At 38.9% G+C, this 72,089-nt stretch overlaps 1 protein-coding gene across 1 annotated transcript; it reads left to right on the top strand.

The window, feature by feature from the left end:
• The first annotated feature begins 41,166 nt into the window (after positions 1-41,166).
• Positions 41,167-68,079, top strand: LOC122814367 (E3 ubiquitin-protein ligase TRIM39-like). The gene is made up of 2 exons (XM_044086952.1): positions 41,167-41,611; positions 67,969-68,079. The coding sequence occupies exons 1-2, from the start codon at positions 41,369-41,371 to the stop codon at positions 68,077-68,079; spliced, it is 354 nt and encodes a 117-aa protein (XP_043942887.1). The 5' UTR covers positions 41,167-41,368.
• Positions 68,080-72,089: the final 4,010 nt, after the last annotated feature.

Here is a 72,089-nt window from a genome sequence, read left to right as displayed (position 1 = left end):
CATTAGTGAACATAAAAAATATGTCACAGTCATACACAAAAATCTTTTGGAGTTATGTGACGCAAACCCCATAATTATATACATATGCAAAATTTCAGTCTAACAATGAAAAGTTATGCTACAGTAATGTGTGCAGTATCATAAATAAATTCATAACAGTAAAACAATCAGTTTATTAACAGATTCATCTTCCCCCAATCCCATGGCCCATTGTATTCCTAGTTGTCACTTTTCATTCTTCAATGACACTCAGAAATCTCAAAGTAATGACACATTGTTGCGCCAATAACACATCCTTACCACTTCAGTATTTCACAATTAAAACACTGCATTTGTACCATGTATGCGCAATCAGTACATAACACCAAAGAAAAGATTTTCTCAGTGATTTACTAATCATTTCCACTGATGCTGCCTTGCTTTTCCATTTAAAAATGACAACTTTACGATCTTTACCAAAGCCATCATACTGTTCCCATCATATGATTAAAACAAGACATATCTTCAAGTGAACTCATTAATTTTGCATCATTTTGGAGTGTTTTATATGGCAATATTTCTGTTATTGTTTCTTACTTTAAAATGTTCACGGTTTCCTAAGTCATTTGTTCCCTAACTCAAGTAATTGCAAGTTAATATGGCAGTGTTAAGCTATTTCATATACATTCAGGTTCATTTACACATTTCCTATGCAAATTACTCCCTTTTACATTTATCTCTATGAATCGCAGTAATACATGAATGTGTACAGCCACTCATGCATGTAAATATCTCTTGGCTACTCATGAATGTGACCTCAGGTTCACATGAACACACTTCGGACAGCAATGGAGTCTGCAGCAGTCCTCAGCAGTCCCCATCATGCTGTGGGAATGCATGGATAGCCACAGCTATGCTTGAAGCAGAATATGTTTAGAAATAGCATACACATACAGGAATAATTATTTCTGCAAAAAGACCCCCCCCCCAAAAAAAAAAATGAATACTGCTGCTGTACTGCATAAGGCATGTGTAAATGACATTCAGGTGTAATAGTCCAAAAAAGGTACCTAAGGCAATGCACAGCAGCAGCAATATATATATATATATATATATATATATATATATATATATATATATATATATATATATATATATATATATATTTATAGGTCACTGTCAAATGATCAAAGTTTTAAAACTTTAAACGTTCTGAATGGAAATCTCCGTACAGCGCAGAATGGGAAATTTTCCCTTTTCCTCACTGTAGTGTGATCTTGGAGTTGATATATTTAAATAGCAGGGGATAGGGGTGCAGTGGGGCTTGCCCTCCTGCAAAAAACATCCAGGAATTTTTTTTTGTTTTGGTTTTATTTTTATTTCAGGTGTTCAAAGTTTTAAAACTTCGATCATATGGTCTCAGCCATATGGAATTTGAAGTTTGAAAAGTTCGATCATCTGAAGTAGACCCATAGATAGATGCATATATAATTATGACTGCATAATGACTTCTACCCACCATAGAAATGAAATGTGAGCATATTCCTTTAAAAAAAACAGTTGCATCTGATAAAAATTTTTGGTCAAACCAAACTTGCCAATAATAACACTTCCTAGTTTTATGCCCTGCTGGTTAACTGAGTTTGGTTACGGTAATGTTACACTCCACAAGGAGTGGTTCTAAACCTGTGAACCACAGCCCTTCTGATACTTTCTTCTTTCTGGTTTTGGCACTTCAAAAGATGGCAGCACCTGTAAAGGCATGAAGCTACACTTCAAGCTGGTCAGTGATCAAGATTTTAGTCTACCTTCTTAGTGAGTCATACCTAATAAGATCCAGGCATGTGTAAGGAGGAATAAGTGAAAGAAGACATATATCTGGCATGAGTTGGGTGAGCATCTGCCATTCCTGACAGGAGTCACCCAGTTTGGCCAACAGTGCCATTATAGGTATGATGAACTACAGAAACGTAGGCCTGACCAGCTGGACAAATGGTTTGACCAGGTAGCGATGAGAAGGACAAAGTTTTATAGTAAGTATTATTTTTTCCATTTTTCCATTATTTTTATCATATTAAACATAGGTTTAAAAAATAAACTGTAATACGGCTGCATAATTGAATGTATTTGCCCAAAGGAATATGTGTAACTGCAGATATGTATCTATAATGTTATTGTAATAATGCAAAGAAAGGGTAAACATATCTGTATACAAATGGGTCCCCTTCAGTAAATCGAACTTTTATAAGTTCGAACCTCATATGGCCGAGACCATATGTTCGAGCTTGTAAAAGTTTGATCGGACTGAATGGAGATCTCTGTACAATGCAGAACAGGAAGATTTCCCTTTTCTGCAATGTAGTACGATCTCGGAGTTGGTATATTTAATTAGGGGGTGTGGGAGTGCAGGGGGGCATACACCCCCCCCCCTGCTACACATGTTTAGTTTTGTATTTTGTTGTTTTTTTTTTCTTTTTTATTCAGTGTTCGAACTTTTACAAGTTCGAACATATGCTCTCGGCCATATGTGGTTTGAACTTGTAAAAGTACGATCTACTGAAGTAGATCCATATACAAATATATGCAATGTTTCTGTGATAACATAATTGTCTGTATATATCCAAATCGAAAATATATGTATGAGTAAAAAATATGTAACTGCATATATTTATGTCTGCAAATTACAGATATTCATCTGCATGAATACACTTATAACTGTTTTTAAGTATATATAACTGTACATACTTAAACATAAACAACAAAAGAAAATTTGCATGGCCACATAATTTCATTTACAATATTGGATTACCTTAGTAGTCAAATTAAATCCAGACAGTTTCTGTAAAAAAAGGATTTTGTTTGTGAAGGTCAGAAAAATATTTATTAGTATAGTAATTGTGCAACAGTCATTTCTTTCACAATTTTAACTGCATGTGCAAGATGGCTGAACTCAGTCAGGCACCACACCCTAGTCAGAGTGGAGGATGGGGAAGGAGGCTGGAGGTTGCACTATCATCTGAATGACCAGCACATAGCATAGTAAGAAATGACCAGTTGTATTACATCTGGAAACATTCTTAAACCATTCCCTTAAATGCTTAAGATTATTAGGAAGAAATCAATCAAAGCACACATTATTGTACCAAAGTATATGTACAACTAAGGAACAAAAAACTTCCTTGAATTGTTATAGTTTTCTGTGTTTGTGCTGCTTCTTCTTGAACACCATTCAGAGACTGTTACATGCAAACCATAACATTTTAAAATAGAACCTAGAGTGTAGAAAAAATCCAGATAACACCCTTCTCCCAAACAGACAAGTCATTCACATCTGTAAAAGTGTAACAATTTATTTATAACTTGCATTAAAGGGAACATTGACATGGTTTAATTTCTGCATGTCTTTTGAATTTCTGATACCAATGGAACCCATTCCTAAGTCAAAAAGAAATAGACTGGCACAGTATGAGAATTCAGATATTATTTAAATAAATGCATAGTAAGTACACCAGTGAATGAAACACTTTGCACTGTAGTAGTAATTGTATCAGTAATGTTAAGGAAAAAAGATGTAAAGTAAAGATAAAGTGCCATTGTCCTGTGTCTTCTATTTATAGGAAATGATGACATTCAGTATGTATGTATGCATTTATTTATTTTGTCTGGTAACCAGGGCAGCGCACTGATTCAAATGGACCTATTTCTGTCTCAGCACAGGCAAATTTAAATTACAGTAGACAAGCAAGTTAACAAGAAGTATTATGAATACAAACAAAATATTTTGTGAATATAGCAATGAATCAATAACATAATAATAATAATAATAACAATAATAATAAAAAACTAAGCATTATAAGGGACAGTAGGAATGGATGGTTAGAGCAAGGAGGGATGAAGATAGTGAAATGGTGAAGGGATAGAGTACAAAGTGTAAAACTTAGCAACAATAAGATAAGGGCACATAGAAATTAACTGTATATAATATATACACTGGGGAAGAGCTGCCACATGTTAGTGTAATTGCCTTAGTGGTAAATTGCTGTGGCTATGGCTACTGGGTTCAAGACGTGCAAGGGCTGACTATTTCAGAGCTGAGTGGCCTAGTGGGCTAATGCACTAAGCTGAAATAATGTGAGGAAGATAAAGGTACCTGACTGATGAAGGGGAGCGTGGGGGATTAGATAATGTGTCTAGTGGAAAAGCATTTGCAAATTGACTCCCACACGAGGTAATCTTTAAGCTGGGCATGAAATGTTAAGTACGAGGTAAGGTCTTTAAGATTAGCAGGGAAGGAGTTCCTGAGCTGGTACAATAGAAGCAGGCAGAATAGGAGAACATCATTGCAAATAAAGTAGTAAATGTAGCATTGTGTCTTTCAAAGATTTCATTAATTAGTAGAAGCAATATTTATAAAGGATGGCAACTGATGCCTACAGTGCATTTAGTACATTTCTGCAACCAAATGTAACAGATATGCCAATATATAAGCACAGTATTCTGTCGTTAATTGTTTTTATTAAATGTAAATGTTTATAAAGGATGGTTTCAGTACAATATTGCAAACGAATGCATATTGGGCATAAATATGATTATTTATGTTAGTATAGTAGACTGCAAAATACGCTCTTTTTTTCAGCTATGTATAATTACTTCCCATATCATGTGATCCCAAGTTTCAATAAGCACTTCTCTTATCATTCTTCCCAAGTATACATAAGTACTTCCCAAATCAGTGGTCCCTTCCCATACATCCTGTTTTATTTCAATAAAGATTTATAAAAATAAAATTACTTTAAAGTAAGAAATGGATGCTGTATAATATTATTTGCAAATGTAATGGGTGTATTTTCTCCTTTGCACCCCACCCCCATTTTTCTGTGTTTTCCTTGTTTTAATTATGCATTCTTTGTCCTTTTTTATTTTATCTTCCATTCATTTTCATTTTTTACACATCCAAAATCCTCAGGAGCAGCCCACCCATGTACCTCCCAGGATTGGGATTGTTCGCCCTCTACCCATCCAGTGTCATCCTTACAGTTTTGGGGCAGACCAATGACAGTGGCCCTGTAGGCACCCTGGCATGTGACAGCCTGACAAGCCTCACTGAACAAGGTCTTTGAGACTTAGTTGAGAAGGTGGTGGAGCAGGTCATGGACACATAGCTTCGGCCAGTTGAGGCACCCCTCAGCAGGCTGAATACTCATTGCTCCAGCTGGTGCTGAGCACTGCACCAGCACAGGCACCCTGTACCATCAGTGTCAAAGTCTTCCACTGAAAAAACATCTGGCAGTGGAAACATTTGAGGCTGTGTGGACTGAGGACTCGTACTCAGCACAGTAATCACCCCTTCTTCCCTTATCCTCTCCTACACCCTCTTACCTTCTTCCCACCCACACTATACTCTTATAAAAAAGGGGTCTATCCCTTGCCAAAAACATTGTGCCCCTCCTCTCCCTCATCCAGCAACCCCCCTGATGCATTTGTTCTGTGTCTCTCTCTCTTTGTTGTGGCTCCATGTTTTCAATCTTTCCTATCTCTCCCTTTCCATTACTTAAAACAAACAACAGGGTGTCCACATAAGGATACCGCAGTATAAAACATTTTAACCCCCCCTTTTTTAAATATTAATAATAAAAGCTGCACAGTTCAGCTCTTGACTTACCTCTTTTAAGTGTGACTGCACATAGCCACATCCGTCTGCAATATGTGAATATGTATGAAGCCTATGTCTTTTACATAGTACTGTGTATGCGCTTAACTCTTAACTGTCGGTATATTATACTTTTGCCATAAGTAGGAGTGTTTTTCAAAATGCCTTTACTTTTCCTTTTTCATGGCAAATAACCTGCACTTAGCTTATTTGTAAATACGTATAGCAGTGCTCTTCACAGATAATTGCTACATAGCTATGAAATCCCAGGCTATGAATACCACCCTTTGTTTCTTCATGAATAAATTAAAATGTAATCAATACATTTGAAAACTTAGTGCACCAGCTCGGAGAAGGTTTTCTTTGTGCTATTATGGTTTATTTTACTGTGACACTGTGATACAGAATGAGGGCTTCAGACCCTCATAAATAACTAAACAATTTGGCATCACAAGGTGACTTAGTGCAGCCAACCCTCACTCAGAGAGCCAGCAACCCTTGAGACGTGATATTGTCATGTAGTCAGGGAGAAGCAAGGCTCACCAAACTCCTCAGCTGATGGATAACTAGTGAATATTATCTTACTGCATATTAATGCAGGTACCAGAACCAGTTATCTTTCCTTTAGCTGCACACAGAAGCTACATCAATAAAAAACACACTTCAACATGCATGAAACATAGCAGCTGCCATATTTTTTGCTGTACCACGCTGAGTGGTCATCAGCTTGACTTATGGCTCTGTGGCTCAGCAATGTACAGCTAGCCATTTGCTTGTCTTGCAAATTGTGTGACAGACCCTTGTTGCTGTCATGCTAGTTGCTGTCATGCTTTGTGCACTTACGTGCTGTCGTATGCATTTGCACCCAGCTGTGCACTACTACTCTGCAGTATGGGAGCCTGCACATAGTGTGACAGACCCTAGTTACTGTCATGCACAGTTGTGTGCACTTACATGCTGTTTTATGCATTTACATCCAGCTGTGCACTACTGCTCTGCAGTCTGGGAGCCTGCACATAGTGTGACAGACTCTGGTTACTGTCATGCATAGCTGTGTGCATGTGCATGCTGTTGTATGCATTTGCACCCAGCTGTGCACTAATACTCTGCAGTATGGGAGCCTGCATATAGTGTGACAGACCCTAGTTACTGTCATGCACAGTTGTGTGCAAATGCATGCTGTTGTATGCATTTGCACCCAGCTGTGCACTACTACTCTGTACTCTAGAAGCTCCATTGACTAATCAATATTGTTCCTCTACTGGGGCCAGCTCTGTTTTTGGGTTACTGCTGCTTTGCACTTTGACTTGGAGTGTCTAAGTCAGATTACTGATGTCCTTCCTGCTGTTATAAGAGTTGCTGTTGTGTCATCAGAACTCACTGCATCCATGATTACGCTTACAAGCTCGTAAATGATTAACCCTGTCCTCTGTTTGCCAAATTCCTTCCCTTCAGAAAGTGCTTTTATTCTGTGAGGAACATGAAAAAACATCTACTGGTAATACCCCTGTACACTCTTGCAGTGGCAGAAATTCATTTTCAACACTAGCCCCAAAATACTGCAACAAAATTCCTCAATAAATCTGAGACATATCCATGTACATAGACTTTTGTATTAACATCTCATGAACCATGTGATAGCTTTGATAATAAAGTAAAAAAGTTACACAGAAAAACATCATAGCTGGTAATATCAAAAAGTCTCTGGCACACCAAAGGATTCTGTGTCAGTGTGTGCAGTAGCTAACTGGATTGAGGTGTTCCATGGAAAAACTGCAGCTAGAATTTGGAAATTCGGGAAAGAGAAATTGCTTGAGTGTAAAAAATCTGAAAAAATGTTTAACATCATGATCTAGGCATACAATGCTAGGGATATATATTTCCATAAGAAAAGATACTTTAAGGTGAGAGACAAAAAATATAAGAAATAGAAGAGAGGTTGAACTACAACTTTGAAAAGTGAAATAAACAAACTTGACAAACAAAGTAAGCATAATGTGAGCAAGATGAAGAGAAAATTGAAGAAAATGTATATAAAGACATTGAGCATAATAGGAAACCTTTTTATAGATACATAATGTGGAAGGAGTAAAGAATACAAATCGATAAACTGTGTGTCAATTCTAAAATTTATTCTCAGACTCAACAGATTTTAAATATATTTACAAAATGTTATGCAAAACAGTTTGGCTCCACATGATAAGTTGTTCTAGTGACATCCAGCTAACCTTAGATACTGGAATCAAATTAGATTATACTGAAAAAGAACTATGCAAACTGGACCAAAACAAAGCACTGGGAGGAGACGGAATTAGTAATAATGACCTGAGAACAGTTCAGCGAGAATTTATAATACCACCATATCTATTATTTACTAGGTTTTATGAATATGGGAGATTCCTCAAGATGTAAGGAGACGTGCTTATTAACCTGTCTTTAAGGGAAAGGGGATTATGACAAACCCTGAGTCATATAGACCATTAAGTCTATTTTCATGTTATGGAAAAATGGAGAAGGTAATATTGGATAAGTTATTGTCAGAACTGGATAGCCTGAGATTTGAAACCATATATCAGCATCCATATGTTGATAATAGATTTATTACCACCTGTAACATGATGTTCTATAACACCTATGAATGAAAATTGTGCTGTGATGTAACATGTCATTTATATACATTTAACTTCAGAATTTGACAGTCATGCACAAAACACTGATTAATAAATTTGAACTAGGTATCAATGTACCCTTGATAAGATGGATAGCTGCATGGCTTACAAATAGGACATGGCAAGTATCATACAGCAACTGGACAGGTGAAATTCTTGGTTACAGTCGGAGTGTCAAACAGGACACTCACCTAGACCCTTACTTGTTTAGATTGTATCTTTCAGACCTAATTTTTATCGGACGTGTTCTACAGTCTGTATGCAGATGACTTTAAACTGGGTAAAGTGATCATATGTGTTACAGATAAGGCATGTCTGCAAAAGAACTTGACTAAATTGACCATTTGGGCACAGGAGAACAATATGCTGATGCATACATAAAAAAAACTAAGCATATGAGACTTGGGAGACATAAATTGAATGGCTGAATATTTAAAACAACACACAGTGATTGAGACTGCAATTTAAGGATCTGGGCATATGGGCAAATCCTGCTTTGAGTTTTTCTAATCATATCAACTAATTGGTTAATGATAGTTACAGAACTATAGGTTGTATAAAAAGATTTATAAAGTCTAATAAATCAGAAATGATGAAGTCATTTTTGTTAGTTACATTAGACCTAAACTTGAGTATGGAATAACAATATGGAAACCTTATAAGAAAACAATCTTGAAAAAATTGGAAAGAGTACAGCAGAAATATACCAAGGGCATCCATGGATGTGAAAATTTAAGTTATTATGAAAGACTAAAATATCTGAACTTGTACAGTGTATCTTACAGATATGTAGGAGGAGATCTTATTCAGGTATATAGAGCATTTAGAGACAACTACCTATGGGAATGTTTGGGGTTATCAAAACGTTATCAGATAACCTATGCAGAAAATTCTATAGGAATGAGATGTGTACTAATTGGTTCTCTGAGAGAGCAGCTGATGCATGGAGCATTCTACCAAATTAAATTATAGCAAGTACTAGTTTAGATATTTTTAAGAACAGCCTTAACACTTTTTATGGGGAGCAAGTGTTTTGGCATATTGGCATGTTAGAATGCAATTAATGCCCATGCTTGAAATATTTGTATGTATGCATGTATTTTAAAACTCCTTCGAGCAAGGCCCATAAGACATATCTAAATATGACTAAATAATTTATATACATACATATAAATAATACATTTAATAAGTATATTTCTGACAAAATGTATACTGAGCATGGAAATGAACAGAAATAATAGCATCAACAGTGTGCAGCAATAACATTAAATGCTTGTTACTGAAGCACAGTACAGCCAAACTGGTATACTTTATAGTAAACATTAAATGTAAGTCAAGAAGTAGTCTGTTACCTGTGAAATACTCCATTGATATAACTGCCTTTCCAAAGGTTTCCAACAGTTACACCAATGCAACAGCCTGTCGATCACATTTAATATATGTGTGTGTATATATATATATATATATGTTTGTCTTTCGACTTTTCCCGGTTAGGGGTCGCCACAGTGGAACTCTGGTCCACTAATGATTGGCAGTTGGTTTTTATGGTGTCGAGTTGCCAGCCCGATGCCCAACCTTCAACGAAGGCATGCCCATTCAATGCATGTCTTTTGAATGCCCACTCGCCTGTGGGGAGGAAATGCAGACTACACACAGAAGGCACTCCCAACCCAAGCTGAGAATCGAATGGGAGAACCTCTTGCTGTGAGGCAACAATGCCACCGCTGCGCCACCATGGAAGTATATAGATATATATATATATATATATATATATACATATATATATATATATATATATATACATAGAGAGAGAGAGAGAGTCTCTCTCTCTCTCTTTCTGCATATGTATATACATGTATATATATATATATATATATATATATATATATATATATATATATATATATATATATATATTTCAGTTTAATACAGAAGAAAAGGAGTACTATAAAACTCTGACCTCCTTGCTTGCACCTCAGCAACCACCTGGCCAGCTGGTCCCCCTCTGCCACTACAGGTCATTGTACCTGTACCTGCATTACTGTCTGTAGCAGGGGATACCTGATCCCCTACACTGACCTGATGACAATCCTCTCCCAAGTGCCATCACACAGCAAATTCCATCTTTTTACAGGTATGATGTCTGCAGCAGGTGAAAGAAAATTTTTGTCTTCTTTTCTGACCAGCTAGGGGCATGAACCTGGACTTTAACAAACTGCATCTTATCTCTGCCAGGTTCAAATACAAATGAAGAGATAAGTATGAAACTAAGACTACTAGGGTATGAACCACGCCTTCTAGGATGTGACATCACTCTGTTTGGACCTTTGTACCCTGTGCAAGCTCCTGGTGGACACAGAAAAACAGGTGCATTCCCCAGACTATTTTTTTTTTCAAAATGTTTTTTTATTTTTTTAACAAGAGTAATAACATGTTTACAATCAAAACTAAAACAAACTATTTACAAAGTCCATAACAAGAATATACTTCCATATACATTCAGGAAATCATCTAAAACTTTTTAGTAATGATTGTAACTTTCCCCAAGCAATTAATTTGTGTGTTAAATTCTTTGTTTTAATTTTTAAACTAGATATTTATTTTTCACATAGATTTGTGGCTAAATAAATAAATGAGTTTCTAAAAGATATTGGAGAGTTAGTTTTCCAATTTTTTGTCACAACCTTTCTTGCAACTGCAAGTATTGACCAAAGAAGGTGTGTTTGAGATATGGGTTTGACTTCTGGTATTGTTAAATTAAATCAAATGAGAGAATTAAAAATTTCACAATTATCATTCCATAAGGCCTTACAAAAACATTTGAATTCCTTCCAAAATTGAGAAAACATAGTATATGCAGCAATCATATGGAACCAATCAGCTTCCGTTGCTTTACACCTCCAACATTTCATATAATTTGTTTTGTACATATTTGCAATTTTTTGAGGTGTATAATAACTCCTGTAAAGGAATTTCCACATGTATATTTTCCAGTAAGAAGAAATTGTTGATTTTGTACTGATTTCAGAAGGAATTTCTTGTTAGTAGTAAATTCTCCATTATTTATTTTGGTGGAGGATTCCCAAAAAGAAGCATTTGTAAAACTACAATCAGATCTAATAACTATATATATATTAAGGATATGAATGATGTGCCTTTCAAAGAACCATTAATTATATTAATTAATAATTCTAATGTTTTTGCTATGTTGTTTCCATGGGTTTGTAAAGAAAATTTAATTTTGTTACATATAAATTCTCTGCAAGTTTGTATATCTATCCAGTTGTTATTATGTAGACTGTATTTAGCAATTAGATGGTTAGCTGGGTGAATTCTATTAGTGGATAAGAATTGGTTCCAGTATACTAAGTCGTTATTCTAAATTCAAGCATTTTGTTTTTATCAAAGGAGATTAAACACTCATTTGTATAAGCAATAGGAAAAATGGATATTAATAAGTTTTTAATTAACTGGTTAGAGTGGGTGATTTTCATGAAATTTGCCATTATTAGATTAATAAAGGAGCAAGATTTTAACTTCTGCTTATCTTGTGTATATATTTTTTAAGACCAAATAAAGACATTTTTATGTATTGTAATGAGAGGATCAATTTGTATTCTATTATTGGTTAACAACATTTTTTCATGTATTAGTTTCCAATATGAATTGCACGAGGAATTTAGCCATAAAAGAATTATATTAAAGATGGTAGCATTTATATAAAATTCAATATTAGGAAAGCTAATACTGCCTTCTTCCGAGCTTGCTACATGTCTTTGTAAGGATATGCTGGGTTTTTCGGGACTTCCCAGACTATTTTGATATGTACCTGCATTGCACCATTAGGCTGAGGCTCAAATGCTACATATGCACATACATGAGCACTTTTCAGCTCTTCCAAAGTAGGAGGAAGTGAGCTATACCACATAAACATGTGCACTTTCATGCAATTTATAGCAGTAAGTATGACAGTGCCTAATTTGCATAAGAGCTTCTTAAATTGAACCAAACTTCCATCAAACATTTTACAGTTCAGCATTTTTGACAGCCACTGGGCTTCAGATTTCTATGAAGATCAACAGAAAGTATAAAATGAACATTTTCAAAAAGGCATATTTAGGTTAAAATTATTGGAACTAGGCAATTATCAATAGATTTTAATGTGACATCTTTAAGATTAACCTCTGAATTAATGTCATTGATAAAGCAGGAAATCTTGCAATTTACCTGGGATGTGTAAATTGTCATCTTTAGTGCCGTGTTCATTACCTTAACATGTATAAAGTTAGTTACTGCAGGCAGTGTTTTCTGGCAATGATAATGCTCAGAAGTAAAGTTCAGGCCGTCTTACTTCAATTGAAGGAATGACTGAGAAATTACTTTTCATTCACTTCCTCCACCCTTACAGCATCCTTTCATATGCCTACATTTCACTGTACAAAGTCTTACAAATAATACATGTGATAAATGTATTCCACAGGGAACAGTACAACGAAAGGGACAAAATAACATTAGATGAATACTTGGCTTTGCTTTTGTTCAATTTCTTTGTGAAATGCATGCAACAGTGCCGATAGAATAGGGATCTGTAATTATTTACAAACCTGTATTTTAAGGAAAACAATGTTGTAGCATCAGGGAGCAAGCCACAGGAGAGTCAGTTTCCATCTTGTGGATAACATCCTCAGGGATATATTGAGAAAGAATGGAAAATATATTTTTGTAAAATGGGGAAAAGCAGGCAGAGTAAGCAAGACACGGATTGAAGCTGTGATTGACATAAATGTTATTGGGGACAATGTAGGAAAAGAGCTGATGACATGGTGGATCATGCAGGAGTAAAGCCTAGGCAGAATGCAATTCTCCATTATAGCACAGATGGTGGACCTTCAGACATTTCTCATTTTCATCTCATTATATTCCCTTATTCGCATAAGACTTTATCAGTCATATTTTAAACTGTTCCACTTTGGCAGCCCTTGCGTCTCTGAATCACACCTTACCTGTGCTTGTGTGTGACCCATGCACATAGCCATTGCACTTAAGTGTATCAGCTATGAATACCACATTTCAAGTATCTCAGCTTACACTTAGTCCAACACCATCTTTCAAAAAACACATAGATGCCAGCATAGCTAACGTTACTGCACAGTTAAAAATTCATTACTTTATCACCTACTGAAAAATATTTTTCACCCCCAGAACTGAATGTGCCTACCTATTATCTCATTTAAATAATCCTGTAGCATAAATAGACTTAAAACAACCTGCAATGCAATATGCAGGTTTGTTAATTTCTGATCTCAACTTCAATAGCATTGCAGATTCCACTAAAAAACTAACTGTCTGGTAATCATGGAACAGTCCACCCTTCTACTATCCATTCTCAGACTTAAAATACTAAACAGTGGTCTCAGCTCATCCCTGAAAAATAAACTTCAGCTTAAATCCACCCTCCTTCTCATTACAACAGCAGCTTTCTGGGGTTGGCATCAAACAAACAGCCATAAGGGTGCTTTGTGTCCTCTCCCAGCTGAGCCCCTGGATGAGAAGACTGTTTATTTGCAGCACTGTGGATGCTCTCAATGCCTTCCAGACATCTGTGTTTACTCCCATACATTTACTGTGAAGGTCACTTGAAGGTCACTACTTACTGATGGCTTGGGGACCCTAACACTTGATTCCAAGCTGCTCACTAGCATCCCAGTCTCTCTTCTGAGAAGAACCAGTTGCTACAGGACAGCTTTTCTGCTCTTGCCTCCCCAGGAAATGCCTGAGCTGCTAGTTGTATTTGAGTCACCTGGGCTATGGTTATTTATCTCACTGTCCTCTGACACAAAGGGAAGTGTATGGATGCATGTCACAATGATATTATATGGACAACAAAATACATAACCTACTTACACCATTTCATTCAAGGACAATCAAAGTCACAGCCACCTCGGATATGTTCTTGTACAAAACAAAATGATTTATGGTTGTATTTTTATTTACCATTTATTAAAAGGGTAAGTGATTTGGTCCAAGAACACTTTTCAGTCCTGCCCAGACCCTTAGCCATAGTTAAAAATAATACAGTATATCAGTAGCAACATAACAGCCAATATTTCACATGCACAAACAAAATAGCATGATGCAGCACACGTTATACATCAGTAGTAACGTAACTAAAGGCAACAGATTTTTTAGGGATTTACATTTGATTATGAGGAAATAGCAGAACATGCATACTTAAATTATGTTAAAGTTAATACAAATGTAGTTTTAGTATGTTATAATAAGTTGCGTCAGAATTTCAATTTGCATACATATATGTATATGCTTTGTCCCAAAAGAAATGCAGGATTATAGATATTTACAGAATTGACCACTCATCTCCCTGAACCTATTTCACACTCAGCCCAGGAGCATTGCCTGGTTAAATGACTTGCTCAGAGCCATACAGTTAGGTAATGGGAATTAAACCCTGGACCACTGGAGTACAGGAAACAATGCGATTTCCACCTTGCATTTTTTACTTTAATAGCACGTTCTTTCACTTGTATGTATATTATATTATTCTTCAAAAGCAGAAACTGTCATGCCTACATACCCTGCATGTTTACTTACAGTATGTATAACACTTACACTTAAACTGCCTCTGCTGTCACACATATGGGACTGACTGGTAGAACTCTCCTGGGGAAAGGAGGTGCAGTCTGGGGGGGTGGGTGCTGGCAAGTTGTAAATGGTCATAAGCCTCAATAACCTTGGAACATCTAGGAAATTTGTGACTATGCACCCTTCCTCCTCTAACCATACATATTCCGTTAGCGTGACTTTAATTTGGCTGCCATCGGTCACTGCTGTCATTGTAAACAGGGAAGTATACATTCATGTGGCACTTAGATGCTGAACCTGGTATCTCATATAAGGACATATCCAGCCACAGTCATATGTCTAACTATTTCAGTGTGTTCCACTGCCTTTTCACCAGTATCTCTAGCAACATGCTCAGTTGTCAGTTCTGCAGGTTATGATACTTGCTAAGTCAGTCCCTTAATAGTCCGCAACATACAACACAAGTACTGCTGTGGGTTTACCTAGTATTCATTGAACTACAAGTTTCGGTTCATAGTTTTCTGACAGATTAATGTTAAAAAAAGTGAAACGACTCCTCCCCCAAAAAAACACAGGGGGGACTCAGTTCCCATACCTCCAAAATTATATATACCAAGTTAATGTTCGTACAAGACTGGAGTAAAGAGCCAAAAAATGAAAAGTGCTCTGCCTGCTCGCACAAAACAACACAATGTGGTAAATCTGTCTGTAGCATTAAACTTTCAAAATGAAACTCTTCATCCAAATCCATCCATGTGTGTGTGTGTGTGTGTGTGTGTGTGTGTGTGTGTGTGTGTGTGTGTGTGTGTGTGTGTGTGTCAGTGCGCCTGCATTAACTGTTTTCATAATGCTAGTATGTGATGGAAGAGACCACAGACAAGCTACTTCTGTGGCTGTGGTGGAAGTCCAGTTCTGAGTGGATCATGAATGTGTACTGAGAGACTAGTATACCAAGCACCACTGTCACTGTGCATAATGATGGGAGAGAGACGCAGCTAAGGTCCACTACAATAAGAAGATGCATTCCTCTGATTCATAACCCTGTCTGCAGCACTACTTTCTCTATTGCTGCTTATAGGCTCTGTGGCCTTCCACTGTCTGTGTATAGGTTTTGTGGCCTCTCACTGTCTATGTATAGACTCTGTGGCCTCCCACTATCTCTGTATAGACTCTGTGGCCTCCCAGTGTCTGTGTATAGACTCTGTGGCCTTCCCCTGTCTGTGTATAGATTATGTGGTCTTGCAGTGTCTGTGTATAGACTCTGTGGCCTCCCACTGACTGTATATAGGTATTATAGACTCCTACTGTCTATGTATAGGCTCTGTAGCCTCCCAGTGTATGTGAATAGGCTCTGTGGCTTCCCCACTGTTTGCATATAGGCTCTCCTCCCATGATATGTGTATAGGTTCTGTGGTCTCCCACTGTCTGTGTACAGACTCTGTGGCTTCCCCACTGTCTGTGTATATGCTCTCCTCCCACTGTATGTTTATAGGCTCTCTGGGCTGCCACTGCCCTTCCTTATGGATGGGAAGTGGTGGCTGGTGTTCAGCTGCCTAATGTATAAGTGTATGAGGATCTCATCAGTGTTATACAGTGAGCCTAATCTTAGTCTGCATGACTAGATGCCATTAGCAACCCAACATCCGCAACATGATCAGTTTAATAACTGCAGGTGGTATGTGCTGTAAATAGGCCAAGGGGAGTGACTTATGCCACATATGTCCTTGGCACCATAGATGTGACTTTATGTTGATGTTGGTCTGTTGTACACAGATACAGCAGTGGCTCACCTACATGTGGCTGACAAGTTCGTGGATAAGGAGTTTCATCTCAAAAGTGAAACGTCTCGTTAAGTTTCACATCAAAGCTTTGTACTGTGAGAACCAGCAGAACACTTTTCAGGTTTTTTTGTGGTGTAGTTGTGGAGTTGGTATATATAATTTAGCAGGGTGTGGGGATGTAGCCTCTTACATGGGGCTGCAGGGGAACTTGCCCCCTGCAAGAATTTATTATTTTTTTAATATGGTTTTCAGCTCACTATTTTTTATGTTCATCTTTTGGAATATAGTGAGCAGAAACTTTATGATTCAATGACTCAAAAGTAAATCTTCAACCATCACCCGCTGTCATATTTTTAGTACAACTGCAACTGCAATCTACATTACATATTAAGCAAGTGAATTCTCAGGAAACAGCAGAACACCACACCGTTACAGTCGGATATCACAGTGATTACTCAGTGAAAGCTGATGAGAGTAACTGAAATTAACCATTGTGCAGTTGTTTTCCTTTGGTGTCATTTAGCAATTTATTTTAAAGAGTTACCATGTGTTCAAATATGTCATGAAATCAGTATACTATTCTCTGGCCGCTTTGCCTTAGGGTAAAAAAATGGGATACCTATTTTTCCATTTGCAGCTATTTCTTTTGTACAAAATCTTATCACATGTTCTTAATTTAAAATTTTGTTTAAGTCAAGGCTGGGAAATATGATCCAAAATGGCAGAGCTTGTACAGATGTTAAGGCATATTTTTCACAAAACACATATAGAAAGGAGAGTCAGGTCACTGCGAATGAAAAGATGTTTGAGTAATACCTATGTGGAAAAATGTCCCATTTTAAAAAATGGAAATGAGTAGAGCAACTGAGACTAATTTTGGGCACACATATATTTAAACATGATGGTATGCATTTGTCAAGATCAGATAAGTGAATTTTTGTAGCAGATATTTTGCAATATTTGAAAAACACAAGGCAGGATTTTTGCCAGGTTGAAAATTTAACAGTTCACAGATAACATGTAATGCATCTCTGACGGCTGTTAATCCTAGAAGCACTAATAATAAAGTTTTTTTTATTGTAAAATTTGTTACATTCCCATAAGACTGATGTTGTTACTGTTTGTGAAACATGGTTAAAGAACAGTGACTAGAAACCAGTTCCGTCAGGGTATAAATATTTTTTTTCTGTAACAGACATTCTAAAAAAAATCAGGTAGAGGTGTTATGATAGGGATTAAAGAATGTTATGAGACCTGTTATTAATACATATTCAATAATAACACCAATACTGTAGATTGTGTAACTGTAATAATAAAAACAACCCTGGAATATGTAACAACTGCCGAAGTAAATAGACCACCAAAGCCAAGTGCTGATGACTAAGAGGAATTCATACATCTCTTGTATGAAACACAGGACAGAAGAATAGTGGCTGGGGATTTAATTTACAGGAAGCAGACTGGAATAATATCGATTCAACAGCATTAGCAAGGAAAGCATTTATAACCCATGTTTAGGAACGTCAGTTGCTTCAGATTGTAAAAAATGCCTACCAGGGAATGGAACGTACCAGACACCATTTGTGTTCCTAATGAAATTACTGTCACTTCATGTCAAGTTTTACCACCATTGATGTGCAGTGATCATGGGGCTATAAAGGTTAATTTCTTTCTCATTTTTAAATAAGAAACATCTTTATTGAATTATCACTTATCAGGCAATCATGCATTTATATAAATGAAAATAAACCATGTTGACATATTTTCAGTTGCAAACATTGTGCATCACATATAATCTTCTATGCGGTCATTCCTTTAAACCTCATCCCTCCTCCAAAACATTATTCTAGATAATTCTCTCAAACTGAAATCTAAACCAGTGCACAGAAGATTAATAACAGATTATATGGAAGCAAAACAGTCACTATGTAAAACAAATCATAGTCATTTGTTCAGTTCAAAAATTGCAGAAGAAATGTGAAAAGTTTTAAAAGAGAAATTGTTTGAATGCAAAAAAAAAAATGTTTAACATCAGGATGATATATTTCCATAACAACAAGATACTTGATTAAGGTGAGAGATAAAAATATAAGAAATGGAAAAGAGGCTGATCTACAACTTTAAAAAATGAAATAAACAAGCTGGTCAGACAAAACTAAACACATTGTGAAACAAAAGCATGAACAATTTGAAAAAAATGTATATAAAGATATTTAGCATAATAGGAAACCATTTTATAGATACATAAGAGTGGCAGGAGTAAAGACGTACAAATTGATAAACTGTGTACAGATTCTAAAATTTATCATAAAACACAACAGATTATAAATATAGTTACTAAACCTTATACTAAGCAGTTTGGATGCATAGAATGGGTGATAAATTGTCCTAGTAACATCCAGGTAACCTCAGATACTGAAATAAAATTAGATTATATTGAAAAAGAACTATGGAAACTGGATCCAAACAATGCACAGGGAGGAGATGGAATTAATAATAATGACATGAGAATTCTTTGGCATGAACTTACAATACCATTGTATCTGTTATTTACTAGGTCATATAAATATGGAGAGATTCCTCATGATTGGAGGCATGCACTTGTTAAACCTGTCTTTTAGGGAAAGGGAAGTAGTACATACCCAAAGTCATAAAGACCCTTACGTTGAATTTCATGTTGTGGAAACATAATGGAGAAAGTTATATTGCACAAATTATTGCCAGAATTGGAAAGACTGGGGTTTGAAATCATGCATATGTGGGAAACAGATGTATTATCACCCATAACATGATGCTCTATAACAATATAATAACACTATAAATGAAAACCTGTACTGTGATGTAATTCATATACATTTAACTTCAACATTTGATAGGTTCACACCAGACCTCTCAACTGTACCAAATTCCTCTGTATTTCCCATTTTGAGGGGGTCGAATAATAGGGTGCCATGAATTCCTGAGAGGTCCCTTCAAATCCCGATTTTTTTTTTTTATTTATATATTTTAAATAGAGATAATGTCATCATCATGCACTGATGGCATTTCCTAGATTGTGAACCAGTTTGGCAGTGCCTGGCTTCCTGCTGGAGTGACTCAGCTGAAGTTGGACTCTGAGGAGAGTTTATAAATTAGAACAGTCAATTATGAACACAGACTTGCAGCAGGTGGCTTTATATTGGAATCACAGCATGGTCGAAGTCTGAAATTTAAAAGTAAGTATGTCACTATTTAGTGACTTCAATCTTTTATGATTTCTTAGAAAACTACAATTTTTTTTTGAAGGACACTAAAAATATGTGGCAAAAATTTGGAAAGTTGAGACGAGAGGTATGACTGTATAGATCGGGTCGTGCAAGCATGTGTGCATATGCTTACATGCTGGGTATACCTTTGACCACTGCTTGCGAGCATGTTTAAGTCTTCCTTTTACTAGGAAATTTCTCTGTTTGGTATATGTAGTGGTGGATGCACATCCGTACTACTTGAATTATAATCGGGTGCACATCTCTTCCAGAATAGTTCTGCTTACACTACATATGACATACATGAAATGCAACAAGTATATTTGGGCGTGGGTGTTCCTAGGACTTTGCCAAGGACAATGAAATGCTTGTCCTTAGCAACACATTTAGCCCTAGCAGGATTGATTGATGCTGCATAATTTTTTATCTCACACTGTTCATTCGGAGTCGACAGGTTGTGGGTCCTTAACCGCATTACTAGGGAACAGAACACTCAGTTGCATAGCTAGTGGGGGGAGAGAGGGGTGGTCCACCCCGGGCAGCACTTTTTTGCATCACGTCTCATCTGAGACTAGTCATCCTGCATCCTGTTCCTTTTTCTGAGCACAAGGAACTGGTATTCACTCTGTGTGTTGGAATGGAAATTGCTGAATATAGTAAGTCTTATTCAGTGTGTGTGCAATTCAAACAACAACTTTTTGCTCCAGAACTGGTGTTTCTGTTGCTGAATATAGTAGTAGAGTAGTGTACAACTTAATTTTGCATTCACAGACTCTTTGCTTTCTGTTGCTGGGACTGTGGGTGTTATTCTATTGCTGAACATAGTGTTATGGGACTGTGGGTGTTAGTCTATAGATGAATATAGTGTTATGGGACTGTGGGTGTTAGTCTATTGCTGAATATAGTGTTATGGGACTGTGGGTGCTATTCTATTGCTGAATATAGTGTTATGGGACTGTGGGTGTTAGTCTATTGCTGAATATAGTGTTATGGGACTGTGGGTGTTAGTCTATTGCTGAATATAGTGTTATGGGACTGTGGGTGTTAGTCTATTGCTGAATATAGTGTTATGGGACTGTGGGTGTTAGTCTATTGCTGAATATAGTGTTATGGGACTGTGGGTGTTATTCTATTGCTGAATATAGTGTTATGGGACTGTGGGTGTTAGTCTATTGCTGAATATAGTGTTATGGGACTGTGGGTGTTAGTCTATTGCTGAATATAGTGTTATGGGACTGTGGGTGTTATTCTATTGCTGAATATAGTGTTATGGGACTGTGGGTGTTAGTCTATTGCTGAATATAGTGTTATGGGACTGTGGGTGTTAGTCTATTGCTGAATATAGTGTTATGGGACTGTGGGTGTTATTCTATTGCTGAATATAGTGTTATGGGACTGTGGGTGTTAGTCTATTGCTGAATATAGTGTTATGGGACTGTGGGTGTTAGTCTATTGCTGAATATAGTGTTATGGGACTATGGGTGTTATTCTATTGCTGAATATAGTGTTATGGGACTGTGGGTGTTAGTCTGTTGCTGAATATAGTGTTATGGGACTGTGGGTGTTATTCTATTGCTGAATATAGTGTTATGGGACTGTGGGTGTTAGTCTGTTGCTGAATATAGTGTTATGGGACTGTGAGTGTTATTCTATTGCTGAATATAGTGTTATGGGACTGTGGGTGTTAGTCTATTGCTGAATATAGTGTTATGGGACTGTGGGTGTTATTCTATTGCTGAATATAGTGTTATGGGACTGTGGGTGTTAGTCTATTGCTGAATATAGTGTTATGGGACTGTGGGTGTTAGTCTATTGCTGAATATAGTGTTATGGGACTGTGGGTGTTATTCTATTGCTGAATATAGTGTTATGGGACTGTGGGTGTTAGTCTATTGCTGAATATAGTGTTATGGGACTGTGGGTGTTAGTCTATTGCTGAATATAGTGTTATGGGACTGTGGGTGTTAGTCTATTGCTGAATATAGTGTTATGGGACTGTGGGTGTTAGTCTATTGCTGAATATAGTGTTATGGGACTGTGGGTGTTAGTCTATTGCTGAATATAGTGTTATGGGACTGTGGGTGTTAGTCTATTGCTGAATATAGTGTTATGGGACTGTGGGTGTTAGTCTATTGCTGAATATAGTGTTATGGGACTGTGGGTGTTAGTCTATTGCTGAATATAGTGTTATGGGACTGTGGGTGTTATTCTATTGCTGAATATAGTGTTATGGGACTGTGGGTGTTATTCTATTGCTGAATATAGTGTTATGGGACTGTGGGTGTTAGTCTATTGCTGAATATAGTGTTATGGGACTGTGGGTGTTATTCTATTGCTGAATATAGTGTTATGGGACTGTGGGTGTTAGTCTATTGCTGAATATAGTGTTATGGGACTGTGGGTGTTATTCTATTGCTGAATATAGTGTTATGGGACTGTGGGTGTTAGTCTATTGCTGAATATAGTGTTATGGGACTGTGGGTGTTAGTCTATTGCTGAATATAGTGTTATGGGACTGTGGGTGTTATTCTATTGCTGAATATAGTGTTATGGGACTGTGGGTGTTATTCTATTGCTGAATATAGTGTTATGGGACTGTGGGTGTTAGTCTATTGCTGAATATAGTGTTATGGGACTGTGGGTGTTAGTCTATTGCTGAATATAGTGTTATGGGACTGTGGGTGTTAGTCTATTGCTGAATATAGTGTTATGGGACTGTGGGTGTTATTCTATTGCTGAATATAGTGTTATGGGACTGTGGGTGTTAGTCTATTGCTGAATATAGTGTTATGGGACTGTGGGTGTTATTCTATTGCTGAATATAGTGTTATGGGACTGTGGGTGTTAGTCTATTGCTGAATATAGTGTTATGGGACTGTGGGTGTTATTCTATTGCTGAATATAGTGTTATGGGACTGTGGGTGTTATTCTATTGCTGAATATAGTGTTATGGGACTGTGGGTGTTATTCTATTGCTGAATATAGTGTTATGGGACTGTGGGTGTTATTCTATTGCTGAATATAGTGTTATGGGACTGTGGGTGTTAGTCTATTGCTGAATATAGTGTTATGGGACTGTGGGTGTTAGTCTATTGCTGAATATAGTGTTATGGGACTGTGGGTGTTAGTCTATTGCTGAATATAGTGTTATGGGACTGTGGGTGTTAGTCTATTGCTGAATATAGTGTTATAGGACTGTGGGTGGTAGTTTATTGCTGAATATAGTGTTATGGGACTGTGGGTGTTAGTCTATTGCTGAATATAGTGTTATGGGACTGTGGGTGTTAGTCTATTGCTGAATATAGTGTTATGGGACTGTGGGTGTTAGTCTATTGCTGAATATAGTGTTATGGGACTGTGGGTGTTAGTCTATTGCTGAATATAGTGTTATGGGACTGTGGGTGTTATTCTATTGCTGAATATAGTGTTATGGGACTGTGGGTGTTAGTCTATTGCTGAATATAGTGTTATGGGACTGTGGGTGTTAGTTTATTGCTGAATATAGTGTTATGGGACTGTGGGTGTTAGTCTATTGCTGAATATAGTGTTATGGGACTGTGGGTGTTAGTCTATTGCTGAATATAGTGTTATGGGACTGTGGGTGTTATTCTATTGCTGAATATAGTGTTATGGGACTGTGGGTGTTAGTCTATTGCTGAATATAGTGTTATGGGACTGTGGGTGTTAGTCTATTGCTGAATATAGTGTTATGGGACTGTGGGTGTTATTCTGTTGCTGAATATAGTGTTATGGGACTGTGGGTGTTAGTCTATTGCTGAAAATAGTGTTATGGGACTGTGGGTGTTAGTCTATTGGGGAATATAGTGTTATGGGACTGTGGGTGTTATTCTATTGCTGAATATAGTGTTATGGGACTGTGGGTGTTAGTCTATTGCTGAATATAGTGTTATGGGACTGTGGGTGTTAGTCTATTGCTGAATATAGTGTTATGGGACTGTGGGTGTTAGTCTATTGCTGAATATAGTGTTATGGGACTGTGGGTGTTATTCTATTGCTGAATATAGTGTTATGGGACTGTGGGTGTTAGTCTATTGCTGAATATAGTGTTATGGGACTGTGGGTGTTAGTCTATTGCTGAATATAGTGTTATGGGACTGTGGGTGTTATTCTATTGCTGAATATAGTGTTATGGGACTGTGGGTGTTATTCTATTGCTGAATATAGTGTTATGGGACTGTGGGTGTTAGTCTATTGCTGAATATAGTGTTATGGGACTGTGGGTGTTAGTCTATTGCTGAATATAGTGTTATGGGACTGTGGGTGTTATTCTATTGCTGAATATAGTGTTATGGGACTGTGGGTGTTAGTCTATTGCTGAATATAGTGTTATGGGACTGTGGGTGTTAGTCTATTGCTGAATATAGTGTTATGGGACTGTGGGTGTTAGTCTATTGCTGAATATAGTGTTATGGGACTGTGGGTGTTAGTCTATTGCTGAATATAGTGTTATGGGACTGTGGGTGTTAGTCTATTGCTGAATATAGTGTTATGGGACTGTGGGTGTTAGTCTATTGCTGAATATAGTGTTATGGGACTGTGGGTGTTAGTCTATTGCTGAATATAGTGTTATGGGACTGTGGGTGTTAGTCTATTGCTGAATATAGTGTTATGGGACTGTGGGTGTTAGTCTATTGCTGAATATAGTGTTATGGGACTGTGGGTGTTAGTCTATTGCTGAATATAGTGTTATGGGACTGTGGGTGTTAGTCTATTGCTGAATATAGTGTTATGGGACTGTGGGTGTTAGTCTATTGCTGAATATAGTGTTATGGGACTGTGGGTGTTAGTCTATTGCTGAATATAGTGTTATGGGACTGTGGGTGTTAGTCTATTGCTGAATATAGTGTTATGGGACTGTGGGTGTTATTCTATTGCTGAATATAGTGTTATGGGACTATGGGTGTTATTCTATTGCTGAATATAGTGTTATGGGACTGTGGGTGTCAGTCTATTGCTGAATATAGTGTTATGGGACTGTGGGTGTCAGTCTATTGCTGAATATAGTGTTATGGGACTGTGGGTGTTAGTCTATTGCTGAATATAGTGTTATGGGACTGTGGGTGTTAGTCTATTGCTGAATATAGTGTTATGGGACTATGGGTGTTAGTCTATTGCTGAATATAGTGTTATGGGACTGTGGGTGTTAGTCTATTGCTGAATATAGTGTTATGGGACTGTGGGTGTTAGTCTATTGCTGAATATCGTTATTGCATCACATCTCATCTGAGACGAGACATCCTGCATCCTTCCTTTTCCCAAAAATATAAGGAACTGGTATTCACTCCGTGTGTTAGAATGGAACTTGCTTAAATAGTAAGTCTTATTCAGTGCGTGTGCAATTCAAATAACTCTTTGGTCTGGAGCTGGTGTTTCTGAATACAGTCATAGAGTGAAATTCAATTTTATATTCACAGATTCTTTGCTTTCTATTGCTGAGACTCTGTGTGTTATTCTGTTGCTGATTATTGTGTGTGTTATTCTATTGCAGAATAGTGTGTGTGTTATTCTATTGCTGAATTTTGTATGTGTGTGTGTGTGTGTGTGTGTGTGTGTGTGTGTGTGTGTGTGTGTGTGTCTGTGTGTGTGTGTGCGTGTTATTCTATTGCTGAATTATATGTGTATGTGTGTTATTCTATTGCTGAATTGTGTATGTGTGTAATTCTACTGCTGAATTGTGCGTGTGTGTTATTCTATTGCTGAATTCTGTGTGTTATTCTATTGCTGAAGTGTGTGTGTGCTATTCTATTGTTGAGTTTTGTGTGTGTGTGTGTGTGTGTGTGTGTGTGTGTGTGTGTGTGTGTGTGTGTGTGTGTTATTCTATTTCTGAGTTGTGTGTGTTATTCTATTGCTGAATTATATGTGTGTATGTGTGTGTTATTCTATTGCTGAATTGTGTGTGTGTGTGTGTGTGTGTGTGTGTGTGTGTGTGTGTGTGTGTGTGTGTGTGTGTGTTATTCTGTTCCTGAATTTTGTGTGTGTGTGTGTGTGTGTGTGTGTGTGTGTGTGTGTGTGTGTGTATGTGTGTGTTATTCTGTTCCTGAATTGTGTGTGTGTGTGTGTTATTCTATTGCTGAATTTTGTGTGTGTGTGTGTGCGTGTGTGTGTGTGTGTGTATTCTATTGTTGAATTGTGTGTGTATTGTTCTATTGCTGAATTTTGTGTGTGTGTGTGTGTGTGTGTGTGTGTGTGTGTGTGTGTGTGTGTGTGTGTGTGTGTGTGTGTGTGTGACATGCCCCAGTTAGGGCTGCCTGGTGGTTAGTGTTATTCAGGCTCAAACTCTGTACCTTAGATACCAAAGCCTGAATTCTCTATCCATGCCACCAGTTGTGATTCAAGTCTGCTCCTCTTAAAATCTGTAATTTTATGGCAAATCATTGAGGACCAAATTCACTAAATATTGACAGCCATTTAAGTTTTAGTCTTCCTGTCTTTCAGGTAATGCAGGGTAACACAAAACAGTTTATTCTAGCAACTTTCTAAGGTTATACAAGCAATGTTTAAAATCTGTCCCTGGTTTTGGGTCTTTGACCCCCCCCCCCTTAAATTTTGGCTTTTTCCAGATTTCTTGTTCTGCAAAGTTGAGAGATATAGTTGAGTGTTAAATGCATTTTACCAGGAGCTGAGAGTTTCAGGGGAAGAGAAGTTTAGTGCTGCGTATGCCAAGTCTGTTTACAATAAGTAATTGTTTAGCAAATGATATCAGTATTCTGCTAAAGTATTTAAAAGCATTGTTAGTAGCACAACAGGTAGTTTACTTACTTTTGATGTAGAAGGCTGTGGGTTCTACTCCAACAGTATATAGATGGATGGCTGAGACTGTCCTGTGTTGCACTTTAAAGAGGGTGGATGCTTCAGTCCTGAGAATGTCCTCCTTTGGAGTAGTTACCTAGTAACTGTGAAATTGTTAATCGTTTGCCATCCATTCCCCATTGCAGTATTACCAGCTTATCATTTTTTAATGTAACATAGGTAATTTATTCTTCAAGGGCAACAGGCACTTTATTTGTAGATGAAACAATGAAATATAAAGTTGTTTGTCAGCAGCAACTTCTTCATTAGTTACAGATCTCTTTAATGTGGAATTATGTAGATGACTTTTACTTTTGCAGAGATTATGCTACTGATACTAGTAGATTGTAATGACAGACGTTTGAGTAGACTTTTCTGATGGAAATGTTCAGAATTGGGCAGTTTTGTCATTATTGGTTCATACATTTTGTTTCATTGCTTACTGGAAAAATGTTCAAAACAATAAACTTAAAACACACTCCAACAAGTGTGCTGTATTATAGAAGGAATATAATTTAATAAACTCAGGAAGGTATATCAAAGAACATATTTATGTTTCATGTCCAAGGGGCGTAAGGCAACCATTACCACTCTGTCAACCTGCTGAAAATACTTTGAAGATCTCACTTTACATGTGTGATTCACTTACTGAATTGTCAACGCATGCACATTTTGTGCAAACTTTTTAGGCATGTTATTAGGTTTGCTTTTGATTGCCCCTGTTCTGAACTCCAGTCTAGCAGTGTCTCTGATGTTTCATATTGTTGCTTGCACAACACAGTAATCGTTGTCTGTCCTATATATTATAACTACGTTTGCTGTTTTTTGTGCTCTGATTTACTTATGATATACAGGCTGTAGTCAAAAAAATAGATCTTATATGGTGCAGAGCGCCTACCTTCTCAGAATAAAGTAAATGATAAGTTTTCTGGGAACAGCAAAAGAAAATAATGTCAGTTTTTTTTTTTCTTGCTAGTAAAAACAAAATTCATTAGCAGCCAGACAGTATATTCAAATGCTGCAACCTGTAAGAAAAAAATAAATGCTAAGACACAGTGTAACATAAATAATTAGTAAGCTATACAGTGTTTTTATAGTTCTTCTGGTTATGTGTTTCAGCTGCACAGGTGTCCTTCTGTGAGTATGTGCAATTGTTTTTATGGAAATGTTTATGCTGCAATATGATGGTCACTGTCTGAATGTCAGCTTGGTCAAAGTCATTTACGTCTTTCAAAAAAAAAAAAGGAGCAATGTCTACTCAGGGCATCTGTACACTTGGAAACAGTAAACACTGCCTTATAGTTGAGTCACTGCCCTTAAATAATTCTCCCTACGTCGTAAATAATTATTTGTTCTTCTGTGCTGTATTTACAGCTTTGATTTGGGAATGTCTCACACCCTTCTGAATACTCTTTTCTTTTATTATTGTTTGGTCCACAAGGAAAAAAAAATCTATTTTGTTTTGTTATCTTTCATGATTACTAAGTTATCATGTAAACAACTGTTTTGTCTGACAAATGAACTGTAACTGTACTTGCAATATTTTGTTTTGTTTTCTATGTATGTGGAGCTTTTCTCCTCGGGCCTCTACTGAAAATGGACATATATCCAGCCCGGTCAACAAATGTAAAATAAAAATAAAATAAAATAAATAACATACAACCATTAATGTCATAGAGACTGTACAAACAAGTTTATTTGTTCATTTGGAGCTCTTTGACTGAAACAGTGTTTTCTTTCTGGAAGTCATGTGCATTTTCTTGGCCTCCTTTTGGTGTCTGCAAATGACTTCATGCAGTACTTTCTCTGTCTGATATATCTGGCTTATTTCTGTGATATGTCAACATTTTCTGAAGATCATAGCTATTATTGTTGAGCTAACGGGAGAATGTGAGGCTAGCTGAACTATGTCTGGGCGAGGATCAGTAGAACTCCCCTACTATTCCACTGTTCTGAAGACCTGATGCCACAATGTAGTGCAATTCATTCTGATGATCGTAATGGCTTTGCGACTATTAGCCATGGATCTTACAATCCTCCTTGGCACATAAAGCCACAATGGAGTCATTCCTTTGAATTATGTGTCAGGGCTTTGATAAAAGTTCTTTAATTACATATTACTAAATGGTATTCCACAATCCCACTGGAGTGGATGGGGTTACATAATTATGTATGTAAATTTTATGTTAATCAGCATACAGATTTGTACCTATTTTTCATGGGCCTTTGTCCAGATGTTTGATGTTTCCAGGTAGAGAGCTAGCCTCCCCTCCGCAAATCCCATTGATCCATATCTATCAATGTTTGGGTGTCAAAAGCCAGGGTACCATTTGGCTAGGCTTATATAGGCCCTAGGGCCAATAGCCTAGTGCCTACTTATGAACCTATGAACCTATGACATCACCGTTGCCATTCTTTTAGTGATTACAGACATAAACATTTTATAATCATTGTATAGAATTGAAATGGGCCCATATGACACTGGATTTGATGGATCATTATCATCTTTAGATGCTACAGTCACCACAGCTTTCTTCCAAGATGTTGGTGCTTCTCCTTCTTTTAAAATACTGTTAAACAAAACCTTCCAGATCTTTATTACTTTCTTTCCTCTTAGCATCCAAACTTCCACAGAAGTACCATCTATTCCTGGCGACTTTCCTGTAGATTGGCCATACATCACTATTTTTATTTCATCTCCTCCTATCCTAACTGAAATTAATTTGATTAATTTAATTTAATTTGAAATTCAGAACATAAAATAGATTCTGACTGCAAGTGATTGTCACACAATTGTAGCAATTTCAAAAAGAGGCAATCGTTTTCTGCCCTCCTGCAGATTCAGAAGTTCTATGAACGTAGTGCAACATGAAAAAATAGCTTCTGGTGCTAAGTGCAGCTTTGCATCTTACTCTGAGTTAAGAACTCATATTGTCAGTAATAGCTGAATGAAGAGGTGAGACATATGACTTACACTCGTGAGAAGCTTTCCTCCAACCAAATGGAGTCTGGGAATCAAAAAGCAGACCATTTACTTATAATTCCCTCTTAAAGCTATAATACTGTATTATCACTATATATATATGATCACATGGCAATATCCAATTGTAAGGAGCAGCGGCTTGTTGTACAAGGCATTGATGAACCGCATCACACAACGGCTTAGTTTAGCAAACAAAACTCATAATTATTCATGAGGGAGACATTTGGAGTCTTGTTTCTGAATTATAGTATCATTCTGAAGCAGTGCATAACAGTTTGGTGAATGCTCGTTCTGAAATGTTACACACAGTTTATTTATTTATTACATGTGTTTACTGATATTGTGTGATTGGGCACAAGGCCCCTTTTCAGCAGAGGAATGGGGAGAAACGTTCCACACATAATATATACATGAAGTTTACAAAAAGATTACAGTAAGGAATAGGAGTACAAATCTAACAAAAACATTACAAACAACTATTAGTCAATGGCTAGAATGCAAAAAGAGCATATTATAGCCATTTCTGAATGTAGCCCATAGTAATTAGCATTACATTATATTTTGGTAGATGCAAAGTAGCAATTCCTAAAACTAACAAGGGTGCCAGAATTATAAAGTAAGGGCGAGCATATACCCCCACTTTAATGAAATGCTCTGATGTCTTCCCCTCCCAGTGTACAAAGATAAACAGAAATAATAAAAAAGGCATAATTCCATTCTTTTCATATTTGCTTTTGCTGTCAACCCCTCCCCCCTCCCCAGTAGATCACCATCTACTGTGCCCCTTTGGTTTTCCTCAATGTCCCAAACAAGGCAATGAGAAGAAACAGATGTCCCATTATTTTATGATCCTGACAGCAAGCTAAGTTCTGCTGCAGTATTGAATGTGTAGCCTTGGGTTATTACATTCCAGATTCAGTTAGCGTCAAAAGTACAATTTACCACAGATAGATGCCTCAGGTCAGCCTGCCGGTACAAAGAAATGTCCTCTTGCAATGGGCTTGGATCATTGCAGAGAAAGCTGGGAAGGAAGGAATGAATGACAAATTTATTACTCTCCTTCTCAGGTGGTAGGGGTGAAACTGAGCTGGGTTTCAAACTGAGCAGTATAGTGACATCGTGTGGAGTCCAAGAACCTCATTGCTGATAGTGAAAGAAAGTGGCAGATATCTTAGGCTAACATGACGAGATGTATGCGTTGCATGCTTGTCATTGCATTACCATCAGACTAATGATGACAGCTAATAATCATCCTGTCAAACGTAAATGCTCAGAGGGACACCCCACTCATCCCAGTGCCTTTCCATTCCTCTGACATTGCGTCATTAGCTTTGCAACAACCAGTGGATAACGTCCACACCCAAACTACAAAGCAGTGCCTAAAAGTAGTATAGGACAACCTGCACAGAGTATTAATTGTAGAAACCAATAACAATGTCTGCCTCTTGGTTACTAACTTGCAGTCGTAATGTTATTCCATCAGTCTAATTGATGTTCTGATCACAGAACTACAGATTCCTGTTTTGGAACAGGCAAACTGAAGGGAGTCAGATTTGTTTTTGAAACACTAATAATCAACATTTGTTTGTGCAATCACTAATGTATGACTGTCAGCTTTTCTCCAGAAGGATGAAATTCCCCTGTCCACATGAAGATGTAACCTCAGCGTCTGTATATATAAGTACAAGGGGTGTGTGGTGCACAGGTACAAGTAAGCCAGCCCCCTGCAAGATCACTATTTTTATTTATTGTATTTTTTTTTACTCCCAAGTGCAAATTGCTTTCATAATTTTTTCACTTGTGATTGCAGTTGTGCAAGGTGATCAGAAATCTATGCCCCCCAGACAGAATCAGTAAAATGAGTTATTCCATAAAAGGAATATGTTGGAGATGTGAGCAAGTACACAATGCAGATTGGAACCACGTTTTCTTTGATTGTATTAAAATTATGCCATTTTGGAATGGTATTAATAACTTTCTACAAGCTTTATTTAATGAATCATTTTATTTAACTAAAGCTCTTGTATTATTAAATGTGAGTGATGGAAACGTATCTAATATGGACAATACTTGCAATTTCAAGGAAGTGTATAACAAAAAAGATGGAATACAAACACAATACCAACTTTTGAAGACTTCTACAGCCTACTGAAGACTACAGCATTATTGGAAATTAAAATTAAAGAACTAAGAATTTATCCAAAGCCATTTATCAACAACCCTTGGGGAAAAATTGATCAGACACTCTGATAATGGATTGGACCTACTTATAAAGTAACTGTATACATTAAGATCTGTTATAGTGTCAGGCTAATGTAAATAGTGTACATAGTTATTTAAGATGTTATGTATAAATACTATGGAATTCATTCAAATGTATTTGAAAAATAAAAATTGAGAAAAAAAAATCTATTCCAATAGTGTTTTTTTTAGGCCATGTCAAGTTGTTAAACATTCCAACATAACACAAATCACTCACAACTACCTAATGGTACTGATGCTTAATGCTAGGAATTTAAATAAAAAATTGCAGTCCCAGGATGCAACTCCTTATCCTGGAGAATGCAGATATATGTGCAGTCATGGAAACATGGTTCAGAGCAATGGAAAATACCCTGCTTATCAAAGCCTACAATGCCTTTCATACATTTCGATCCCCTTCATCTCAGGATAAAACAAAGGGAGGAGGTGTTTCAATGTTCATAAAGGACAAGTATACTGCTAGATTGGTCCAACAACATGACTCCCTTGAACTGCCCCATACCTAACTTACCACAGGTGCGACCCCCTATCATATCCTTGCTAGCTACAGATCCCCTAACATGAGTCTGGAAGACCATACCTCCTACGTAAAACCTACTGGAATCTCTTAATATTTAGCCTAACACCATAATTATGGGTGACTTCAACTACCCCTCCATAAACCGGGAGAGTTATACAACCCATAATTCACTTGCTCAGAGGTTTTTGGACTTTGTCCATGCAAACACCCTGGAGTAACTAGTTAACTCCCCAAACAGAGATACAAATATCCTAGACCAAGCACTCATGAACTTGGGGAGATGCTGTTCCCTCCTGTGCATCAACACCAACCTGGTAAGGTCTGACCACAAAATGATCTCTTTTAGTGTCAAAACTAACCTAGAAACACCATCAAACTCCAAACCTGTTAAGAACTTTGCCCATTGAACTTGTACCGATCAGTTAACTAAAACTAAGTTATTAAACTTCCAAGCCCTTCTGAACTCAGATGACACTGAGGCCTACTCTGAGCTGTACACAAAAGCACTGGACAACCACATTCATAGCTGCATAGAGGAGGCAGTACATGTCCAAGCCAAACCTATGATTACTGGCAAAAACAAACCACCCTGGTGGATGCCCTAGGATAAATAAGCTACTCAAAAAAAGGAAAAAAAATCCTCTCCAAAGCCAAGAAGGAGAGGCAAAACAGTGCAAAAAGACAATTGCCATTACAATTAGAGCTGATCGAATCTGCTAAAGCAAACTATGTGATAAAGATAGACTCCCAGGTGAAAGATAACCATAAGGATTTTTTTTTTAATTATGTTTGTAACCTCAGGGGAAACTCTCAGCAATGTGCTGAGTTAATCATGAATGGCAACACTTAGTCCCAGCCTGAAACTATAGCAAACCTGCTTTTTGCAAGTTCAGTTCAAACTTCTCCCACCCACTAACTTCTACCACACCCAAAGAAATACCCGCAACCAGTCCCTACTGGTCATTACAAGGGAACAGGTCCTTACTGTGCTCACTAAAGCCAAAAACACAGCCTCCATGGATCTTGACAGCATTCCTGGATGCTTCTTAAACAGCTTAAAACAGAAGCTATCAGGGCCACTAGAAACCCTCTTTAACCACAGCCTCCAGGCAAGCTTTGTCCCAGAGGAATGGGGGACTGCACCAGTTGTCTCTCTGCACAAGGGGGGGGGCATCAACTGACCCAGGTAACTACAGACCTATAAACTTGACCAGTCTTATCTGCAAGGCCATGGAGAGAATTATCATGGACCTAATCAAGAATGACATGGTAACTCTCCAAACTCTGAAACAGACCCAATTTGGCTTTGCCAAAGGAAGGTCTTGCCTGCTCAATATAGTGAACTTCTTAAAGAAAGTCACCAGGGCCATAGATGAGGGTAAAACAATACACACTGCTTATCTAGACCTGGCCAAAGTTTTCAACACAATCTCCCCACTTGGGGATCGTAGATAAACTTACTGACTTAGGCATAAATCCATATGTTGTCAGATGGATAGCCAACTGTCTCACTAACAGGACACATGTTGTCCAGATAGGTGAATCTACTTCTGACAAGAAACTTGTTACTAGCGGTGTCCCACAGAGCTCAGTGATGGGGCCCTTCCTGTTTGGTATATACTTCTTTAAAGTGAAGGCCAGTATTGGGGACCTCTGGCTTACCAAGTTCGATAATGACTGTAAGCTGGGAGCAATCATTGGATCCCCAAAAGATGTTGATATCCCGCAAACAGACCTAAAAATGGCAAATGACTGATGCTAAAACCATGGTCTGAGATTAAATGCTAAAAATTGTGTAGCCATACCCTTCAGTAAATCATATATCCCTGCAAATTATAATATTGATAACACACTCTTAAAAGCAAACCCAGTGGTGAGGGACCTAGGAACACAGACAGATAATAACCTAAACTTTGGCTACCAGGTAGCTACAGTTTATTGAGGAAATCCTTCTGTGTGGTTCAACTTATAAGTAAAGGCATGACATCAAGATCATCAGGGAAGTCACAGTGCCATTGTACTTGGCCTCATGAAGCCCATAATTAAGTACAGTGCTCCTTTCTGCATGTACATAACTGGGCATTTACACCAACTGGAGTGGCCCCAGAGGTTTCTCACTAAGAAAATACAAAGTGTAAGACACGCCTTATGCAGACTGACCAAAGGCCCTATATTTTATTTTGTCTCATATCGTTTATTAAGAGTTGACTTATGCTTGATCTACAAGGCATTCTCTGATCCAGCCCTGATGAAAATGTTACATATTCATAAGAAAAATTATATGTGGGTTTCACTTTCCATGGACCTGAATTGTATTTGTGACTCTTAACAGAACATGCAGGAGAGACAGATCTGTATGCCAAAGTCTACCTCATGTAGGGAATAAACTTCCCATCTTCATAAAACAAAGCCTGTCATTCACTCTCTTCAAAAGGAATTTGGATAAATGGATGTAAAACCATAAATTCACTCCTGTGGTACTGCCCATGTCCCTTATGGACAGAGGCAGCCTGTAAATTGCCTCAGAGCTCCAACACCCAAAGACCCACTACCCTGATACTACCGCATCCCATATCTGGGGAATTAAGATATAATAGTCACATTCTGGGTATTATTGGCTAGGCTCGTAAAGGCTCTCAGGGAGCTAATATGAATGTTATATTAAACAGGTTCTGCAGCTGACTATATTTACTTCATGCAAAATATGAAACAGATCATGCCATATTATTATGCTGAATGATTCATACTAGGGCCACAAGTAGTAAACCTTGAAAGAGTGAATGTGTGGTATTAGTTTAATTTTTAAAACCAAACACATTCAGCAATATTTTGTTGCTTACTTGTATGGGACAGTGAATGCAGCAGTGCATCAAATTTCTCTTTTCTGATAGTTTATGCATCTCTCTCTCTCTTTGAATTGTCATCCTTTAAGTCAGTTTCTCTACTTTTCAAGTAAAAAATGAATTAAGTTAGTGCCATTTTTATGTGCTATATAAAGTCAAAGCATGCAATCTTTAAACAAAGCAAGTCCAGGATAACAAAATTACTGTGCATTCCGGAGGTTATGTCTTGTATTGCTTCTGAAAGTATGTTCAACAGGTTTGTAATACAATCCTTTGATCATGTTCTGTAGTGGTATATCAAATGTGATGAAGTAATGAATTACTTTGAATTGCCGAGCAGTTATTTGCAATAGTTTTGCAGCTGTGTTCAATGGATTTAATTCATAATCTCTGGTGTATTTAATAATCAAACAAAATAAAAGGAAAAACTGTGGTAAACTACGCCAGAAAAGACAGCAAAAACCAAATGTACAAACGCTCCAACAGCTCTGCTGTAAATGGACCTCGTTCCAGTCGGACTTTCCCGGTAAACAAATGTAAAATAAATATGTAAAACTATTAGTGCAAAGCTTCTGGGTTCTACCCTTCCTTAGTGCTAGCAAACAATTAGAAATCATACAATTTGTAATAAAATTAATCACAAGACACAGCAATCCAACAGAATGCTAAGTTCAAGTATATACAATAAACAAAGCCCGATATACGAAGGGGTGTTCAGACAAATGCATTGGCGAAACATATTTTGGATAATGACTTACACATGAATTTAAATTCAGAGTTATTGATGTGGTTTACAGTAGCATTAGAGGGAGCGATATGAATAATATTCTGGAAAACAGTGAATATAATTGGATTTTAAGGCTTAAAGCTCATGTGTTTCCAGGTTTGAATAGTGCAATTAGTTTAAAACCTGTTTTAGTTAAGAAGCAAATCTATTATTATTAAAAAAGCTTTGTTTATTGTCATTGGTATTTAATAATCACTCATTTTTTTCTATTTGATATGTTCTGACAAGGGAATGCAGAAAGCTAATTAATATGAATAGTTTATGTTTTGTAGTCATGAATATAAGTTTGATTAGGGATTGAGGTAATGTTATTTAACTGAATTTGTGCTGACATGTGACAGGCTGCCAATTAAAAAACAGTATCTATTATAACCATTTCTGGTTTTAAGTTTTACTGCAAAAGAACGTCTGATGCAGTTATTGGTCAGTTTATCAGGACCTTGGAAGAGTTGCAGACCCTTTGCCAAATATACAAGTATGGGCACTTCTAAAGAAGGCAGTCAGTTATAATGACTGCATACATAGTCTGTAACTCAGTTCAATACATGAACAACGTACACATTTTTTCATGTTTTCTAATTGCATTACTCGTGAATATATTTATATATTACAGTACTGCACTGTTGTTGCATGTACATACCCATGGAAATATTTCTTTACGGGAAAAAAATGCTTCATTACAACAGTGTTGTCACATGCGGTGTATGCCAGTACTGGTATGGCTTTTAACAGTGAAACTTGTGTGTAAGACACTTAATTTTCAGTCCTCGGTAAGGATACAAGGAAAACCAGGAACGGTTATCTCATGAACTTTTCTTGTGTGACCGCGGTATATAAACCGTGTGACGTTTACATCCCTCAGTTTTATACTGAAATGCATAAGTCTCACCCAATCAGGGACAGACCTAGAAAAGAAGAGAGGGACAATTGGGGATATTTCTAAAACAGTACTACTATTAACTCCAAACATTGACAGAGTAAAGAGAATGTCACATTATATATTTTCTGAAGTAAAATAAATATAAATCAGGGGCTGTTGAGACACATTTTGAAACAAATCGTGCCGGGTTTTGCCTGACTACACACATTTTATAGGTTCATAGGTAGGTACTAGGCTATCTGCCCTAGGGCATTTACAAGCCTAGCCAGAATGTTGGCTTTCACCTCCCTTTTAGACTAGATTCCTGAGCCTCTGTCTAGCAGGGCCATAGAAGTGATCCCAGGAGTAAATTTACGATTTCCCATCCACTCATCAAGATTTCTCTTGAAGAGGGTCAGCGAGGGGCTCTGCCTAACATGGACTGGGATTCTATTCCAGAGCGAGGGAAGCCTTTGGGATATAAATCTATCCATCCAGCATGTCCTGTTTATTGTTGTGCTAAGGTTTAAATCCCTGGAGCGTGTAGCTCTAATGGAATTGGTTTTCCTGAGGTGGAGCATGTCCAACAGTTCCGGGTTAGACATTGCCTTGAACGTCAGGCAGAGATCGCCTCTGAGAAGGTGATAAGCAACTGAGTAGAGCCGGAGCTTCTTTAGTCAAGCTGCATAGGGCATCTGTTTGAGGCCCACGATCCTCTTGGTGAGGTATTTTTGGGGTCTCTCCAGTTGCTGCAGGTGTCGGGTAAGGTACATCCCAAATGGGGCATTGTACTCAATTATGGGCCTGATGAGCCATGAGTAGAGGGGCACAATGACCTCTCTTGATCTATATGTGAACCCTTTTGTGATTAGATGAGCTATATAGAAGGTTTTTCTAACCACTTTGGCAATGTGATTGTCAAAGGACAGGTTACTATCTACTTGGGTCCCCAGATCCCTAATTACTTCTTCGGTACTTAGTGGATTACCTCCTGTGTGGTAGTTTGTGGGCACTTTGTTTTTCCCCAAAGGGGATGACTATGCACTTTTTGGCATTTAGCTTGAGGCCATGGTTCTGACACCAGGTATCCATCTTTGTAAGGCCCTTCTGAAAGATGCCTGTGTCAGCCGGAAAGTCTATTATGGCTCCCAGTTTGCAATCATCTGTGAACTTGGTAAGCCACAGTCCCCCAGTGTTTGCCTATACCTCAGAGAAGTATATACCAAACAAGAGGGGTCCCAGGACCGAGCCCTGTGGGACGCCACTTGTAACCGGTTTGGAGTCGGACATGGCACCCGCGACTCTGACCATGTGAGTTCTATCCTGAGCCAGTTTGCAACCCATCTTGTGACATATGGGTTAATATTTAAGCTGGTAAGCTTATTTATGATGCCTGAGTGGGGTATTGTGTCGAAGGCCTTTGCGAGGTTCAGGTAGGCCATATGGACTACCTTTCTCTCATCTATGGCCTTGGTGACTGTTTCGAAGAAGTCAACCAGGTTTAAGAGGCAAGATCTGCCCTTGACAAAACCAAATTGGGTAGGGTCCAGTGTTTGGAGGTTCCCAATACCTTTGTTTATGAGATTCATGACAATGCGCTCCATAGCTTTGCAGATCAGGCTAGTCAGGCTTATGGGGCGATAGTTCCCTGGATCCATCGTGGCGCCACCTTTGTGGAGCGGGATACATCATTCTTCGGGTACATAACCTGTGTTAAGGCTGAGTTGGAACAGTGAATTTATGTGAGGGTTTAGTTCGTTTTGGAGCTCGTGTAAGACGTAGCATGGGATACCATCCGGTCCCATTGATGCTGTGTTTTTTACTTTGGAGATGGCTGCTTTCACCTGTGTGTCTGTGATGTCTGGGGGATTGCATTCTTCTGGGATAGATACTGGCTCTTTTGGGGGGGAAGGGCGGTAAAGTTTGCACTGAACCTGTCCGCTAGGATGTTTGCAATGTCGGTGGGTTCAGTGTATTTTGTGCCATTTCTCACCAGCTCAGAGCATATCTGAGAGTTGCCACCCAGATTCTTGATGTAGCTAAAGAACGCCTTGTGATTATCTTTAGAGTCTTTGGCGATTTTTCTTTCAAAGCTAGCCTTTGATGATTTTATGAGGGATCAAAGTTTCTTGCTAGTACTGATCAGGAAGGCCTTCCCTTTTTGGGATTTTGCCTTTTCATGTAATAGTTTCCTCCTTCTGTTATACAACTTATTTATGGCCGGGGTCCACCAGACTGGTCTCCTGTTTTTTGAGGAGTGAGTCTTGGTTTTACTTGGGATGGCACGATCCATGCATTCCTGTAGGTGCTCCTAGAATGCAATTGTAAAGGATTATGCGGTTTGGGTAGCATTTACCATTTGCCCGGGGGCTTTGAAACTTTCCACCTCGGTCTTGAGAAATGTGAAGTTTGCTTTTGAGAAATTTTTCACAGTTGTTTCCTTGGCTGGTGGTGGGGACGGGATGTGGATGTCCATTGTGATTAGTTTATGGTCTGATCTTACCAACGAGGTAGGGTTACCACCTGTCCCACTTTGCGAGGGACAGTCCCTCTTTGGGCAGTTGTGTCCTGACAAAAAATTGCAAAAATGGCAGATGTCCTGAGATTTTAGGACAAAATTATTTTATGTAATAGTTGCATAAAACAGTTATTCTGTATCTAAAATACTTAAATGTTATAAGAAACAGAATAAGCAACTAAAATGCTACAAGAATAAGCTTTTATTTAAGCAAAAAAGTTAAGTTCTATCCTTTGTACTGACCGTGGGTATGTGTCGGCCTGTAAAATCTGATGTTTATACCAAAAATGTCCCACTTTGGCGATTTGAAAAGGTGGCAACCCTACAACGAGGGGTTTACCTCTGGTGTGGAACATTTAGCCCCCATGTTGGTAATGACCAAGTCCAATATGTTGTCCCCTCTTGTGGGAGTGGTGACCAGTTGTTCCATGTTAGTACACTTTGGCATAGACAAGGTAAGAATACCCGCCAAAAATGCAATAATAAAGCCAAACAATTGCAAAGAACAGTTCTCCAGAGCGCAGTAGATGAGCACTGCATATCTGACATTCTGTTATCCAGTTTAAAAAAGACACATTGCGTCTGTCCGCTGTCATCTCCAGCTGGATAAATACATTAAATAATCCACTGCTTTTTACCTGGTATTCCATTCACAATCCCATTTCCTGACTAGTATGTAACCAAATATTGCTTCTGGTAGTGAGTGCAGTGACAGATTTCCATTGCATGCTCAGTCATAGTGCACTGTGCACAACCCACTACACATTTAAAACGTGCATAGATTGACTTCAATGGAGATATCTTTAAAAGGCAGACTACTTTCAATTGGTAAGTCCCAGCAACGATACTACTATTTTTTTAAAGACGATTAATCAAACCTCGTGCAACCCGACAAGTGAAAATAAAAAGCAGGTGCGGGGAATAACTGTAAATCTGTCAGGAAAATAAATGTGTGTGGTACCCACATCGGCAGCACGTGTACTAAGATTACAAGTGCTTATTGAAAGTGTCGTCCCGATAACGGAAAAGTACCGAAATGTGTAAAAAAATGGATAGTTAATACTGGCGTAATAGATTAGAAAATTCTTTTTTTTACTTCTAGATCACATACACCAAAACTAGCTTTGTTTGCAAGTTTGTATGACATTTCTGCAACCATATTTAATGCCACAACCGATGGCACTATATAAGGTTGTATCCCATATATGTGACTGCTATGGTACTGAATAAAAATACTAATAAAATTGCCCTTTTTAGCTCGACTGCCCTCTTATCTTTGTCCCTGCACCCTTCTGACACCCATGGGTAGGAGTAATATTCGTCTTACAGGTGATGGGGGATGACAAGCCATAATCATGAAGGAAATATAATAAAGTTGATTTGACTGCAGGTATGTAGTCAACTGTGAAATGTTTTCATACTTTTGATTTTACCTTAAAATGTATATTTATTAGTTGATGTCTAAGTAAAAAATTACTAGAAATTTGTAAACCAGCATGCCAGAATTAAAAAAATTAAATGAGGCAGGTATCCATTATGATGAAATAAGCAAGACTTTGGGACGCTGTCCCTTTAAATAGAAACTGTCTTTTTTAAATTCTGCTGCCTGTGCGCCGCAGCCGCCGGTGAAACTGAGAGAGCTGGTTGGCTGTGTTTTGGTTTACTAAATGCTTATTCAGTTTGTTTTAGTCCTTGTGATTCTGGATTGTGAACACTAGTTATGCGTGCCCTGAGGAAAAAGGATTTGCTACTAAGCAACAAAAGTCTTCTGTGCTAAATATAGATAATTATTTGTAAAAAAAAATTATTAAAAAAAATAAATAAAAGAAAAAAAACTCTGAAACAGTGACGAGATTGTCAATATGATTCGCAGATCTCGAAGACATAAGTTGGAGCAGACAAGGCAGGAAACAAACTGCAGGGAGAAAACGAAGAGACAGAATATGAATTCTACAAATAGCAGACCAGAACAGTGCTGTGGAGTGCATGGACGGAGACTGGAGCTGTTCTGCCAGGAAGATGAGACATTTATTTGTGTCCTTTGTGTTCCCAGACATTCCAGCCACAATTTTATGCTCCTGCATGAGGCCTTCAGTATATACAAGGTAAGAGGTACTGCCTGTTAACCAGCATTAAAGAAAAGGTTCCACTGTTTGAAATGTGCAGTTTTTTTTTAATTGGAAGTTGATACTGCATGTATAGTGACTGCTCAAAAAAGCAAAACAAAACATTTGTTGTACACACAAACTAGTGTGTGCCTTTACTGATGTGTTGTTTCTGTATCGAGTATAATCTGTATGAGCTCTTTAGTGCTGTATTCTTTCAAAAGACAGAAAGAGAGTAGCTAAAGAAGTTTTTTTTTTGGGGGGGGGGGGTGGAGAGTGAGCTTATACCTAGTACAAATATTTGCTGCTGTGTGGCTTTTCAGCTCGGGCAGTGGGAGAAAATAAGGGGCCATGTTAGGGAAAGAAACAGCGTTGGGGTATGGATATCTCAAGGCAACCTGGAGTCATGTCAAAAGAAATTAACCAGACCAATTAACTTCCATTATTTCACCACAGCCCCTTTCTTCATTAGCATATCTTCACGGTTTCAGTAGCAGAAATTCTACAAGAAGTCTTCAGTTCATAGATTAGTACTAAGCTAACTGCCCTTGCGAGCCATTTTAAGCTTAGCCAATTATCCCTTGTGAGACTCAAACCCTGCACCTTGTGTTTGTAAGGCAAACACCTTAACCATTAGGCCACCTTTCTGAGCAAAGTTTCTAGTCCTACAGCTGACCTAAGCCTTCTGGGAAGTCAAACACCCAGGATCCTAAAGGTTATTCTGATTATCTGAATGGTACAGTGTGATTTACACAGAAAAAGAAACACTGTCTGGATATTGGCCATTAATCTTCTTATATTTTAATATTAAAAAAGGCATTCCAGCAGTGTCACCTGGCTCAAAACGAATGTATAATATTTCCTGCTATAGTTAATTTCTTGTATCCTCCCTTCCACCTAGCTAATGTCACTGCCTAAATCATTTGACAATGTAGCCATACCAGAACCCTGCTTTTAACCCTAAAGTCCCTCATCGCTTCCTAAACTTGTACCTGAAATCTGCCTTCCCTCCCTAAACCTACACTCCCAGTGGTTCCCGAAGCTAGTCGTGGGCAGAGCTTTGTTAGTGCACATGGCAGAAAGAATGTCTAACAGATAACTATGATCATATAACAGATTTAAAACAAATAATAATAAGTTGGCATGTGATAACTATTCATGAATCGTTTGCAACCTCAGAAGTGCTGGAAGCTGTTAAAGGCAGGGTGGGATGGGAAGAGTGGCCATGGCTTATCAAAAAGGGTAAATTTTTTAAATGCTATTTATTTTCACAGAAGCATCAATGTGATCTATGCTAAGTTGCATTGAAATGTCTGCACAGGAATTTTGTACAGAATTACAAATGAAGACCGCCAGTACTGAACCTGGCTGACGTGATGCAATAGCAACAGCAGTACTGCTAATCTAGCATGCCATTCTGAACTGTCCACTGTATCAGGCATTTTCAAAATCTATAGGAGATGTACAGTTTTAATGAAATTACATGTTTTTGTACAGTTTGACAGTCCATCTGTCCAGAGGTCCTGTTTGCCAGGAAATTGGATGACTGGAAAAAAGGGTGAAATACGAATTAACTCCAGAGTGAAATAATTTCATTGCTGTTTGGTATTTAGTTACTGCAATACTAAACCTGCATAGAGAGAACTGTAACAGGTGTGCAAGTATGAACTCCATGCATCTAGAACAGTCCTGAAGCATGCCATACAGAGAGCTGATTTGGTTATAGTAGTGTGGTGCTTTGACTGTAGTCGGGAAGGTCTTGGGTTCAGTGCTTGGCAGCTTTGTCTTTCAGTGGCATCGGGTGCTGATAACATGGGCTAAACTCTTGGCTAGGCTTATAAGGGCCTCAAGGCGAATAGCCTAATAACCTTCTATGATCCTATACACTTCATTCACCTTGTGCTGCAGTAGTACTTATAAAAAATCCCACTTTATGGTTTGTTTGACTTTAAGGAATAAAAGCTAGGAAGTCATACACTGTTGCTACCCAGTTCTCCATTGTGAGTTTTCCTTCCGGTTGCTGTCTCCCCAGTGTAAGAAGCAGTACTAAAATAAAATGCAAACATATTGAATGAAACAAATCAACTACCATACATGGAAAGAATTACTATTTTTAGCAAAACCACATGCTTACTGGCAGGATAGGACGAGACCACACAAACTACCGGTTCAGAGCACATCTGTATATCACTTTCCATTATGTTGAACTGTATAGATGGTGTTATGGCCTTTAGGGCAGCATATTCCATTGTCTCAGGGAGTAAACCAACAACATCATTGCTTGCTTTAACACAGTTTTCACAGCACCAAACATAGGAAATAATTGGCACAATAGATATTTGGAGTCAGTCTATGATGTAAATACAGCAGCAGTTTTCATTGCAGAGTGATACTTTATTGAAGTAATGTTTAGGGAATGTTATTGATTCCGAATCTTTTTTTATTTCGTGCACCCTGACAAAATCATGTAGTACACTTAACTGTGGTACTGTCGCTTGCGCGCGCACAAACACACCACAGAAAACATTTTGATGTAAATTTTACTGTAGGTTGACCAGGTACATGAACTGGTCAAGCAATCTTTTTTTCTACCATGACCTGACCTCACAAGGAGTAACAAAGTATGGTATACAATGAAATGATCAAACTAAATCCAAGTACAAAGGTTCGTAGGAGATTACTAGACTAACGACTTAAAGGCCCTTACAAACCTAACCAATATAACCCAATTTCTAGCCAATATATGGCCCTTAGGTAAAAGAGGATGGTGTGGATTTGTGCCTGTGCATTGAATATCTTACAGACTGCCCGTGTCCATAAGGGATATAGGCACTACCCCAGTTATGAATTTGCATTTCCCCATCCATTAATCAAAATTGCATTTGAAGACGGCCAGGGAGGAGCTCTGCTTAATGTGAATAGGAAGCCTTTTCAAAAGAAGAGAGAATCCTCTGTCTCTCTAGTGCGTTTTGTTTTAGTTGCTAAGTTTAGATCCCTAGATCAGGTGACCCTCGTGCTGTTTGACTTGTGAATGTATAGCCGCTCCATCGGGGCTGGATTTGTGAGTACCTTGTAGGTCAGGCATAGGTCACTCCTTAGTAGTTGGTAGGAGACCGAGTAAAGGGATAGGACATGTAATATACCCACATAGTTCATGCCTACACCCTGTATTTTCTTTGTGAGTTACCTCTGAGGTCACTGCGGCTGTTGTAAGTGCCTTGTCAAGTACATGCCAAATGGAGCACTACTCTATAATTGGTTTAATGAGGGCTGAGTACGGTGGGACTATAATTTCCTTTGATCTAGATGCCATAGCGTATAAGTTGTGCCACATAAAAGGATTTCCTTTCCACTGTGGACACATGGCAGTCAAAATTCAGGCTATCTGCGTATGCAGATCTCTCACCTGAGCCCACTCTAAGGGGCATGCTGTTGCAAGGGTATTAGATTTCCCAAGGGGTGTGATAATGCATTTTTTTTTTTTTTTTTGCATTTAGATTTAGGCCATGGTTCTGGCACCAATCATTTATCTGATCTAGACCCTCCTGAAGGATGTCTACATCACTGAGGAATTCACTGGTTGCTTCCAGCTTGTGTTCGTTGGCAAACTTTGTCATCCAGTGGCCTTCCACATTTACCTTGCCTTGACTTCAGAGAAGTGTATTTTGAACAGGAGTGGTCAGAGTATTGAGCCCCTGTGGCACACCACTAGTAACTGGTCTCTTACTGGATCTGGATTTACCCACTTTAACCACGTGTCCTGTCCATGAGACAATTGGCTATCTATCCATCTGGTGAGATAGGGATTTATGCCCAGTTTTTATGAGTTTATTATAATACCTAACTGGGGAATTGTGTCAATTCCCAAGATGTCAAGATGGTTACAGTCATTCCCTTGCACAAAGGAGGTCCAACCATTGATCCGGGTAACTGCAGGGGCCCGTAAGTCTTACCAGCTTCATATGTAAGGCCACGGAAAGAATCCTCATGGACATGATAAATGAGGACATAGGTAGCCTGCAAACACTGGACCCATCACAGTTTGGCTTTGTTAAAGGAATGTCATACCTACTAAATCTGGTGGACTTTTTAAGAGAGTTACTAATGCCTTGGATGAAAGTAAGATTGTGCACACAGCTTAACTTGATCTAGTCAAGGCTTTTAATACAATACCCAACTCAGACCTAGGCAAGCTCCCTAATTTGGGTATAAACCCTTTTATTACTTGCTGGATAGCCAACAGGCTCTCTGATAGGACCCAGGAGGTCAAAACAGGTGAGGCCACCTCCACCAAGAGGCCAGTTACTAGGGGAGTCCCCCAGGGCTTGGTACTGGGCCTGCTCCTTTTTGGCATCCATTTCCCTGAAATGGAAGCAAATGCTGAATGTTTATTTGCAGATGATTGCAAACTGGTGGTTATCAACTCTGTTGCAGACACTAGCATTCTTAAAGAAGGTTTATCTTTGACTAATGGTGCCAAAGCCATGGTCGTAAACTCAATGCTAACAAAATGCATAATTGTAACCTTTGGGAAATCGACCATTCCGGCTAATTGGCTAACTACCATGTTGATAATACACCCCTAAGTGTCAACCCAGTGGTCAGAGATTTGGGTATGCACACAGATGGCAGCCTTGTCTTTGACCACCATGTGGACACAGTTGAGGAAATAATTTTATGTTGCGCAACTTACAAGGGCATGGCATTTAGGTTCAAAGAAGTCATTATCCCATTGTACTCTGCCCTTATCAGACCAGTTATAGAGTGCAATACTCCCTTTTGGTACGTACCTGACCAGGCATACGCAGCAGCTAGAGCGACCTCAGAGGTTCCTTATTAAAAAAATAAATAAAAGGTGTAACAAACCTGCCTAGAGCACCTTAAAGCCCACTCCCTCTTCTTGGTCTCCTATAGATTGCTGAGGGGTGATCTAAGCCTGGCTTACAAGGCATCCACAAACCCCACACTTATGAATCTCCTACATATTCATAAGTCAGAGTACCAGAAATACAAGGTCTAGAGATTTTGTCTTTAACATAAACAGAATATGCTGGAAGAGACAGGTATGTGTCTGAGACTGCTTCTCCTACAGAACAGGCTTCCCATCCATATGAAGCAGAGTTGGTCTTTTACCCATTTTAAGCACAGCTAGACAGGTGGATGGGAATAGGAAACTTACGCCAGGAGTGGCACTCATGTCTGTCTTGGACAGAGGTAGCTAATAAATGCCTGGCTCTCAATGTCCTGTTTGGATGCAGGGCATCATCATTCTTTCAGAAAAACGTGGCTAGGCTTCGAAAGGCCCCTTGGCTCATTAACCTAGTAAGTCTATGAATAGCAGTGACATGCCTGTACACCTGTATCCAGCTATACACAGTCATACCTGTCATGAAAGTGCTGGCAAGAATTTTGGTCCAAATATCCATATACAATATTCTAATATCAGAATGGTAAGCATATGATTTACAAAACTGTTAACAAAACCTGTTACAAGTCCTGTACTACCACTACTGTTCCTCTCCCATCAGCAAATCTGCAACCACTGCACTTATCAGCATACATAAAAGGCTACAACAGCCACAAATGAGTTGTTAAAGTGATAACTGGGTGTGAATGCACACCAGAAAAAGATATGCACTGTAACAAAGGGTTAGCACACGTTCATTAAATGGCTGCATAGCACCATTGCTCAGGAATGCAAGTAAAGCATCAGTTAATCCTTCCAGGATTATGTAAACATTTTCAATTAGTCTGCCTCGCTGATAGCAAGGCAGAAAAAGATAACCTAGGCTTGCATATTACATCTTACAAATTACTGTATTGCAATAAGTAATGCTGGCTGCAGTTCACAAACACTTAAGTGATAGTACCTGATCTGCTGTAAGTACTGACCCTTGCATTCTTGGGTATGTGCTGTCTTTCTAATCAGTCAATACAGCAGAGCAATACCAAATGCTGCAAAGGCACACACACGACAGATTTCAGGGTGGTTGTGGCATAATTGGCTGTAAACATAATGGTTGATGGTTCAAGCCTACACAGATGCTTTTTTCAGTATACTGCTATTTGGCCAACATTACTGGGTAACTTTTGCGATACTCCGTTGTGACCTATGCTCACACAGGCATTGTACAATAGATGCCTAAACAAAGTTATAAGAAAATTGCATTTCCTCATGTTCCCTACTGGATAAGACCTTTTACTCCGCTACATTCTACTTAAATGCGAACAGTGGTAAGTTTATACTCTAAAACTGCCTTATTTAGTAATGGCTTCCTTCATGTCCAAATGAAGCTGTGCTTAGTGTTTTTGTTTTCATCTGAAGTTGCTCAGTATAATGCTGTAATTGTATTCATATCGCCACCCTATACATTCACTTCACCTTGTGTACAAGTAGAGGGCAGTAAACACCAACACATATCAGAAAGCCAGAAACCTTGCCAAATATCTTGTTGATCCTTGCCAGCAGTGTTACAGAGAGGACACAACCCGTGCAATTCATCTCATCTCAACTGTTCACTCACATGACAAAGCAAGAAATACTGCCTAGTGTATCTGGTACATCCCTGCCAGTGATATTAAGTTACGTTATTGCACTATTCCAAAATTACCTTGTTGATCCCTGTTAGCAGTATTTTTTTAGACACACCTCATTATGCAATTCTCCTGATCTCCGCTATCCACACAAGTTCCTTTTACCTATCTCATGCCTAGTCTTCTGCTGACTCTGTCACTGCAGTCATTTTATGTATTTTTGAGAGTAAAACACTTTCCATTCACTTTTCTTCAGGTAATATTCCTACTAGATAAACTGTACAGAATATCTGGTAAGTCACTGCTAACATTCTTCTAAAAACAGTAATAGAATTTGCCACAGTATCATGCCCCCTAGTCAGTTGTTAATGCACATCACAAAGGCAGAAATACTTCTATATCACTGATAAACCACTACCAACATTACTGTAAGAACAGTGATACTTGTTTTATGGCACTGTTTCCACCATCACAAAGTCAGAAATATTGCCTGAAATATCTGGTTGTTTACTGCCAGCTTTATTGTACAACGGTGAACATTCGTCACAGAGCTATTCCCTTTGTCCACTGTCCACACAAATCACAAGACAGCAAATATTGCCAGTATATCTGGTACATTTTACTGTTACAATAATGCTGGCAGAAAATTTCTCAGCGGTTCTCTTTAAATATTCTGGCAATCCTATCCTTCGTTTATCCATGTATGCATAAGTACTTCAATGAGTCCCTCCACCCAAAAAAGAAAAAAAATCCATTCAGTAGTGAGTCCATCTATGCACAAGCACCAAATGATGTGAAAATGAATAGTTTCCTCCAAAGATCCTTCAGTTCTCTGTCCATGCATGCATGCACAAACACCAAAATGAAGCATTCTCCCAACAACCCTTTCACTAGTATGTCCATGTATGCATAAGCACTTCACTGACTCCAAAATGAAACATTTTCCCCACTGACTGATTCAGTAGTCTGTCGAAGTACCTACACGCACTAAAATGAAACATTTTGACAAACCACCTCTTCAGTAGTTTGCCCATGTCTGCATGTGACTGATGCCAAAATGAAACAAAATCCCCTTCAGTAGTATATCCATGTATGTACAAACACTTGAGTGATTCCAAAATAAACATTTCCACAAGTGAAACTGTTCTCTATCGACCACTTCAGTAGTCTGTCCAAGAAAAGACAAGTCTCACGAACAGGAAAAGAAACAGTTTGTTGGCTAAAACCAGAAGTAATAAGCCAGTTGCTACTATCGATTGCTTATTACAGTGAGACCAACTCCACTCCAGCTAGCTCTTCCAAGAGTCAGGAGGTATGACTTCTGAGTCATTTATGCTGGATTTAAGCTAAGTGTCAATTACAGCAAGAACATCTGGCTTATATTGGGCAATCCAGCACTGTAATTCAGCAACACTTCCAAAATTTAGATCACCGGGGTTGGGGATTATCTATTTTTGGGTTGCAGAACTGTGTGGGAGAGAATTATCTTTGTGTTCATTGTGATAGGCTGGGTCAGGATTAGGGTATATATCTCCTCCAAGGAGGATGTTAATATGTTGGGGAATTATGCATACTTTGTTTCTTTGGACAGGATTCTTGCACTTTAATTTTGTTTTGGTTTGAGTTGAAGTACAATGAAAAACTTGGTAAAAACAGAGGTAATCATATACAGGTTCCCCCAGCTTCTTGTTTTGCTTTTTATCCGCCAGTAAAACAAAACATGCCGCCTACGTAATGTCAGTGGATGTGATTAGTAAGAGCTAGGAATCCTAGGCTGAGTGAAGTCAGCTGGGTTTAGATACAGCTCCTGAAGTCGGCTTTTAGCCGACAAACTGCTTTTTTTCTAGCTTGTGAAACTTTGTCTTTTCTGAAGGAAATCTTTGTGTGCTACTGAAATGGAGAAGGTGAGCAAAACGTAGTTGAATAAGCTATGAGATGTGGTCGTTCTAACCAGGTGAATTCTCTGAGAGCTAAGCACTGGTGTGTTCCGTTATCATTTACTGCAAATTTGACTATTTTATTAGAACATTACTCAAGTATGGAGAACTGTAGTAGCTTTATGTATAGTGAGGATGAGGCAGTTTATAGAGGCAGAAATTAGAGGCTTGTATGTCTTATAGGTTCGTAGGATGATACTAGGCTATTGGCCTGGAGGCCCTTATAAGCCTAGCCAAGAATTTCACCCATGTTCCCACAAAGTCGGCAACTGTTTTCCCTGTCCAGCAGGGACACAGGTGGGATCCCATGGATATATTTTCTGTTTCCCATCTAGTCGTCCAGATTCCTCTTAAAGAGGGTTAGTGAGGTACTCTGCTTGACATGGAGAGAAAATCTATTCCACAGATGACTGAGTCATTGGGACAAAAATCTATCCGGCCAGCAAGTTCTATTAATGTCGCAGACCAGGTTGAAACCTTGCGTGTGGCGTTTGACTTATGGATATGCAGCAACTCCATTAAGGCTGAGCCTGAGACAGCCTTGTATGCCAGACACAGGTCATCTCTGAGCAGTCTGTACGAGACTGAGTACTATCTGTATCGGATAGGTGTTTTGAGACCCTGGATTTTCTGGCTATATTGGTGAGAGAGGTTTTTATTCTGTGTAATGTACCTACATCGTCATTTTCTTTTAACCATGCATGATGCAGGGGAGTGAAATTTCAACTGGTTGTCTGTGATGACACCAAGTAATTCTGCAGCTTACTTGTTTAAATCATGGTGGCAGACATGATAGTGAATCGTGTTTTGGTAGAGATGTGTTTTGGGGTGAAGGGCAGTAATTTTATTTTTTATGGTTTAGAAGTAGTTGTGAATTTAGCCATGTTTCAATTGATAAGGATTGCAGTGTAAGGTCTTGGAGTTTAGAGAGAGATTTGGCAGATTATAGGGGCATGTCATTAGTGTATTGATTTAGGGTAGCATTTTTTGTAGCAGTGTATAGGTCCTTGATGACTGGGCCTATTATTGCTTCTTGTGGGTCACTAGTAGTTACTGGCAAGAAGATGGAGAAACCATTTTTCCATTTCACTGTTCTTGCTCTTTTTTTGAGAGATGGGTATGGAACCACTACAGTGAACAGATGGTGAGCCTTATGGATAAGAGTTTTCTGGCAAGAGACCGTATGAAAAGCTTTTGATAAATCTAGGAAGATGGTGGAGACTGTGTTTTCTGTAGGTGCTGACATAATGGACAATATTTAACAAAGCAGTAGTGCTGTGATGAGGACGGAAGCCATGCTGGGTTGAAGACAGAAGATGGTTGTCTATTAAATAGTTAAGTTGTTTATGAATACATTGTTCTAATACTTTTGATAGGGGAAATAAAATGACAATTGGCCTATAGTTTGAAAGATTTGTATCCATTCCAGGGGAGAACAATAAATGATTTGTTTTCCTTGGTGAGGGGACTATATTTTCAGATGTAGACCGGTTTTATCAGAAATGAAAACAAGATATGCAATAGCCTTAGTTTCTGTTTTAAGATATTCGCCAAGTAAACTGTCAGGGGCACCTGCAGTAGGTTTTAATTTTTGAAAATATTTTTTGATGCTATCTGTGGGAACTGGTTAGGAGAAGAAATATTTAATTAAAAACTCAAACCTCAAAAGCAAGGAGGAAATAGTGCCTTGAAAGTCATAATAACCAAAAAACACCAAAACACACAGGAATCCAGTAACCACAACTCCACGAAGTGAATAAGGCAGCAAAATTTAATCTTTTTAACACTTCATACAAAACAACCGCATTTTCATCCACTTACATACAGGACTTCATCAGAAATACAATAAAAAATAAATTCCCTCCTTGTATACTACTTCCTATAACATTTAATCATTTGAAAACAGTTTAGTATAAATTAGCTAATTAGTAACTAAGCAACTATGATTATCTAAAATTTAAGTTACAAGCAAACTATAGTAATGAATGTTAGTATAAAAATTTGATAGAAATTTACAATACTACATAAAAAATGTCAAAAAGGAATGCATTTTTAAACCCATTTAAAACGCACACTAGTGTGCAAAACAATGTTAACATTCTAACTATATACTAAAAGTAAAATGTAAAATGCTATAAATATAATGGATATGGTATACAAAACTAAACAATACTGCCAACTCCTGTTTTTGTTAAGCACAATACAACTAAACAAATTTCAACCAAATCTTGTCTTGGCAGAAGCCAACATTTTTAAAAAAATTAGATTAGATTACAGCCTGAGCAAAGAGGAAAATGACTTGTTGAATTCTTTGAGGAAGAATGAGAATGTCAGGGTTATGAAGCCTGACAAGGGGGAGGGGTGGTTATTATGGATAGTATTACATACTCAGCCAAAATGTTGGACGTTAAATAACACGGATAGATCTCGCAACAAAATTAATGTTGCATATAGGAAAGTTGACTTTATGTTAAAAGAAATGGTTAAGGACGACATGATTGGTCAAGAAGTATATCAATACCTAGTTATGGACAAACCTAAAGTTCCTTCAATTTTTGGTGTACCCAAGGTCCATAAGGATATCGACAACCCACCTCTCAGACCAATTGTGGCAGCTACAGGATCTAAAACCTATCCACTAGCCAAATATTTGGACTTGAGGCTAAAAAAGGTTTGGTCTGAGAAGGTGGGCATCCTTAAGGACTCTTGGGAGTTTTTGAGAAGTATTGGTGGAAATTTATATCAGGATGATTTAATATTTGTTACATTGGACATCCAGGATTTGTTTAATGTTATACCCCACAAGGCAGGACTAGAATGGTTTGTGGAAGCACTCAGAATAGAGGGTAGTATAGATGGCGATACCATAATGGTTCTTACAGAACTTATGGATATAGTGCTTAGACACAACCTCCTGTTCTTTTAAGGTGAGTTCTTCAAGCAGGTAAGTGGGGTAGTTATGGGGGCCTGTTGTGCCCCCATGTACACCAGCCTAGTCTTGTCCACATGGGAGGATAAATATTTATTTAATTCAGAATACTCACAGTATTGGAGCTATTATAGATGTTGCCTAGATGACATCTGCATCTTTTGGGTTGGACCCGAAGTGATACTATATGAGTATATGAAGAACATTACAGAATTTTTAAAGTTCACTCATGTTATTTCTCACGAGAGACTACAGTATTTAGATGTGGTAGTAGAAAAGGTTCCAGAGGAGAAAATATTTAAATCAAATGTGTATAGAAGAGAGACATTCTCGAACTCCTATTTGTTTTTTACTAATGCCCACCCTTTTAGTCGAAAGAGGGAAATTATAAAAGGGCAATTCATTAGGAGTTGTAGAATGACGTCTTTAGACGAGGATTGTACTGTAGAAAGTAAAAAATTGAGAAAGATGTTTTTAGAAAGGAAGTATCCCTTGGGTTTAGTGGAAGAAATTGAGAATGAAATTAAGAAGAGGAGAGGTATATTTAGCCCTATTTTAGGGGTTCCCGAGTTGTAGTGGGTAAGGAAGCCAACAACGTTCCTACTGAAATTAATTGGAGCAGTAATTTTGTCTTGAATTTTGGTAAATTCGTTATGTTAGACATTGTTTCCAAGAATTGGGAGATGTTTGGTAACTATTCAGACTTAGAGCAACTATTGAAGGACCCCCTGAAATTCACTTACAGGAAGGGCAAGAATATTAATGAAGTGTTAGAAAATCATAAAACAAAATAGGGCAGGCAAAGAAATGGCACATACAAGTGTGGTTCTTGCACACAATGTCCTTATGTACTTCAGGGAAACGGTGTGAGTTTAAAGGATAGGAATGAGAAGGTAGAGACTAACACACTGTAATTGTGAAACTACTGGGGTTGTATACATTGCCATTTGTAAAATATGTGGGGTGTTTCTATATAGGAAAGACAAATAGGAAATTTAACAGGCGTATATATGAACACCTTAACGATATTAAAAAGCAGGATATTAATAATGCCCTCTACTAACACAGTACGTATTGCACTGAAGCAGTTTTTGGTTTTATTATCATTGAAAAAGTGGAATTGGACCCGGGGGGGGGGGTTCCCTGGGAGATGACTATTGAGTTTAGAGAGCTATTTTGGCAACTCAAATTAGAAGCCAATAGGCTACCAGGACTCAATGATCATGTCTCATTGGCTCCAGTTCTTAAACTCAGGTCTGCTAATCTTTAATTGTGTCCTTTCTTTACAAAAATGTTGGCTTCTGCTAAGACAACATTTGGTTGAAATTTGTTTAGTTGTATTGTGCTTACCGGGTCAAGTGGCTTTCCGAAAGACATGCGTGAATGGGTGTCCTTCGTTGAAGGTTGGGCTTCGAGCTGGCAACTCGGCACCATGAAAATCTACTGCCAATCATTAGCGTACCGGAGTTCTGCTGTGGCGACCCCTAAGCCGAAAGACCAACAACAACATACCATATCCATTATATTTATAGTATTTTACATGTTTTACTTCTAACTTATTGTATGTATATAGTTAGAATGTTAACATTGTTTTGCACAATAGTGTGTTTTTAAATGGGTTAAAAAATGCATTCCTTTTTGACATTTTTTATGTAGTAGTATTGTGAATTTCTATCAAATTGTTATACTAACATTCATTACTATAGTTTGCTTGTAACCTGAATTTTAGATAATTATGGTTGCTTAGTTACTAATTAGTTAATTTATATTAAAGGGTTTGCAAGTGATTAAATGTTATAGGAAGTAGTATAAAAGGAGGGAATTTGTTTTTTATTGTATTTCTGATGAAGTCCTGTATGTAGGTGGACAAAAATGTGGTTGTTTTGTTTGAAGCATTAAAAGAAGATTAAATTTTGCTGCCTTATTCACTTTGTGGTGCTGTGGTTACTTGATTCCTGGGTGCTTTGGTGTTTTTTTAAATATTTAATTAAGTTTGAGTAGGGACCTCAATAACTTGATTTAATGAATGTACTGTGGGTACTGAATTGGTTGGCTATGGTATCACTTGTGTTTGTGTGTTTAGTGTTGACTCTGCAGCTTGTTCTGCAGCTTGTTCTGGATTTAACAATTTATTGAAGCCTAGAACCATTTTGGAATTTTAGTTTGTATGTTTTGATGGTTGAGTAGCATGATGAGCTATTTGGCAGTAATGGAATGTGGACTGAAAAACTGAGAAATTCAATACTGTGCAGCCAAATGTTAATTTTAATGGATCTGAGAAGTGGAAAATGTTGTAAAGAACACATTGTAGAGAAAATGTCAGCAGATGAGAAAGGGAGCATTTGGTAATCCTATCGGATAATTTAAAAGTAAGCACATGGAATATGAATGAGCAGGAATAAAGGCTGGTGGAATATGAAGATGAAAAGGCATCACCAAAACAGAAAATGAGTTGAAACACCTCTTTATGGATGATTTGTTACATCCTTACAAGAAATAGGTGCAGTACTAGAGACCTCATCATTCTAAGCAAATAAACTGGGTACATGTAGTTTAGAGTAAGGTAACTGAAATGGACATTGTCTCCACCAGAAGCCATGTAAAGATAGACTGCTAGAACTTTAGCAGATACTGGTTACTCTTAACAAGTGGGAATAACTCATTTGCATAAAATATATTCATTGAATTGGAGAAACAAATAGTTATACCTGCTCATTAAAATAGTCTATGAAATGTATTGCTGAATGTATCTTGAGTAGTTGTTCATGATTCATTCACCTTTTTCTTTCATTAAAGTAGCTTCCTGCACTCTTTATCAACCAGACATTGGTGGTGGGTTGTTTCCTGTTAACCTATTAAACCTAATCCAATTAGTTTGGCTCCTATTGAGAAAGTATTTTGTACAAATTTATTAAAAATGAAGAAAAGCTCTGACATTTTTTTCTTATCTGGGGTAAAAAAACAAAACAAAAAGGTTAGTGTTGAGCTGTACTATGTGGGAAAGATGTATTTATGGATTTAAGCTTGAATATTCTGTAAATGATGTAGAGAGTTCAGCATATTAACCAAATGATTCTCTTTGGTGTTGGAAGCATAAATGCAGGATATATTTGTCAGTCTCAATCACGTGCTTTTATAGGGGGGCTTCACTTCCTGCATCCCCTAATGTATTATCTGTTTAACAAGAGAGATTGTATACACATCACTCTCTATGCAGTTTGCATTGCATTACCAAGACATAAATGCAGAAGTGATTCAAATGATGCTCCTGAGTAAAACGATGATGTTGGTGTCACCACATTATAGCTTTTACACAGCTTTTCTGGTTGTAATGTAAAGAGTTCATTTTTCTTAGTGTTTGTGACCAGAATGAGTGCATGATGATAACCACTCTGTTCAGTGTGGGCTCCTGTTGCCGAGTAGGAGGGTAGGCTTATTTGTTACTGTGTTGGTGTGTACGCTTTACCATCTCAGTTTACAAATTAATTTTCAACTGATGTGTATTTTTAACTCCAGTAAGTTTCCAAGCATGCCTTCTCAAAATCATGGCAAAAATTAATAGGTGCAATGCCCGGTAAAGTAAAAACTCCCTCCATCGACCTAAAAAAGACACTCCGGAGGTATATCAAGTCTACCAAAACCAAATTTGAGGTGCAGATAGCTTCCCAGGCCAAGGACCGTGACAAAGCTTTCATTAGCTATGTCTGCAACCTCAAAGGAAATGCAAAATAAGGTACTTTTAATTATAAATGAAGCCATGTAACAAATACACTGGCTGACATGTTTGGCTCCAATTTTACCCCTCCCTTTCATTAGCTATGTCTGCAACCTCAAAGGAAATGCAAAACAAGGTACTTTTAATTATAAATGAAGCCATGTAACAAATACACTGGCTGACATGTTTGGCTCCAATTTTACCCCTCCCTCCCTCTCGGGAAATACCAACAACCCTAACACCCCCAACTATCACTAGGGAACAGGGCCACAAGGCACTCTCCAAGGTAAAGAACACTACTTTGGGCCCAACAGTATCTTAGGATTCCTGTTTTTTAATTTATCCAAGTCTTTTGGGTTTCCAATACTATGACTGGAATGAACACCATTCCTAAGTCAAAGTATGATTAAAGTTCATGAAATTAGTATTATTTCAATCTTTGATGTTGGCCAGAAGTGCTCTTAGCAGCACCCCCAATCTGCCCAGTAATGACTGCTTCTGCAATTTGTACAGGTTTACATGTATTGGTAACACATCTAAATATGATTGTAGATTCCTTTTTATAAGACGTATTGCTCCTACTACTATTGGAACTGTCTGGGTGTCTTTCTTCCACATTGCTCTAGTTTCTGCTTGCAAATCTTGATATAACTTTGTCTCCCTGTGCGCAAGACACTATAGTCACTGGGTGTGGCAATTTCAATGATCAATGCTACTTTTGTCGTATTGTCATGGACTACTATACTACCGGTTTTCTAGCATCTATCTTTTGAACAGTTTGTAATGGATGATCCCATGTGATGTAAACTTCATCATTTTCTATGATGCTTTGTGGCTTATGTTTCCAGTGTTTTTCAACCACTTCAATACCATAATGTTTGCACAATCCCCAGTGCAACAATCTTGCCACATTATTATGCTTTTCAGTGTACAGTCCTTCTGCCATTAATATCACAACCAGCAACGAGGTGCGAGACTGTTTCTAATTTTGTTTTACAAAACCTACATTTGTCTGTTTCTCCCACATGTTCAATGGACTTGGTAAACCAGTGTGTATGTAGCTCACTGTCTTGGGCCGACAATATTAACCTTTCATCTCTTGGTTTGAATTTGCCCCTCCTTAACCATTCCTGCATTCAATCCTGATCAACGTGAGGTTTGTCCAAAAGCTTTCTATACTTGTAACTATAGTTAATGCATTTTCCACATTTCTTGCCTTCTCATCTGGTCCGTCACCTTATATTCTTTCTTTTGTTTTTGACACATTCAGTTGCTGCCTGATTTTTTTTTTTTTTTTTTTTCTGGTTTGATTTCCATTCCTGCTTGAAGCAGATATGCTTCTGCTAAATTAAGAAGAGAGATCATCATGGATATTTACTCTCTTCATGTTTCAAAACTTTCACTACGTTTGGGTCTTGTGAGGTCAGCAGATGTGTGCAGTTTCACAATTGCAGATCTATGCATGTAATCAGTTTCAAGGAGGCCGATCCCTCCTTCAGGATGGGGAATATATAATCTTGTTTTTATAAATCATTTGGTGAGCATGAAGCAGCCTTCTTTTTTTTCCTATCTAATCTAGCCAACATGTTTTGAGGCCAGTCCGTCCCTCCAAAACTATGTTAGGACAGGAAGAGCAAATTGGTTCATAGCTTGAATTTTGTTCTTAGATGTCATTGCTGTTTTCAAGATTAATTTAAGTCTTCTAAAATATTTCTTACTAAGTTTTTATTTGCATTTGTTTGTTTTAGTTTGGATCCTTCATCAATTCCCAGATATTTGTGCACTCCCTCTTGCTCAAGTTCTTTTATATCACATTCTTGTCCAAAATTGATGGTTTCTTGTTGCTGCAATTTTCCTGCTTTGAGGGTTGCTTTTGCACATTTATTGAGACCAAATGACATTTCTTGTATCATCTGAAAAAGTTTTGACTACTTGCAGTTGTGCTTTCAGTTCCTCATCTGATGAGCTATACAGTTTTAAATCATCGACAAAGAGAAGGTGAGAAGTCTTTACTCTTCGTCGTTTTCTAGGTGCCAAATTATAGCCATGGCCTGAGCTGTTAAGTAGACAGTTTAATGGGTTAAGGGCAAGACAGAATAGCAGTGGTGATGGTCACCCTGGAATATCCCCCTTTGAATTTTTATCACTGAGTAATAATTTGTCCTTTATTATGGCTTAATTGATGGTATAATTGCAAATTGGTCTGCCGCTGTTTCATGGTCACTGTAATGCAGTCGATCAGTGTAGGGTGCATCTTACACATTTTTAAGCAGTCAGTCCATACCATACTTAGATTCTTCCACGTTTTACAGTTCTCCACTGTCTTTATTTAACAGCAAATGATCCTTCATACCATATGACTTTTTTATTGCCCTTTTGCTCTATTGCCATAATTGAGTTTTCTTCTAAATGACTATAACTGTTGGCATCAATACCAGTTTATAGTTTATACGTCGTCAGAAGGCATGATACTGGCCTATAATTTTTAGGGTAGCTTGCAGGCTCACCCTTAAGTAGGAGTACTGTTTTTCCTGTTGTTAACCAGGTTGGTGTCTGTTCGTGTTGCACATATAAATGGTTCTTACTCATAGCTAAATCTTTGTGCAAAGATGTTGATACTTTTAGCCACAAGTTAGGTACTGCATCTGGGCCTGGAGTTTTCCAATTAGAGGCTTTTCTTAACTTTGTTTCAGTCTCTCTAGCTGTTCATCCCATTTCCTATCCTGCACTTTTAAACAACTTCTTATTTCTTTAACTTCTATCCATTTAGCATATTTATGTTCCACAGGATCTTCATAAGTACTTCTCCAAAATATATCTGTTTTTTTTCCATTTTAGGTGTTTTTTCACTTCCATTACCTTCCAGTTCTCTATAAATCTTTTTGGGTCCTCAATAAATTGTTTATTTTGTACTTATCCTTATCTGTGTATCTTCTACGTTTTCTGCCTGTACTGAGATTTTTAGTTATAGTACATGATAGATCCTGATCTGTTCTAATACTGTGCATTTCGTTTATCATGTCTATCTTAAGTGTTTTTGTTGATCAGTTCCCTCTTCTATATTCTAACAGTGAGACTTGTCTTAATTGCTTTATAGTTTTCTCAATTCGATACTTCCATTCTAGTATTTGATTTCTCTCCTTCCTTTCCCTCCCTACCCTGTGTTCTTCTGGTAGAACTTTTATCGGTTATTAATTTAGCTGTACAGTAATGCATCCTGTTTGTCTGTTATATTGCATGCATCTCTCTATGAATAGTCCTAATTACTGTATTCATTTGTTTTATCAGACTTCTGACTTTTAGGGTTTTATTGGCCTTCTGCAATCTGTCTCTGTTAAATCAAGCAACTCTTCTCTTGGCTCATTTTCTTCTGAATTGAGGGCACATTTTTTGTTTTCCATTTCCTGTAGTCATTCCATAGAAAGTTCTATAGCATCTTCCTTTGGCACATTCTCTTCAATTTCATCCTGTGCCATTCGTTGCGCTCTCATATGGGAACTTCTTGGCCTATCACTCTTCAATATTAACTGTGCCAGAGTTTCCACACTTTCCTGTCCCTTCACTTGCTGTCCAGCTTCAAGTGAATGTTTGTACTAGTCTGCTGTGGAAGGATCCAAAATATCTTCATATGGCACCTGACCAATTGCTTCCTGTTCACTGGCTTCCCCTTAATTAGGATATCCATTGCTCTAGCCTGTTGTGGCGCTTTCTGAGTTAGATTTTCTACATTGGATCCTTCAGTTCGCAGATACTCCATAACCTCAGTTTCTATTTCTTTAACTTCTCCGTTACTAATCTCCTTCTCTACTTTTTCTCTTTACAATACAAAAAATAAAGAAGGAAAAATAGTTTTCCATGTTTGGATTCCTTTGCCTATATTTGTCTTCAAGTATTTTTAGTGCTGCTTTTTTTGTATTGATTAGTTTTGCTTTCTCCTTTGCATAAATATTACACCATATTAAATCTCCTTTTCTTTCCCATGTCCACATTTCTTCTTCATATGTCTCCTGATCTTCCTGCTTCTCCTTACTTTGGGGACTCGCTCCGTAATGCTGTGATGTAAACCGTTAGACCTTCTACACTAAATTCTTCACTTTGCAGGCACTCCATAACTTCAGCTTCTATTTTTTAACTTCTACTTTACTAATCTTCTTTTCTACATTCCTTCTTTGTGATTTTTTTATTGTGAAAATTTCCATATCTGGATGCATTGGCCTGTACTTCTCTTTGAATATATTTGGGGCTGCCTTCTTTATATTGATTTTAATTTGGCTTTCTCCTTTGCATATATGTGTTGCACCATATCAAATCTCTCTCTTTCCCATGTCCATTTTTCTTTTTTATACTTTTTCAAAGATCTTTAAGTTTTGTGTGTTTTCGCACTTACTCAGATGCTTCTTTTTCCAAACCGATACAAGTTTCTTGGTTTATGTATTGTTTTTCACAAATCTGTTGTATTAATGAGTACAATTTTTTTATTTGAAGCTTCTGACAGTTTTTCTCGTGGAAGTATTTTTCTTTCCTATAATTTCTCTCTGTCATTTTGTATATCTTGTCTGGAAATTCTAATTAACTGCAATGATAATACACCCCCAAAGAGTAGACCCAGTAGTCGAGATTTGGGAAAGCATGTAGACAGTGACTTGGCCTTTTGACTATTATGTTCTACAGTAATAAGGAAATCCTATGTTACGCAACTTAAAAGCAAAGGTGTAGCATCTAGGTCCAGATATGTCCTTGCTGCATTGGTTTTGTCCTTGCTGCATTGGTCTTATGAGGGCAGAGTACAATCATGGAGTACGTTGTCCTCTTTGACATGTATTTAACCAGGCATATAAAACAACTGGTGCATCCTCAGAGGTTCCTCACAAGTTTACATGGTTTAGAAAACAAGTCCAATATGGATGACCTTGTTCTTATACTGTGTCTCCTACAGGCGGCTGAGAAGTGACCTATGCCTGGCCTGCAAAGCACCATATGACCCGACTTTAATGGACTTGTTGCACATTGGCAAAGTGGATAACCTCAGAAACGCCTGATCCAGTGACCTAGACTTCACCTGCAACATAAGTAGGACATGCTGGAGCGATGGGTGTCTCTGGAACAGGCCTCCCATCCATGTGAAAGTTCTTTGTGCACTTATTCAAATGAAACTTTGATGAGTGGATGGCAGATTGTAAATTTACCTCAGGACTGGCACCTACATGTCTACTAGAGAGAGAAGTGTGTAGATACTTGACCACTCTTGCTTAAGCCTGTATACCCCCCACAAAGCCTAAGGGACCAATACCTTTCTAATATTTTGTGAAACATGGCTAGGTTTAAAAGGCCTTTGGAACTCATTGGATAACAGAATACTATTCTCAGTATAACCCATAGATGACTACTACTACACAAGACTGCTCGTTTGGTAGGTATGACCACCCATCAGCTTAGCACGGTTTTTGTAGCAGTATATTGCTAACAAGGAGGAGTTTCATTCATTACTGCCAGATTCATTTGTGTGCCGGCTTTCTGGTGTGGAAAGCTCTTGGCAGTGCTGCTGGGGTGTTTTTTTGCCAACCTTGTGGTGGTTCAGAGAGCTGCTGATTTAGTCTTTTACCAACCTTCTGCTTTATACCTCTCAACAGTGCTTGCTTCTGAGGTTTGATAAGTGAGACTAGGCACTGGGGTGCCTGATGGGTAGCAGGCAATTGTTGTATCAATACTCTGCTTTCTTTGTCTGATGGTAGATTTACTTAGCTAGTAAGCCCCTGATGCAAGCTCTGGGGTCTATTTAGGAAGGACAGTACACTTGGGGGGTAGTGCAACTGAATATCTACAGTATGGCAACATGGGCATACCAGTTAAGAGAAATAACAGTACAAAGCAAACGATCTCAGCTGTATGGATGTTATTGAATTCCTGCTGCCACATCTAACGAGGATTCTCCTGGTGGTGGGCAGTTTGGGATGAAAAGTGCACCAGTTTTATAAATGTTCTGAAAAAAGGTCATGGATGGAAACTAAGTACTTGAAGGGTATTTGTATAGCATAAATAACTGCCATGTCTAAAAATCAGAACGAGAACAAGAGAATGCAATCTGAAGATAAAAGAAGAGGACAACTATGGGAGATGTGAGAACTCCGCACAGAGCGTTGCATGAGTGATATGGCCTTAGTGAAGTAGCAGTACAACCAAAAACAGGATCTTAGAAATGGTGCAAACATAAGGCAGTTTGTGCAAGCAGTGGCATCAGAATAAGCTGTTGGTTAAGTAGGACCTACGTAATCTTAGGCTTATTTTATTTATTTTTGTTTTACACTTCAGCCTAGTGGGATTAACCCGATCAGCTTTGAAAAGAGGTTTGAGTAGAAGTGTTAAGTGTCCACACCAAATTTCTGCTAGTCATTAATTTCTTTTTTAGTTAAGTCAAGATGGTGTTGGACAGGTACAGTGGAGGCTGTGTTTCCATGCAGTGTAGCAGGAGTAACTTCAAATGCGGAAAAATAGGTGAAGTAATTGAAACTGCATTGAATACTCTCCAGTCCAGCTGGTGAATCTGGGAATCTTGAGGCAATGTTACAATTGCCTCATGTACACAGATAACCCTCTCCTCCTTCCAACAAACACAAATATATGTGAGAGATGCAACTATACAGCCAAACTGGAGGCCAAGCGCTCTCAACCCGAGGCTGGAACAGCCAGTAAGGAGGAGAAGGGTAATACTTGCACCACACTTCCAGTCTCATATACACCAGTCATACATGTACCAGCAAACAGTACACATAAATACACGAAAACATACTCTGAGGCTGTAAGTAAAAATCTGCCTAAGCAGCAGAGACCTCCAAAGCAGACATCCAAACAACAAACACGTATCACATACTTCACAGAGTCAGTGTGCCACAGAACCACAGCCCTTAAGGCTTAACAACGCACCCAATGCACTAGTAATAGGTGACTATTGTCAGGCACATTGATGTTCCACTCACTAGACTGAACAAGGAGAAGGTTACTGTAAGCTGCCTGTCGGGTGCCAGGATCCGCCACATAACACAAGCACTCAGGTCACTCCAAAACAAGTACAAATATGACTCTGTCATTGTGCATGTTGGTGTGAATGACCTGAGACATACATCCCTGGACTAGAGACATAGAGCAGCTCTCTGATCATGTAGCCCAGGCCGGTATGACCCTGACCCTGAGTAGCATCTTGCCCTCACCAGAAATGATGCCACAATACAAAGAAAAAATTATCAGTTTTAACATTTGGCTAAGCTATTGGTGTTGTTCAAAGGGGATCCAGTGTCTGTCAGCCTGAGATGACATGCTCGACAAGCCACGCTGCTTCACCAGAGATGGCTTGCACCTGTCGCCCCTAGGCTTTTGAATACTGGCCAAGGCTCTTGCCACCCCCATAGTGCCTTTTTTAGGCAAGGTTGAAAAGACAAACCCACCTCCCTAAACAACACAAGTAACCAAAAACTGACGGTAATGCTACTCAATGCCAGAAGTCTAAAATTCAAAATGCACGCACTTGAGGCACTCCTCAGTATGGAGGAAATCGATAGATGTGCAGTAACAGAAACCTGGTTCAAGGCTCCAGAGAGCACCCCAGCACTACCTGGATAAAACTCGTACCATACTTTTCGGCCGCAGAACCCAGACCGAAATACAAAAGGAGGGGGTGTATCCATTTTCATAAAGGATACCCACAGCACGTGGCCTCAGAGACCATCCATGTGCAACTAACGGCGGACAAAGCTGCTTTTCAGATCATAGCTTGCTACAGATCACCTACCTTGTTCCAGGACCCCCACTCAGCATTCCTGAGAACATTGGAAAATATAAAGGTCCTACCAAACACCATGATATTGGGAGATTTCAACTACCCAAACATTGACTGGGATAACTACTCAAGCACAAACTAATTTGCCCAACGCTTCCTAGAGTTTATAAATTCAAATGCCCTGGAACAGCTGATCACCACGCTCACAAGAGGTGACAACATATTGGACCTGATCATCACCAACATGGGGGATCAGTGCTCCACACCAGAGGTAAACCCCTTGCTAGTAAGATCAGATCATAAACCGATCACACTGAACATCCACGTCCCGACCCCACCCCCGGTCAAGGAAACCACTGTGAAAAACTTTTCAAAAGCCAACTTCTCAAGACCGAGGTGGAAAGTTTCCAAGCCCCCTTGCTTAAGGATAATGCTACCCAAACTGCAGAATCCTTTACAAATGCATTTTATGAGCACCTACAGGAATGCATGGATCGAGCCATCCCAAGTAAAGCCAAGACTCACTCCTCCAAAAAGAGGAAACCAGTCTGGTGGTCCCTGGCCATAAATAAACTATACAACAGGAGGAGGAAACTATTACAAGATAGAGCAAAATCCCAAAAAGGAAAGGCATCACTGATCAGTATTGGCAAGAAACTACGATCCCTCATAAAATCATCCAAGGCCTGTTTCGAAAAATTGCCAAAGACTAAAGATAATCATAAAGCCTTCTTTAACTATGTCAAGAATTTAGGTGGAAACTCTGATATGCTCTGAGCTAGTGCAAAATGGCAAAAAATACACTGAACCAACTGACATTGCCAACATCCTAGCTGACAGGTTCAGTGCAAACTTTACCCCCCCCCATCACCCCCAAAAGGGCCCGTGTCCATCCCAGAAGAATGCAGAGCCCCAGACATGACAGACGAGCAGGTAAAAACAGCCCTCTCCAAAGCTAAAAACACAGCATCAATGGGATGGGATGGTATCCCTGGCTGCGTCTTACACGAGCTCCAAAATGAACTAAGCCTTCACCTAAATTCACTGTTAAAACTCAGCCTTATCACAGGCTTTGTACCCAAAGAATGGCATACAGCAACAGTCAAACAGCTCCACAAAGGTGGTGCCACAACAGAACCAGGGAACTATCGCCCTATAAGCCTGACTAGCCTGGTCTGCAAGGCTATGGAGCGAATATCATGGATCTCATAAACAGAGACACTGGGGACCTCCAAACACTGGACCCTACCCAGTTTGGCTTTGTTAAAGGCAGATCGTGCCTCCTAAACCTAGTTGACTTCTTTGAAACCGTTACAAAGGCCATAGATGAAGGAAAGGTAGTCCACACAGCCTACCTGGACCTCGCTAAGGCCTTCGACACCATTCCCCACTCTGGCATCATAGATAAGCTCACCAGCTTGAACATTAACCCCTGTGTCACGAGTTGGGTTGCCAACTGGCTCATAGATCAAACACACATGGTCAGAGTTGTGGGTGCCATGTCCGACTCTAAACCAGTCACAAGTGGCGTCCCACAGGGCTCGGTCCTGGGACCCCTCCTGTTCAGTATGTACTTCTCTGAGGTACAGGCAAGCACGGGAGGGTTATGGCTGACCAAGTTCGCAGATGACTGCAAACTGGGGGCCATAATCGACTCTCTGGCTGACATAGACATCCTCCAGAAGAGTCTCACAGAGACAGATACCTGGTGTCAGAACCATGGCCTTAAGCTAAATGCTAAAAAAATGCATAGTCATCCCCTTTGGGAAAAACAAAGTGCCCACGAATTATCACATAGGTGGTAATCCACTAAGTACAGAAGATGTAATTAGGGACCTGAGGACCCAGGTAGATAGCAACCTCTCCTGATGTACAAGGCCATGTCCAACCCGGAATTAATGGACAAGCTCCACCTCAAGAAAAACAAATCTCTTAGAGCCACACGCTCCAGTGAATTAAACCTCAACACAGCAATAAACGGGACATGCTGGAGGGATAGATTCCTGTCCCAGAGACTTCCTTCGCTCTGGAATAGAATCCAGGTTTATGTTAGGCAGACCCCCTCACTGACACTCTTCAAGAGAAACCTTGACGAGTGGATGGGAAATCGTAAATTCATCCCGGGGATCACATCAATGGCCCTGCTAGACAGAGGCCCAGGAAACTAATGTAAAAGGGAAGCGAAAGCCAACACATTATGGCTAGGCTTATAAATGCCCTTGGGCAGATAGCCTAGTACCTACCTATGAACCATCCTGATGAAGATTTCGAAAAGTGTAGCCTAACAATGTATTTTTCCAGCAAGGCTATTTTCAGTTAACTACATTTTTTTAGCTAATTTTAGCTAATCTCCGAACTTCACTATTGTAGGTTTAGAGTGATTCTACTAACCACGTATGAGCTGGCTCAGGGTATCTAACCTATCAGATTGTAAGGTGTGATGTCAAGTTGTCGTGCCCAGTCACAATAAAGGTTTTTTTCACCCACACTTGATTGGTCCCCACTGACACACCCCCAGGTACTCTTATCTAAGGAAATCCTCAAGATCACTCTTTCCATTAAGGAACTATGCTTCGATGGTGATTGTACTTCTGGTACTTTTTACTTCAATAAAGTACGACCTTCTAGAATGTGAACTTCGACTACATTGATTTTTTTGCCACCACGGCGAGCAGAGCTCCTTAGCCGAGCCGCATTTATGTTGTTTTGCCTGTTTTTTCTGTGTTTCATCTTTGATTTCTAGCTGCCTCACTAGCGGTTCCTCTCACCAGGCGACCTGACCAGCCGGAACTACGACCTGTATACAAAGCCTTTTTAAAGGCTTTACTCGGCCTTCAACCACAAGCGCTTGGGTACGCACAGCCTTTCTCAAGGCTTTACCGGTAGCCTGGCGTCTTCACTGACATCCCACCATACCGTTATTAAAGCAGCCTTCCTGGTCATCCATTTGTTCTTGGCTTCCCTAGGGTAAGTACAGAATGATAGAAAAAATTTAGCTTAGGCCTTCATTATTGCTGACAGTTTCTGAATTTAAAACTAGAATTTTTTATTGTGCTGTACTGCATAAGTGATCACGTTCTGTACAATGTAATATTTGGGGGAAAATGTCTACGGTGACATAATGTAGCTTGATTATTCAGCTTGAACTCTGTAAAGCCTTTTATTTAGTCACATGAGGAGTCCACTCCTGTTATGCTTTATCCTGCCTGGTCATTTGAACACAAGTACTGATAGATCTGTTAATCCTATATTTCTAATTAATAGAATATGTAAGTGGCAAATTCACTTAAAGCTTTAGTGGTTTTTAAATCAGTGTTGCTATATGTCCATCCTTGCTTTTCTTTATGGTCAGTGATGGTCGTTATGGTAGCCGTCTTACCATTGTGCTGCCGTATGTGAAGTAGACGTGCTACTTTTTCAGTCTATATTATTGCTGTTTACAGGGATTAATTATGCTTTCTATATCCACAGGACAAGCTGAAAAATGCTTTAACATCTGTGGAATCCAAAGTGCAAGAACTTAAAAATTTGCAAAAGAAGAAAGCAAAAGAAATTGCTGATGTACAGGCAAGTAGACTCTGATTAGTTCTAGATGTTTTTAATAGTTTTATTCCAGATGTGCAGAGACATGTTAAAATTGTTTTATGCCATGTATGTTTTATTGACTTAAGGTGAATAGAAGCCTGTTAACTTTACTATATTTTGTCATGACATTTGGGCAGTGATGAAAAGGAAAACTGATCTGGAAGATGTAAGGGTTCAGGAGTGCATGCTGTTACTAGCTCATCTAAAATATCAGAGGCGCTCATCTAAAATATCAAAGGCACTCATTAAGATTTTTCTTTTCTTATGTTCAATATGTCACCATTATTTGTACAAGGCAAAAAAGCCAATGTTCATCGTGTTTCACTGTTGCAGTCCTAACCAATTGGTTATCCCCGGCCTGGGCCTCCCTCAGTTGGAATACCAAAAGTTAAGTAAAAAAAAATCATCTGTTGTCTGTCTGTTGTAAAGGGAGGGCATCCGGGCATCAAACAAAAAGAGGCAGCTGACATCACTTTCCAGTTTCTTTTTCCTAACTCCTGGATCCAGGCCTCTCTCTTTTTTTCCGATCTGACAGCAAAAATCTTTCTTCTCTTTCCTGCTCTGCTTCCTGCGGTCCCAAGGCCTCCGTTCCTTCAGGCTTGCAGGTAAGCCTTCCATCCGTAAGCCTGAGGCAGGGCTGCCAGTTTTCTAGTTCTCCTCAATCCCAGATGGTTAAAATGGCTAATGATTTGTTAACTTTTATTAGGGGTTCTCAGCCTCACCCTCCTAAAAGGAGTAGGGAGGGTTCTCCTGAGGTTTTGTCCTGTTCAGGATCTGTTTCTTCCAGCATTTCTCTTTTGGTTATGCTTCAAATACCCTCAGTCTAAGAAACGGATTAGGGAGTTTTTTGATTTACTCAGCATAAGCCTCTTGCTATTCCCCCTGTGTTGGAAGTTGTTGATGTTTTTCTGGAAAATTCCTTGTCTCCAAATTCGGTTCCCCCTGCTCCCAGGAAACCTGACAGGTACTACAGGGTCCATGATTATCATTTATTTTCTTTCAGGAACCCGTTGGCGGATCCAGAGGTTATTTCTCGGGGACCTAAAGGGGTTAAGGCCACTGTTACCAGGAATTCTTTTCATCCGACAGAGAATCTAGGAACCTAGATAAGTGGAGCAAGAAAGTTTATACTTCTGCCACCTTAGCTATTAGGGCTACCAATTGTCTTTTTCATATGCTGAAGTACCAGCAGCACATCTTGGATGCTATTAGGTCTAAGATTGCAAATGTACCTCTTTGGCAGAGAGTAAAGACATGCAGGATTTGTTGAATTTAGCCACTCTGGTCAATAAGCATTCTTTGCATTGTGGTTTTGACATCCTTGAGGCCTCCAATAGGGCTACGGCTACTGGATCTGTTGTTATTGCACGCTTGGCTCAGAGAACAGCCTCTTCCAGAACCTGTCAAGGCTAAGCTTTTGGATGTACCTTTGCATAAAGACCATCTTTGGCAGCAAAGCTGAGGAGGTGCTTAAGAAGATGGAGGACAAGTCAATGCAAACTGTTAAAGATTTTCTGCAAGTTCATCCCCCTCGCTTTAGCAGGAATTACCCTTCCAAGAGTTGGACCTTTCCTGATACCAGCAGACAGAACCGTTCCAGGACTAGGGGTTACAAATCTTCTAGGGGTCAGACAGCTACCCCTCAAAGGGTCTAGGCAGTGGCAGGATTCCACTTCTAAGGCAGGAAGCTCCAAGCCTGCATCTCAGTCAAAGCACTCTCAATGACCTTTTACAACTTCTGCCTGTTCTTGCTTGCCTGGAATGCCCTTTAGGGGGAAGGTTGGCCCTTTTTTTCAGATGTCTGGAGCTCTATCACAGACGGCAAATGGGTGCTCAGAACTGTGTCCCTGGGGCACAAGTTTTCTTTCCACACCTTTCCAGCTCCCAAGGGATTCCCAGACATTCCTCCAAACCAAAAGGCAGAAGTAGAAAAACAGATTTTGTCTTTGTTTCATCTGGGAGCAATAGAATCAGTTCCTGTTCAGCAGGTAGGCCAGGGATTTTATTCCAGGCTTTTCCTAGTTCTAAAAGAAGAAGGCACCTGGTGTCCTATCCTAGACCTTTCCATTCTGAACTCTTTTCTAGTAATTCCAAAGTTCAAAATGCTCACTCTACATTAGTTGATACCAATGCTAGAAAAGGATTCCTGGCTGGTAACCTTGGATCTGAAAGAGGCTTATCTGCACATCCCTATCAGGGAAATTTGCAGGCAGTATCTTCTTTTCAGAGTGGGCAAGCAACATTTTCAATTCTCTGTGCTGCCCTTTGGCTTGTCTACTGCTCCCAGAGTCTTCACGAAGTGCCTGGCCCCAGTCATTGCTTTTTGCAGGCAGAAGAAAATTCAGATGTACCCATACATGGACGACTGTTTGATTCAAGCAAGTTCTAAGGAGCAGCTGTTAAAGGATCTGGAATTTGTAAAGACTCTTCTCTCTTCCCTGGGTTACACTCTCAACATGGAAAAATCAAAAATGGTACCATCCAAGGAGATAACATTCCTGAGAGCGAGTCTGAACACAGCCACCCAGATGTATCTCGCCCAGGAGAAGCAGACAACTCTCAGTTTACTTTAAGGACTTGGCAAGCCTGTCTCAGCTCCCTGCAAGGAAATGCCTGCAAGCTCTGGGATTCATGGCATATTGTATTCTCATGATTCCATATGCAAGACTGCATATGAGGAAATTGCAATGGTACCTCAAGAACATTTGGTGTCGACACACACAGGACCTGGATATGATGATCCCTCTGCTTCCATCTGTGCAGACGGAGTTTCTGTGGTGGGCAACAGCCTGTCTACAAAACAAGGGCATGTCCGTTCGGACACCTCCTGCCACTCTCAAGTTCTGACTACGGATGCATCGGACTATGCCTGGGGAGCACACATGGATGGCAGATGCACACAGGGACGGTGGAACACCTAGCAGATGCACCTGCACATAAATCTAAAAGAGTTGATAACAGTTCATCAAGCTTTACTAGCCTTCAGGTGCCTTCTTTCTCCAGGGACCTTACTTGTCCGAACAGACAGTACCACAGTCATGTGGTACATCAACAAGCAGGGAGGGACTCACTCTTACCATCTGTGCAGACAAAGCATGAATCTTTGGTCCATGGCAGCATCCCTGGACCTGCATCTCCTAGCTCATTTCCTTCCAGGAAGGCTCTGTGTTTTGGCAGACCAGTTGAGCAGGCGAACCCTGGATCCTCACGAGTGGCAGCTAAACAGGACAGTTTTCTACAGCATTGTTCAACATTCGGGCACACCTCGGGTGGATCTTTTCTCCTCCCTGGACAATCACCTTCTATCTCTCTCTTGCATCAGACAGCATCACAGCAAGGCTTGGAGAGTGGATGCTCTGTCCTTCCCTTGGACGTTGCTATCAGTTTACGCCTTCTTTCCTCTTTCTCTTCTACCCAGAGTGTTAAAGATCAGGAACGAATGACCAAGGACTATCCTCATAGCTCCGGACTGGCTCAGTCAGCATTGGTATCCGCTGCTTCACAGTCTCTCCCAATTCCCTCCTTGGCAGCTTCCTCTGAAGCCAGATCTTTTGGTTCAGGAAGGGGGAATTATTCTGCATCCTCATCTTCAATCCCTTCATTTGGCAGCATGGCTCATAGTTTGACTCCTTCCTTATCTTCTTCCCTTTCCCAGCAGGTGGTTGATGTGCTGAGGGAGGCCAGGAGGCCTAGCACTAGGAAGTTCTACGCTGGCAAATGGGAAAAGTTTTCTCATTGGATGCAGGCTAGAGGGGATTCTTCTCAGCCTACCCTTCCTCTGATCTTGGAATACCTGGCTGAATTGCTTCAGGGTGGTCTTTCCTTTTCTTCTATCAAGCTCCATGCTTCAGCCATTTCTGCTCATTGAACAACCCATTTTCTCTCATCCCTTGATGAAAATGTTTCTCAGAGGTGCTTGTAACTTAAAATCTCCCAGAAGGGCACCCAGTCCAGCATGGGATCTTATTTTGTTCTAGAGAAACTCATTCTTACTACTTTTGAGCCAG

Source organism: Protopterus annectens, chromosome 10.part0, assembly GCF_019279795.1.
Source record: "Protopterus annectens isolate FY-2018-M chromosome 10.part0, PAN1.0, whole genome shotgun sequence".
In the NCBI taxonomy this organism is placed as follows: Eukaryota; Metazoa; Chordata; order Ceratodontiformes; family Protopteridae; genus Protopterus; species Protopterus annectens.
The sequence above is the reverse complement of the archived record's forward strand: the minus strand, read 5'-3'. Positions and strand labels throughout refer to the sequence as shown.

Excerpts from the sequence above, each read along its gene's own strand:
- LOC122814367 (XM_044086952.1), top strand. The coding sequence starts at position 41,369 with ATGATTCGCAGATCTCGAAGACATAAGTTGGAGCAGACAAGGCAGGAA. Across the intron at positions 41,612-67,968 it reads AGGCCTTCAGTATATACAAG|GACAAGCTGAAAAATGCTTT; the intron begins GTAAGAGGTACT and ends CTATATCCACAG.